The sequence below is a fragment of the Pleurodeles waltl genome, chromosome 6 (assembly GCF_031143425.1).
Source record: "Pleurodeles waltl isolate 20211129_DDA chromosome 6, aPleWal1.hap1.20221129, whole genome shotgun sequence".
NCBI lineage: Eukaryota > Metazoa > Chordata > Amphibia > Caudata > Salamandridae > Pleurodeles > Pleurodeles waltl.
Genome location: NC_090445.1, coordinates 1,681,558,857 through 1,681,630,945, shown reverse-complemented (window position 1 = coordinate 1,681,630,945; position 72,089 = coordinate 1,681,558,857).

Below are 72,089 nucleotides of genomic sequence, written 5' to 3'. Positions count from 1 at the left end.
AGGCCCCAAATGTTTTCACATGGAGGAAATAAGTAAACTTAGCTCCCTCAGATAGAAGTCACCATCCAAACTAGGGTACATGACAAACTTAGCTACATGGCAGCTCTCAGTGAGATAGTGTTGCTGTGTTAGAAGGAGCTGCCCGTGGCTGATGCTGAAAGTGTAAGCCTTTGATCAACAAGGAGGAAAGACCCAGTTCACACTCTCAAATAGATTATGGGCCAAAAGTATCTCAACTAGAATCAACATATGGGACGTTTACATAGGCAGTGCAATGGCCTTGGATAAGCCTAATATTGTTTTATTTATTTACTTATTTATAATGTTTTATACAGCTCACACATGATCCAGTAAAGTAATAGTCCTCTGTACAATATTTAACAACATATAAAAGAAGGAAGCGTAAGTAGTCAAGCATATAAAGGCATGGTCAGACAATGGTGAATGTATAAAACTGGATACATTTGGGAGGAATGTATAAGTAATAAAAGGCAAGGCCTATGAGAAGAACACTAAATTATTCTGTCTGTAGGGTTACTCTTTGAAGCCTGTGATCAACCAACATGTTTGGATTGGAATCTTTAAGACTTTTCAAGTAGTCACTCTTTTATAGAGTACTTTCTGACCATGAAGGAGATACATTTTCTATGTTGTGTGAGAATGAAGTTTAATATATGTGGAGCAGGTATTTTTCTTCACCGGTGTGGTTTGTGTCAAGCGTGGTTGTAGGAGATGAATCAGCTGGAAGCTCTAGACCTTCACTCATCAACTCCTCACAATTTGTGGGTGGCATTGTGTGTGCTTCTGGGGTTATGGGAGCTACCTGAGATTGTGAGCAAGGTATTTGTATGTGTTGAGCTTTAATGCTATCTGTGTAAAGCAGGCTATTTTGAAATAAATGCTGATCTATGAGTGGAGAGGTTAGGAGTGACTTGTTCAGATCTCCTTGATTGTTTGTAGCATCAAGATGCATCAAGATGCAGCATGCAAAGATCCTCTAAAGTGGGTCACTCAGGTTTGTGAGGACTTGTTAAAAGTACACTTCTATATTCCAGTGAAGATAGTAATAGGGCTGTCATCTTGAGAGCCTGTTCATAAAGGAGAGGTTTCAGTTTTTTCCATTTCTGTAAGTGAAACTTGCCAATTTGCTCATTACTTATGGTTGTTCAAGTATGGGTCTTCTCTAAGATCATGTAAAAAGCTTTGGCTAAATTAGACATTTTTCAGTTAATAGCTGTGTCGCCAATAGATTTACTCTAGTGTCACTATACATGATTATTTGAATTTGAGCTGAGAACTATGCATTCCATTTTGAAGGACATCTTTGAGTCATGTTTTCTTGATAATTTTCTAATTTGTTTTCTAAGGTAGGGCGGCTCAATCTTTGGATGTACTTAATTTGTCATTTATAAGTGCGTGGAATTACATCCCAAGATGAATGACTAGTACACATAAAGACTAAACAATATAGAGGCAGAGAGAAGCCTTGATGGACATCAAAAGGCATGGGACTGGGATCTGGAGATGACTTTCCAATTGTTATGTACTTGGTGATCAGAGGTAAGATCTGATCCATTTCAAAATTGAACCCTCCATACCTGTGGCAGTGCAGAGGACATTCAGGAGGTTTCACAATCAGTGAATAGACAGCTCTGAATGCAATTTTAAAGTCTACTAGGAACTCTTAGCGAAATAAACTCTCTTCAGTTGGCTAATGGCCCCAAATACTGTTCTAAAGAGTGCTGAAAGCCTGGCATCATGAAGAGAAATTCCTGAACCTAATTTATAGGATTTACAGTTTCTAGATGGCAATCTCTCTGAAATGGATTGCCCTCCCACATTCACAGCATATCATTCAGACATGTCCTGAGTATTCCCATTATGTCTCCTATGTGTCACTTATGTCTGCAGAAATAGCCCCACACATTGTGGAAAACACTCGTGAAGGATGTCTCTGCATGCAATTGTTACTGGACACTGCTTTCGTGATTCTGGTAATACTTTCGCATGTGATCTGGAACTTTTTCCGTATGGAATCTTATTTACAGCTGGACTGATATTTGGACTCAGCCCCTAAGAGATTTAGGTGTGACTTTCTTTTTTGTTATATCTAGCATTAACAATGCCCTGTGCTTGTCTTCCAAAGTTGGGCATAATTCAAGCAAAAACAGGAAAAGTCTCCCCTCCTTAAATTCTGTAGCATGACCGTTATCTGATTCCAAGTGTTTAGACCTTTTGCTTTGTAATCTACATTCTTTGTATTATAGGAAACCAGAAAGAAAGTAGCTTTGGTAACCGCAGGTATTTGGCCCTCATTGGTTCCCCTGGCTTGAGAAATCAATTAGAAATACATGGATTAGTAGTTAAAACAGTGTAGCATAATCTGAAATGATTTGAAGCATTCTGCTTTTTTTCAGGCTCTGGATTACTATGTACTTGAATACTTTTTTAATACTATGGCCCTCATTACAAGTGTGGTGGTCTAAACCTCCGCCTATGTGGCAGTCTGACCGCCACATAACAACCCTGGTGTTCGGACCACCAGGGACCCGCCAGACCATCAGGATCTCGGATCCCCACAGTCTGGAGGTGGCGGAGATCCTAATTCATGCAGCATGCAGCGTTGCCCTGTGGATTACAACCTCGTTCTCCGCCAGCCTTTTCACAACGGTAACACCACCATTAAAAGGTTAGCAGAGAACAGGTGCAGGGGGCCACAAGGGGCTTTGCAGACAGTGAACATTATGAGGGTGCTGGTGAACCCTGCTGGCTGCAGCATTGCCACAGGCTCGATTACACGCTGGAGACAATGCTGTAGCCTGTTTCCTGCTAGGCTGGTGGGCAGAAACCTAGGATTCCACCCCCCAGCCTAGCAGGAAACTCTTAATGGGTCCAACGGGTCCGTCGGAAGGTCGGCTGATGCTGAAAACCGTCCGCCCAACTCCTAATGAGGCCCTATATGCTAGAATTCCACTTAAAGTGCATGCAAAACTGAAAATAGTTGGTATGTTTTTATTTTTACTTCCTTCCTATTTTCCTTCTGTGATGTTTCATTGATTAGTTCTTTCTCATTTTTTCTGCATAACTTTTTTATCAATGATACATGATTAGCTTATTGACCAAATTGCAAATTACCATAATATTAAGGTTTCTTTTATCTGTATATAACAAAAACACTATACTCACCTTTTCTTCTTTCCTTATATGTAATTCGTCACTAAATTCTCTCTTTCTTTCTCTTGTTCTTTTTCTATTCAGACTTTTACTCTCATTTCCTTCTGTACTTATTTAATTTTTTCCTTGCTTCATTCTCTCCCCTTATTTTTTGTCATTTCCTTTCTTTTTGCCTTCTTACATATTGCAAAATGTCATGACATAATATTTTGATAATGTTCTCTATTATCTGTGTAGAACAAATGATGGTGTTTTGCCAAAGTATTGGGACAGGAATATCATTAGACACAAATATTATGTCTTAAATATCATGATGGCAACAATATCATGGAACACAATATCACATGTATGCATATTGTTTTCTTTTACTATGTTTTAATGCCATTGTTAAGAATATTTCTATGTGTTACATCATTTTAATGTATAGCCTTTTTAAGTGTATTTGTTGTATGATCTTATTATACTAATATATTAGATTTTTTTATGTTTGTAATGTTTTAAAAATACTTTTAGGAGTGAGGTTTTGGGTTCATAGGGATTTAAGTTGGAAGGTAAATGTAAATCATTTTTATAGGATTCTTATGTCTCAGATTTTTGATGCATGGTTTAGTTTTTATTTACGTTTTTTACATTTTAAAGTGTAACATATACTTTTTTTACTTTGTTTTATATTCTCATTTTGTGTTCATTCCTTTTTACATTAAAATTAAATGCTTGCTTGTATTCTTACATTTTCTTTATAAATTAATTTCACATATGACTTTTGGTTTAAGATAATAATATTGTGTATGCTTTTGCATTTGGATTTTCAGGCTAACATTTTATGCAATAGTTTTTTTAAATTGATTATTATTAAAACAATGTGTTGTACTTTGTGGGTTTATGTCTTTCTAAATGTTTTAATGTGTTTTATATTTCCAAAACAATTGTCAGTTCCGTCAGCTGCTGCCTGTAAAGTTTCGGGGTGGCCCGTCTACGGGGGTGGGGGGCAAGAAAAAAGGGGTCACTAAACACATTTTCCCCATTCATTTTTCCATAGGGATTTTGAACAGTGATAGCGCAAAAACTACTGGCCGGAATTACACCACATTTGGCAGGAAGGTAGGTCCTGGTTCAAAAAGAGTGCTTGTTTTTTTGTTTTGGTGTAATTTCGTTCAGTAGTTTTTGAGAAAATAAGGGGGAAACAAATGTGTGTATTTAGGGACGCAAAGGATTCGTGACCCCTAAGGATCTTGTGCTGAGATCTGATTGACTGATAAAACTTCAGTAACAGAAGCTGTTGAAGTGTTGTCAGCCATCTTGGGACTCAACCCCCTCCCGAGCTAAAAATGTATTTTTGGGGGGGATTTTATGAGCAGAGACGCTGTGGATCCGCCAATCCGCTCGGTAAATTTAAAAAATAAATTAAGTGCGGACTCCTGTGCTTTGTTAGTTTAATGCCCCTGGGTGGCCAGAGTCCCGAGGGCTTTTTTATTGTTATAGTTAGCGTTACCTCAAGTAACTATAACTTGTGCCCAAAGATAACTATAACTCGCGCCCCCGCCATGAACAGTTTTTCATCAATAATTTGACTGCAAATATTACATTGATATTATCAATGATGCTATGAAAGATGGCATGATTGCCAACATTTGAGGGGTAATTTGCAGTGCATGGCGAGGGGGGCGAGTTATAGTTACCTTAGGGTATGAGATATATTTTCTTGAGGTAACACTAACTATAACACTTTGAATTTCTATGGTTTTGTATGTTTAAAATGTGAGCCTAACTTCCCTGTAACCTTTGGTTTTTTAAGTGAGTTTCTATGTTTATTAAAAATTCTATTCTTGTATCTATAATGTCCCAGTAACCTTTATTTTTTCAGTGAATATATATATATATATATACACATATATATATATATATATACACACACACACACACAAAACCAACTGTGTATATATATATATATATATACATATTCACTGAAAAAAACAAAGGTTATAGTTATAGTTAGTTATAGTAATAGTTATGAAACAGAATTAAAAAAACATAGAAATTCACTTAATAAAACCAAATGTTACTGGGATGTTATAGTTAGGCTCACATTTTAAATGTAATGTTTGCATCCCTATATATACAAATTTAGATATTCTTTAATATCTCAAAAACTACTGAATGTATTTACACCAAATATCTAAAAGGGTGCTTTGTGGACCAAGGGCCACCTTTCTGCCAAATTTGGTGTAATTCTGTCCTGTGGTTCGGACACTATCGCTGCTCAAAATCCCTAAAGGAATTAACATGGGAAACACTCCTATTTTGCCCTCTTTTTTTCTCAGCCGCCACTACACGGATCATCCTGGAACTTTTCAGATAGCAGCTGAAGTGACGGTTGAATTTTCTTGGAAAGTTTCATGAAGATTCGTCAAGGGGTGCCAATGAAATGGGCAAGTAAAAAACTGCTTTTTCTATGGAAACTAAGGGGGTCATTCTGAGCTTGCCGGGCGGCGGGAGCCGCCCGCCAAGCGGGAACCGCCAGAAAAGACCGCCGCGGTTATTCTGAGTTTCCCGCTGGGCTGGCGGGCGACCGCCAGAAGGCCGCCCACCAGCCAGGCGGGAAACCCCCTTCCATGAGGATGCCGGCTCCGAATGGAGCCGGCGGAGTGGAAGGGGTGCGACGGGTGCAGTTGCACCCGTCGTGCTTTTCAGTGTCTGCTTGGCAGACACTGAAAATCTTGGTGGGGCCCTATTAGGGGGCCCCTGCAGTGCCCATGCCAGTGGCATGGGCACTGCAGGGGCCCCCAGGGGCCCTGCGACACCCGTTACCGCCAGCCAGGTTCTGACGGTCGAAACCGCCAGAGCCAGGCTGGCGGTAAGGGGGTCGGAATCCCCATGGCGGCGCTGCTTGCAGCGCCGCCATGGAGGATTCCCTTGGGCAGCGGGAAACCGGCGGGACACCGCCGGTTTCCCGTATCTGACCGCGGCTGTACCGCCGCGGTCAGAATGCCCATGGGAGCACCGCCAGCCTGTTGGCGGTGCTCCCGCGGTCGTTGGCCACCGCCAGGGTCAGAATGACCCCCTAAGTCCTAACTATAACTATTGCCACTAGTTATTAATATATATATATCAATCTATATATCTATATATATATATATATATATGTACATATATATATATATCCACACATAGTATCCCAAATTAAAGATACGTCTGGACACTACAGGGGTTGTTTACAATGTTTTAATAGAGGCTTTTTCTTTGGGGAGAAGCCTCCATTAAAACACTGAAAAACAACCCTTGTTGTGTCCAGGTGTATCTTTAATTCGGGATACTGTGTGTGTGTATTTGTGGATTTTCAGTGGGCGGTCAGACCTATGCTTGGACTGCCGTGGTGAGCTCAGGAGCACCGACGAGCTTTTGTGTCTTCCTCCACCAAGTGGAGTCGGTGCACAGCAACGGGCGCAGGACCCGCTAAATATCTTTCATATGCCTTTCTTACTGATATCGAAAAAAGGAAAAGTCAGCACTCGGTCTTCCTCATTTCTGGCTATGAGGGAGACGATAATGGTTGAAATGCGTTGGCCGAGTTGAAATACACGAATTTGATTGTATCACCTGGAGTGCTGGCTTTTCCTTTCTTCGATATCAGTAAGAAAGGCATCTGGAATATATATATACCACAATGTGGTTAAGGCTGACTATATAATAGTCAATCTGACTCCTTCAACACCGAGCACAATTTGGATAGGTTTGGACATGTTAGAATTGGTTTGTATTTCTTCTCTTACACTTTAAAAATTATAGCAATTTCTAGTGTACATTGTTTGCTTCTTTATTAATATAGTTTTTGTTGTGTTTAATTTTGTATAATTTTTATTGTACAAATTTTATAAACTTCTCTTTTAATACGAAGTATATTTTACTGTATGAATGTGACAATAATTACAAGTTTTCTTTTTGTGACAACACAATATTTTAGCTTCAAAATAATTGACATTATACATATGATTCAACTGTAATGTACATACATTTTTCTTTGTATTTATGCAATGCTTTTTATAACATGTTGTATAGTAATTTTAACAAATAAATAATTTCTTTATCTTTTTGGACATTATGGTGGTCATTACAACCCTGGCGGACGGTGTTAAAGCGGCGGTAAGACCGCCAACAGGCCGGCGGTAAAAAATTAGCAATTATGACCGTGGCGGAAAACGCCAACAAAGACAGCCACTTTACCACCCCGACCGCCACGGCGGTACAAACAAACAGCACGGTGGTCACCGCCAACAGACAGGCGGGAGACAATGTACCGCCCACAGTATCACAACCTACCAATCCGCCACCTTTTCCGGGGCGGATTCACCGCGGATAAAAACACAGCGGAAACAGCCATTTCAAAGGGAAAACGCTCACCTCTACACAGTCCACGAGGATCGACGACACCATGGAGCCGGAACTCCATATTCTTCCTGCACTAGTCTTCCTGCTCTTCTACGAGGAGCATCAACGCCGGCGGCGAAGACCACGGTGAGTACTGCACCTACAACATAGGGGAGGGGGGAGGCAAAAACACAGGGACACACACACTCAACACCCCAACCCCGACCCTCACCCACTACAACACACACACCAATGCTTATCTATACATTACAGTAACACCCCCCAACCCCCCCGGAAGAATTCAAAGACAAAAGGAAATGAGTGGAACCATTGTAATATATCAAAATACAGTAGGCAAATATATACATATATATAAAAACAATAAACAAAATATACACCATGATTAGTAGTGCAGGTATTGCACCATTCATAGTCCGTGGACCACAGGGCCCAAAATGCATGGGTGAGGCCCACACAAGATACCCGATCCAAACGGAGAGAACACTGCAGGGGCATCAGATTGAAATACAACAGGCACCTCAGGGGGAAGGGAAGGGGAGGCACCTCAGCCGGATGAGTGCACGATGCCAGATCCACGAGGGGGCTCCATGCCCATTGATGTATCCTGGGGAGTGCAAAGCCACAGTCTCTCAAGTCTCTACAGTGGGTGGGTTGCCCACTGTTACATCCTGGGGAGTGCAAAGCCACAGTCTCTCAAGTCTCTACAGTGGGTGGTTTGCCCACTGTACCATCCTGGGGAGTGCAAAGCCACAGTCTCTCAAGTCTGTACAGTGGGTGGTTTGCCCACTGTACCATCCTGGGGAGTGCAAAGCCACAGTCTCTCAAGTCTCTACAGTGGGTGGTTTGCCCACTGTTCAATCCTGGGGAGTGCAAAGCCACAGTCTCTCAAGTCTATACAGTGGGTGGGTTGCCCACTGTTCAATCCTGGGGAGTGCAAAGCCACGGTCTCTCAAGTGGATAACAGTCTCCACTGGTTCTGGAGGGGGACTGGTGCCCAGAGTGCTTCATCCTGCCAAGGACAGACGGAGTGTATGCAGGTCTCCACTGGTTCTGGAGGGGGACTGGTGCCCAGAGTACTTCATCCTGTGCAGGACAGACGGAGTGGATGCAGGTCTCCACTGGTTCTGGAGGGGGACTGGTGCCCAGAGTGCTTCATCGTGCCAAGGACAGACGGAGTGGATGCAAGTCTCCACTGGTTCTGGAGGGGGACTGGTGCCCAGAGTGCTTCATCCTGTGCAGGACAGATGGAGTGGCTGCAGGTCTCCACTGGTTCTGGAGGGGGACTGGTGCCCAGAGTGCTTCATCCTGCCAAGGACAGACGGAGTGGATGCAAGTCTCCACTGGTTCTGGAGGGGGACTGGTGCCCAGAGTGCAGCACTCACCCCGTGACGGTCCCTGTTGCGTCACTGCCCATGCCGCAAATGGGCTAGCAGTGCTTACCATGGCGGTCTTTGACCTGTTCAGCGGTCTTTGCCCTGTTCAGCGGTGCTTGAGTTGCCAGTGTCTGACCTGTTCAGCGGTGCTTTCCATGGCGGTCTTTGCCATGTTCAGCGGTCCTTGGCCTGTTCAGCGGTCCTTGGCCTGTTCAGCGATGCTTGAGTTGCCAGTGTCTGACCTGTTCAGTGGTGCTTTCCATGGCAGTCTTTGCCCTGTTCAGCGGTCCTTGGCCTGTTCAGCGGTGCTTGAGTTGCCAGTGTCTGACCTGTTCAGCGGTGCTTTCCATGACTGTCTTTGCCCTGTTCAGCGGTCCTTGGCGTGTTCAGAAGTGCTTGAGTTGCCAGTGTCTGACCTGTTCAGCTGTGCTTTCCATGGCGGTCTTTGCCCTGTTCAGCGGTCTTTGCCCTGTTCAGCGGTGCTTGAGTTGCCAGTGTCTGACCTGTTCAGCGGTGCTTTCCATGGCGGTCTTTGACCTGTTCAGCGGTCTTTGCCCTGTTCAGCGGTGCTTGAGTTGCCAGTGTCTGACCTGTTCAGCGGTGCTTTCCATGGCGGTCTTTGCCCTGTTCATCGGTCTTTGCCCTGTTTAGCGGTCCTTGCCAAGGCGGTCCGTCATTGCCCAGCAGGGCTGTGGCTGGCGGTCCTTCATGGGTCAGCTGGGCTGTGGCTTGCGGGGCCCTCCTGGCCAGCTGGGCTGTGGCTGGCGGTGGCCTCCTGGGCAGTGATGATGGGGCTGGCGGTGGCCTCCTGGCCAGTGACGATGGGGCTGGCGGTGGCTTCCTGGGCAGTGACTCTGGCGGTGGCCTCCTGGGCAGTGACTCTGGCGGTGGCCTCCTGGGCAGTGATGATGGGGCTGGCGGTCGCCTCCTGGGCAGTGACTCTGGCAGTGGCTTCCTGGGCAGTGACTCTGGCGGTGGCCTCCTGGGCAGTGACTCTGGCGGTGGCTTCCTGGCCAGTGACGATGGGGCTGGCAGTGGCCTCCTGGGCAGTGACTCTGGCGGTGGCCTCCTGGGCAGTGACGATGGGGCTGGCGGAGGCCTCCTGGGCAGCGGGGATGATGGCGGTCTTCTCCGCCGTGCTGCTCCTCCCAGACTTTGGAGATTTCTTCTGCCCCTTCCCCACCTTGGGAGGAGTCACAGCTGAGTTGACACTCCCCCCGGGACCCCTGTGAGCGGCTTGGCTGGCTGGAGTCTTCCCCCTCTCCTGCCGGGTACTGTCCAACTTCTGGTGCTTCACAGGGGGGGTACTGGCTGTGCTGTGGCTCCGTGCCACACTGGCTGGCCTGGTGGCCGGTGCACTCCACATACCTGTAACAACAGGCACAACTGGTCCCGTAGATTTTTTGGCTGAGGTGCTAGTACGGGACCTATGAGTTGGACGGGGGGTGGTGGTGGCAAATAGGTTAAGGGAGGACAGGAAAAGTTTTTTGGAGACACTGGGACGGGTAGCTGGAGGGGGTTTGGGAGTGGAGGAAGAGGTGGTGGTTGTAGGAGGTGTAACTTTTGTGGATTTGGGTGCAGGTGCATGGGTTGGAGGCTGTCGTGAGGTGGATGGCTGTTGGGTGGGTGTGTGCCTGCGTTTGTGTATCTTGGGAGGGGGTGTCACAGACACACTGGGAGAGGACACAGGGGACGTGTAAATGGTAGTGGGGTGGTGAGTGCACGTGAGCGGGGTGTGGTGGTGGGTGTGCTGGTGCGGGACGTAGTGGCTGTAGTGGTAGTGCATGCAGGTTTGAGTGTAGACGAGACTGGGAGGGAGGAGGGAGACGAGGAGGAGGGGGACACAGTGGAGGCAGTGGATGTTGGTGTGTCTGCATGTGTGTGATGCTTGCGTGAGTGCCTGTGGGATGTGTGGTGCTTATGTTTGCCTGAGCTTCCCTTGTGTGTTGAGGTGTGTGCAGGCTGGTCTGATGGTGTGCTTGGGATAGGCAGAGGTACAGGGGATTGGGTCTGGGAGGAGGAAGTTGGAGGGGGAGGCTAGACACAGGGACAATGGCTGCCATCAGTGCTGAGGCCAGAGTCTGAACGGTTCGATGAAGGGCAGCCTGACCAGAATGAATGCCCTCCAGGAATGCATTTGTGTGTTGCAACTCCCTTTCTTCACCCTGGATGGCATTCAAAATGGTAGACTGCCCAACAGTGAGGGACCTGAGGAGGTCAATGGCCTCCTCACTGAGGGCAGCAGAGGTGACAGGGGCAGGGGCTGAGGTGCCTGGGGCGAAGGTGATGCCCACCCTCCTGGGTGAGCGGGCACGGGGCGAAGGCTGAGGGGCTGCTGGAAGGGCGGTGCTGGTAGGGGGGGGTGGCGGCTGTACCTGTAGAAGTGGGGGTCACAGATGTTGCCGCCACCACAAGGGAGCTCCCATTGGAGGATGAGTCCGTGTCGCTGGTTGCAGATCCTGTGACTGCCGTGGTGCTCCCCTCGCCCTCCGTCCCACTGGTGTATTCTTAGTCCGTAGTGTGGCCATCCATGGCAATGTGGGATGCAGCTCCCTTGTGCTCCGGTGCCACTGTACCTCCACCTGATGATGCTAATGCACACAAGAACAGGGAGACCACAAAAAGGGGGGGGGACGACAGAAGATAGACAGGTTGAGTGCCTGGCTTACCACTACCGTTGGCGGACAATACAGACACAGCAGCCCCCTGCACTACGTCGCGCTGTTGGGCTCTACAGATGCAATTCCTGGGAAATGGCCTAGAAGGCTATGGACGACATCTGCACACATAGATGACACAGGGGCATGAATACCTGTACTTGGCACTCTGCAGAGGTGGGGTGGGGTGCCAAATGGGCTGCCTTACGGAGGGGCCTTGCCTACGTAACTCTCCCTGGCATAGGGAAACCCACAGCCCTCCTCCCCCACCCAGACACCTTCACTGCGCGCAAAGTCCGCTGAATGATCGTGTACTCACCCCCTTGTGTCTGCTGTAATGCCCTCAAGCACCCATCCAACTCAGGGTAGGCCACCGCCAGGATCCTGAACATCAGGGGGGGTCATGGTTCGACGGGCACCCCTCCCACGTTGGAAGGCCATCCCCAGCTGAGCCTCCGCCGTCTTCCTGCTCCAGCGGCCAATGTCCTCCCATCTTTTACAGCAGTGGGTGCTCCGTCTTTGATGGACCCCCAGGGTCCGGACGTCCTTGGCTCCTGGGACCCATAGGGTCCAATGTTAACCAATGCAGCATTGCGCCGCGGTCTTCGACTGCCTACCGCGACGGTGTACAACGCCAGCGCAGTTACCTCACATCCCATTGTCCCAGTTTAGAGGGCAGGCAGCCGCCATTTCAAGGGCCCACATGGCCTAATTACCAACTGCGTCACACATACCTAGGCCTTGTCTCACAACACAAATACAGGCCGCATTTTGTGTATGAATGGTGTTCTGTGTAGACTGTGGGTACATACCTCTGAGTTGTTTGACTCTGTGGTCGCTGTTGTCCTTCATAGGCACCGTCCGCTGGGACATGTGAGGAGATGGCGGCATCCTCCGGTGTACTGACCGCTGGTGGACCTGTCGACAATGGAGTAAAGAAGTTTGATCATCACCTACAGGTATGACCGTGCCACAATCCAGGAACTGTGTACACAGTTGGAGCCTGACCTGATGTCAGCAATCCGCCATCCCACAGGAATCCCACCTCAAGCGCAGGTGCTATCAGTGCTCCATTTCCTTGCAAGTGGGTCATTTCAAACAACAGTGGCCATGGCATCAGGGATGTCCCAGCCTATGTTTTCCAACGTTTTGTCCAGAGTGTTGTCTGCCCTGCTGAAACACATGTGGAGCTACATCGTTTTCCCTCAGGTGGAGGACTTGCCTACAGTGAAAGGTGACTTCTATGCCATGGGACATATCCCCAACATCATAGGTGCCATTGATGGGACCCATGTAGCTTTGGTCCCCCCCCACAGGAGTGAACAGGTGTACAGGAACCGGAAGAGTTATCATTCCATGAATGTACAGATGGTATGTTTGGCAGACCAGTACATCTCCCAGGTAAATGCTATGTTCCCTGGCTCTGTGCATGACGCCTACATCCTGCGGAGTAGCAGCATCCCTTATGTGATGGGTCAACTCCAGAGGCACCGGGTGTGGCTATTAGGGGACTCTGGTTACCCCAACCTGTCATGGCTACTGACCCCAGTGAGGAATCCCAGGACCAGGGCAGAGGAACGCTACAATGAGGCCCATGGGCGGACTAGGAGGGTGATCGAACGCACCTTCGGCCTCCTGAAGGCGAGGTTCAGGTGCCTCCATATGACAGGTGGATCCCTATTCTACTCACCAAAGAAGGTGTGCCAGATCGTCGTGGCCTGCTGTATGCTTCACAACTTGGCTTTGCGACGACAGGTGCCTTTTCTGCAGGAGGATGGTCCAGATGGCGGTGTTATGGCAGCTGTGGAGCCTGTGGACAGTGATGAGAAGGAAGCAGAGGAAGAAGATATTGACAACAGGGACTCAGTCATCCAGCAATATTTCCAGTGACACACAGGTGAGAAAACATTCCTGCCTACTACTAGTACTTTAACACTTCTACCTCTATCCTGTCTGTCGATTTCACCCAGTGTATGGTCACTGAGTTGTCATTTTCCCTTACGGTTTCACAGGTGTGGTTTCCAACGTGTGTCATCTGCTTAGATTCCTCATGGACTTGAGCTGTGTGACATAGGTATGTTGACATTACATTTGAAAAAGCATTTGGTCACTGTAATTGCTAATACACAAATTCGAAATCACAGACTGACTCCAGATTGTTTTGTGCTTCAAGGGTGTTTATTGAAGTGCTCATTATTGGAGGGGGTTGTAAAATTGGTGAGGGGGATGGTGGAGGAATGTCCATGGCAGAGTCCAGTCTATTAGTCTCACAGGTGCATTGCCCATATGGGCATAGGAAGTGGAGCTGGGGCAGTTCCAATATAGACAGGGTTACAAAGTGGGACAGTGGTTTGACAATCAGGTGGTCTCATTTCTTGGCGGGGTCTTGGCAGCGTGTTCTGTCTTGTTCCTGGATCTCAGGGACCGCTTGCAGGGTGGTTCTCCGTCTGCAGGGGGTGGGGTGCTGGTGTGGTGGTCCTGTGGCGATGCCTCCTGTCCACTAGCGCCGGCGGAGGTGGTGGGCAGTTCATCATCCATGCTAGTGTCAGGGGCCCCTTGGAGTGCCACAGTGTCCCTCCTGGTGTTAAGTATTTCCTTCAGCACCCCTACGATGGTGCCCAGAGTTGAGCTGATGGTTCTGAGTTCCTCCCTGAACCCCAAATACTGTTCCTCCTGCATGCGCTGGGTATCCTGAAACTTGGCCAGGACCGTTGCCATTGTCTCCTGGGAGTGGTGGTAGGCTCCCATGATGGAGGAGAGGGCCTCGTGGAGAGTGGGTTCCCTTGGCCTGTCCGCTCCCTGTCGCACAGCAGCCCTCCCAGTTCCCCTGTGTTCCTGGGCCTCCGTCTCCTGGACCGTGTCCCCACTGCCCCAGGTCCCTGTTGTTGTTGGGGTGGTGGGTTATCCTGGGTTCCCTGTAGTGGTGGACACACAGCTGATTGACGTGTCCTGGGGACGGAGGTATGGGCCCGCTGGGTGGGTGCTGTGCTGGTGTTACCAGAGGGTGGAAGGTCTGTGGTGGGCTGTGCCTGTGTGAGGGGAACCGACTGTCCTGAGGCCCACGATGGTCCGGGCTGGTCATCTGGATCCAGTTGGACAGAGCTGCTGTCATCACTTTGGGCCTCTTCTGTGGGTGGGGTGGAGATGTCTGGACCCTCCGTCTGGTGATGTTGGGTAGTGGTCCTGCAGGGGTGTAAAAGCATGATTATTGCATCTGTGTGTGTCAAAGTGTGCAATGGGTGGGTGACCGTGTACCCCAGTGCTAGCATTCCTGTGTGGGGGCTTGTGTGATGATGGTTGAGGGGGGTGTTATGAGTATGTGCAGTGGGCATTCTTTAGTGATGGGTGTCCATGCTTTGTTGTTGCATGCAGGGCTTGGTGTTGGGATGTGTGGTTTGTGTTATTAGTACATTAGTGAGGAGTTGGAGTGATAGGGGAGGGGGCGAGGGTGGGGGTCTGTGATTGCATGCAGGTAGGGTGGGGGATATGGTAGTTAAAGGTTTGACTTACCAGAGTCCATTCCTCCACCGACTCCTGCGAGGCCCTCAGGATGCAGAATCGCCAAGACCTGCTCCTCCCATGTTGTTAGTTGTGGGTGAGGAGGTGGGGGTCCGCCGCCAGTCCACTGTACCGCTAGGTGGTGTCTGGAGACCACGGAACGCACCTTCCCCCGTAGGTCGTTCCACCTCTTCCTGATGTCGTCCCGATTTCTTGGTTGTTGTCCCACTGCGTTGTCCCTGTCAACTATTCTTTGCCATAGCTCCATCTTCCTTGCAATTGAGGTGTGCTGCACCTGTGATCCAAATAGCTGTGGCTCTACCCGGACGATTTCCTCCACCATGACCCTGAGCTCCTCCTCTGAGAACCTGGGGTGTCTTTGCCGTGCCATGGGGTGGTGTGGGTGATGTGTGGGGTGGTGTGTGTGGTGATAAGTGTGGTGATATGTAGTGGTGTGTGGTGTTTTGTGCATGGAAGTTGTGTGGGTGTGGTGTTGAGTGCCTGCGGATGCTGTTGTTCTTGCTGGTGCTGTCTCTCTTTGGCCTTCTTTCTGAATTTTTGGTAGTAGGGGTTTGTGGGTGATGTGGGTGTGTGTTTTATATTGTATTGGGTGTGTGGGAGTGGTTTGTGTATGTGTATCAGGTGTGTGTATTTCGAATTGTCCAATGTGGCGGTGTTTTGTAGAAGTGTGTGTATTTTGAGAGCGGCGGTGTGTACCGCCAATGGAATACCGCAGTTGAAAGACCGCCGCGTGGATTCGTGGGTCGTGATAGCGTGGGTGTATTTCTGTTGGCGTGACGGTGGAGGTTTTGTTTTCGCCAGTTTATCACTGACCTTTGGTGTGGCGGAATTGTGTGGGTGTCTGATTTTTGTCGGATTTCGAGCTGTGGGTCATAATAGCTGTGGCGGAATTCCGGGGCGGTGTGTTGGCGGTCTTCTGCACGGCGGTAAGCGGCTTTTACCGCCAATGTTGTAATGACCCCCTATGTGTAAGAAAACTTAAAATTGGTATTTTAGTTAATATTTTAGTATATATAAAAAAAAAATTGTCCTTTTTAATCAACAGAATTTATCAGCATTTTAACAACTTATTTATTATCTTTCAAACATACTTATATTATATAGATATTTAATACATTAGGATACTAGCTTTTTTTATTTTCATTTTCTGACATTTGTTCTTGATTCTTGGGGTTTGTAGTTGTTCTTAATTATTTTGGGCTATTCCTGGAGTGTCGCAGTTTCCCATTACAGACCTCATTTGCAGGTACTGCTACCTTATACTTATTTTCTAAGGGGTAAGGGGCAGGGTGAGATGTTATGAGTTAATTAGGAAAAATGTTTGTATTATTTAAAATAATGTAGATTATTTTGGCTTGTGTTGTGAATTATGTATTTATTCTGGTTGTTTTTTTTAAGTTCATAATATTCAATAAATAAATATTATTAAAATGTACATTTGTTTTTTAGGTGGTTTAATGGTGTTATTGTTTATTGTGGTGCTTTTAAAGTGATGTTCTTGCGATTGAGTCTAGGTACGGTAGGCCTTAATTGCAGCAAAAAGTCTCACTTTGCATGTCTTGAGTTTATGCATTTCTTTGTTTGGGAATTTTGGTTTGCAGTGCGTTAGAGATTATTCCATTCTTAGTTCCTGGTAGCTTTGTAATTTTTTTAAATGTCTAAGAATTTGGTAGAGTGTGAAATGGATTCTTCCAAGTGTCCCTTGGAAGGAATTATGCCTCCCTTCCACTGCGTGTTTTGTGTTTGCTTCTTGGGGCATGGTGCTGTCATAGTTACTCCACCATGCACTGTGGTCCTTGAGTTTTTGTCTTTGACCTGACAATTGTACGTGATGAATCCAAATATCTTCAAAATAATGATGCTTTTGGTAATAGGGGATTCAATAAGGTTGTCATAATGTTTAGTGACTTCTGTTACATGGACGTGCTAAAGCTGTTAGCTTTCTTTGTTGTGTCTGCAATTTCTAGCTTTGTTTTGTATTCTGTACTTAGGGTGGATTTTTGGGCGTGCCTTCATATGCTTTGGTTAAAATGTTAGGAGCACCCCCGAATTGCAATGTGTGGGTAGATGTTTAGTATTGTGAAAACCATTGCCTGTTCAAAATCTATGATGAGTTTTTTAGGGTTATGGATATTGGTTTGCTGTTTAATAAAAGTTATCATTTCATTGTTACATGATAGGCAATAAAAAAGTTTCCTTTTAATGCATGGTTAGTAATTGTTTAAGGATGTCTATTTTTCATGTTTTTTAGGTACTCCTGGGATTTCCATCACCATTTTTAATCATTTCAGGTCTAGTATGATAGGGAGTTCTACCTGGTGTTCTACCCTTATACTAAAGAAACTCAACCAAGTCACTGTTTTTATCTGCGGGTTTCAGGATCCTCAATGTTTCTAAAATTTACAAATCAGATTATATATTTTCTATTGCCTCATGTTCTTTTTTATTTTGCAGCAGACCCGCTGTGGATTTATCAAGTATATGATCCCGTTGTGGATCAGCCCTTTACCCTCCCACTATTACATATTCCTTTACTATTTCCAAAACACTCAGAGAGATCATGTAATGCAAATTCCATTGCCTTGTATTTGGAGCATTATTATTGAGTAAGTTCTATAGCAAAGCCTACATAATCACTAAAATAACTAAAAATATTTTATCTATTAGCCGACTTCTTATTTTATTATAGATTGAAATGTATACCCTCCTTATTTGTAACTTAAAGCATTGTGTGCATTGTGCTTATTCATGCACCTCAACCGTTTTGGCCTATACCTTACTGAAGGAATATCTTTTAGTAAGTAAACATCTCTTTAGTTTTGTTTCAGGCCTGTCAGCATTTTTACACTTTATTTGACTATTTTTTCCATTCTCATTGCAAGGAAACCCACAATATTTTTAGCCATTTATAGTATTCCATACTAACTCATTATTCCCTAGCCAATAATGCATAATATGAAAAAACAAAATGGTCATTATGATCCCTGACTTAGACATTCTCATTGACTCACAAAATGTACATATAAAAATATGCTGCAAACCAGGCAAACAGTATAAATGTTTGGTAAGAGACCCCAACATTGCTAATAAGATATCTCAGTGAGTTAATCCTTACTGCTGACATTTCCTGTGATGTACAGGCCACATTTAAATACTGACACGTCCAATTCAAACTCCCATTTGTATCTAGTAATGAAATAAATTACAATAACAGTAGCCTTATTACAGTCTTTAACCATTAGGTTCTTAGAAAATGGCAATGAATAACCACCTGTCTATACAACATTGACAACAATTAGTCAATCTAGCTCCTTACCCACTCTATGTCACATTATCAATACAACATTCTTATACTACTAGAAAGTAACCCACCAGATAACCTTTACCGCTGATTCTTTAACACAAATGTGCTAAACATTCCATGTGTTTTGAACATTTTTAGTTCATACTCGATTTATGGAATGGTATAAAACATTTTGCGACTAGTCAATTCCTTCAGATGTCTGGACTTTAGGCCTCAATGTGAGTTTGGCGGACAGGAACACCCATCCGTCAAACTCCCGACAATGTGGCCGCCACTGTAGTGGTGACCTGCCCGCCGGCCTCATTGTGACATGGTTAAACTTTCTTGTGTATAACTAAACTTGTTGATTACACAGTTTCAGTTGTGTGTGACGTGTCACAAAGGGGAAAGATGGTTTAGCATTAGTGCTTTTACTCTCAAACTGCGGTTGATTTTTGAAGTCCATAATGACAACAGGTTATTAATTCATCCTTGTTTAAGTTAGCAAAAGGCAATATAAGTATCAGCTACTTCCTTTGTGAGATATTTTGCAAGCCATTTAACTTGGGGAACATTCTTTTTTTATATCTTACCAGTAACAGTGTATGAACTGCGTGCTCTCTCACTTGTGTAAATATTATGTAAACAAGGGGCTTGCAGACTACTCATTTTTTACCATTTGTTGGCTTCCCCGCCACTCCTATTTGAACCCTCTAATTGGCCAGCATTTGCACGCTTTACTTCCTCTTCTTTCATCTGGAGCATGGACCAAGTTTTGATTGCTTCAGCTTGATTGCTGTCCTTCCACTGACTGGGGTACAATTTTTATTTTTTCTCCATGTTGCTTCTTCACCTCCTACCCCCCCATTGTCTGTGATGCTTCTTCCCCCACCACTCCACCCCGTCTGTTCTTGTTGATTTTTGTCCCCATTGTCTATGTTATTTTTCCACCTCCCACCTGTCTGATCAATATTGCTTCTTCCCCTCCCAGCCGCCACCCTCCCGTTGTCTGTTACCCACCCCCACCCACCATAAGAAATAAAGCACTGTGAAGTGATCAGTACCAGCCGCGTCACAGTGCTTTTTAGCCCAGTTGCTCTTTACCTCCCACCCTCCCTCGCCTTGTCAGCGTTGCCCCCGTTTCTCCCCTCTCTTTTCCATTGTCCAAGTTGCTCACCCCCACCGGCCGCAACAAAAAGAAATAATCATAATGACACGGTCTGGGCTATTTTTTAAATAACTTTTAGCCATGCTGCACTGCAGCTGGGCCGACCTACAACATGACAAAAAATACATTGACAAAACCAATAGCTCTGGCATGGGCAAGACCTATTGGCTTTACCAATGCTTGTTGTTACTGCTATTTGCCCTAATCCAAGGGGGTTGAAAAATTAAAAAGGCATACTATGAAGGCTCTTGCCATTCTGCCTTTATTTCAGATCAAACCAATAACATGATGATAGTTAATGTAAGGGTGTTGCCAATATAGACAGACTTTCCTTTCTGCTTTTGGCTTGCTTTAATGTGCTAACACACATGTATGTTAGCATACTCAACCTAGAACCATTGGCCTTGCAAATTCTTGTGATAATCAGCATCCTGATATCTTTTTTGCCCTCTTAATGCAGGTATGTGGCCTCACAATAGGGTAAAAATACTCTGCTCCTCTTAAAGTCAGGCAAGATTACTTTTGGCATTGTGTATCCAAATGACTCAGGCCCTTTCTTTTGCAAACTACATCTTTCTCACTATGGGATTCTCCTTCTCCATATTTTAGCAGAAATAAGTAGTGACTGGCACCACTTGGCCTGCTGCACTCAGTGGATCCCCATCTGAGGAATTAATCACAAAGACTGAGTACGGGGTAGAGGTGTTGAACTGAGATAGCAACCTCTGAAATGAGATGGAGTGTTTGCAGTGTCTGCAGAATAGTAGGTGATAAATTCCAAATTATAATATTATTCTAAACTGAAAACAGTACGTGATGGATCTTCTCTGCCAATACGACCCGTAGTAACAATTGTATTTCTTTCTCTTTTTGTATTTCTTTTTTTTTTTGCTTCTTTATTACTTTCTTTCTTCTTTCTCTTTTTATTACTTTCTTTTTGTATTTTCTTGTTTTCTTTTTCCATTTCCTGCCTTACTTGAATTCTCTTGTTCTATGGGTCTGATTATGAGTTTGGCGGTCCCAGCGCGGGACTGCCAAACTCGCAGGGAGGATGTCACTGCCATGGCGGTTTTGCCCCCCCCCACAAGCGTATTACAATGTTACTGCCGGGCAGACTGGTGGGGACACTGTAACACGTGTTCCTGTCAGGCTAATTGACGGGAACAATACTGCAATATTGGCCTCGGCTCCTTTAAAGGAGCCGATGCCAATGCTGTAGCACACAGCACCCTCGGAATGTGCACTAGTGCACATTCCCAGGATGCCGGGCAGAGGTGGCCCTGAACTGTCCATTCCATTGGCATGGGCAGTGCAGGTGCTCCCCTGTGGCCCCCAGCACACCCTTACCGTCAACCTTTCCATGGCGGGGTGCCAGCCGTGAAAAGGCTGGCGGTAAGGTGAGTTATAATCAGCTAGGGGGCGCTGAGTTCAGCACCGCTGTGACTGAGTACAACTCAGACCGCCGTCACCCCATCGGGAGCAATGTTCCTGGCGGGAACGGCGGTCTCCTGGTGGGCCTGCCCACTAGAGTTGTAATGTGTGGGTCGGACCGCCACAGTTGCCGTGATCTGACCATCACTGCAAGGCTGGTGGTCCTTGGACCGCCAGCTTCGTAATGAGGCCCAAAGTCTTTCCAATATTTTATTTCCTTCTTTCGTCCTTCAGACAAGTCATTCTTTAATTTGACCTTCCTCCATTTTTCCGTTTTTTCCTCTTTTCTTTCCTTCTTCTATTCTTACCTTAGTTTTTATTTCCAGAGTTTCTTCTTTTGCCTCCTTCCTCTATTTTTGATTTTTTTATTCAACTTTCTTATTTTATTCCTACTGTCCTTGCTTGTTTGCTTCTATTCTCACATCCCAGGTCGTTTTCTTTCGCTGTTTTAGTCGTTTTCGTATTCTATTTGCTTTGTCTTTTTTTATCTGTATTTGTCACTAGTTATTTTGTCCCTACTTTCGGCTTCTGTCTTCTCTGTCGGCTGTTTAGTCTCCCTTCCCCTCTTCCATGGCGATTTATTTCTGCGCACACCAAGTCAAGACCTTTAAATACAACAACAGGCCACACGTTCCCTTTAATTTGTGAGGCTCCAGGGACCGTGAGTCACGTTCTTCAAATTCGAAAAGCTAAACAGCCTTGAGAACAAGGAAGGCCTTTTCTTCAGGCCGCCCCGCCTACTTTTTTGACTCGAAGCCATTAAGATGCTCAGTGCGCGCCCCTCAGTTTGTTTACACGGGCTGGAGTGCATGCAATAAAAATCGGATTGGTAAACAACTTTCTGCAGAGCGGGACATTTTTTATTTTCCTGGGACAGTGAAAGGTCTGCTAGAAGTCGTCAGTTTTCTTCCACACATTTTACCAAGGCCTCTTTCAGGAATATTGTATATTCTTGCATTTATTTTCATGGATGTATTTATTACATATTACATATAGAGGTAATTTTTGGGAAACACATATGCATCTTTCTGGAATATTCGTGCACTCTGCTTGGAGGTGTTTATAGTAAAGTTTGCTTGACGAATGTCTCGATTTTCCAAGTGTGATGCTGCAGTTACGATTTTGAGCTGATGTAGGTTACTGCCTTTGGCAAAAAAGTGCACATATTTCTTTGCAAATCAAAGACAGATTGGCGAGCTGTAGCTGTTACAGTCCGGCAGTCCCAGTTTTCCCATCACCCCGTGCGCGGTAAATTGTCTCTTTAATGTCTGGGCAAGTGCCACTGGAACGTGCGTTGCCTGTCGGGCTGACAGCTGCCTGTTATTCCCAGTAATTGGCAGGCATGGGCGGCGTTCGCGGCCAGATGTGAAATACGGGAACCTGACACACGTGCAGCTTTCGGGCCAATGGCAGTCTCGGAAGCAGCTAGATCTGCTTCCAATTTGCATGATTTCTTCTGCAGGTCCTTGCATTATTTCGGGGCCATTGCGCAAGGACCAGAGCACTTTACAATTATTATTGGTGGATTCGCATAGTAGGCGGCCGATGCTATACTAGTCTTGTTAAACTATTTTACCCTTTTTTAAATTTAAAATGTCGATATCCAGCTTGCTCTAATGAGTGAATAGGAATGGTTCTTGTCACTTACCAAACAATCTTTAAGCATTAATATTGGACTCCGTTCAGATGCACATGCCTATGCAACGCTCTGAGACCTCAGCTTGTAGGATGGCTTGCTGGGTCAACTCCCTGCTGTTCAGAGTTACCTGCAAGTTGCAAAGTAAATATTCGTGAGCAGCAGCAAAGTTTGGGATTTGTTCCTGCAGTAGGGGTTATGCAAACATCGCTTTCTGTTTATTAACAGCCTAACCTAACAATGTCTGGAGCTTTTCCTTAGCAATATTGAGACCCAGAAGTGAATACTTCTAAGTTCGCATGTGGTTTACATCTGCTTGGTCATTTTTTGTGGGGTGAAATGCTTTTTAAATGGACTGTGTGAGGGATATATCTTGAGACGTCGTGGCAGCTATTTTAAAAACAAGCATTTGCAATGCAAGGGGTCTCGCGTTTGCTGGTGTTAGAGCTGATAGCGTTGTAAACTCCTAACCCGACTTTTCACTCGTCATGAAACCTACCGGCAAAAGTGCAATTAAGTGTGTAACAGGGTCGGTATTATGTGAAGCGCTCGACTTCTGCCAAGCGAGATCGCGCTGGGAAAATAGAGAAAAAGTAGTCCACGAATCGGACGGAAAACAGCGAGCCACGTATTTTTTCTGTACTTGGTCGCTGCGCTCAAGGAGGGCTATCCACCGGAAAAGGCATGACGTATGCATGCCTTCCACTAATGAAATCAAGCAGATTCTAACAGGAAAGCCCACGAGCCAATGAAAGACACTGACGTGACGTGGACGGGGTTCCGAGCCCTTTTTAATTCCTAAAGTCTCGCTCAGCTAAACGCATGCGCAAGCGCATGCGATGCGGGCTCGACCCTAAAAATTGTGTTTGCCCGCCTTGAACGTTATTTTCTACCCAAGTTGGCCACCACGATGGCTCTAGATGCAATGGGATAGTCCTCTAGGAAGTATACAGAATAAGAGCAGAAGTTGGCTGTCTGCCGGTATTGCCAGTGCCACTATTCTCAAAGGTCTGGGAAAGCCAATACCAGATTCAAACGAGGGGTGGCTATGTGGGTCCAATTGGCTTTGCCAGTGGTTAGTTGAGGCATGCTATGTGAAATGGAAAACGGTGCATTTTATCATTTACCCTTTATCACTTCACTTCAGAAACTGAGCGCATGGATCAAAGCTGGAGCCAGTCCTGCCGATCACAACCAAAAGTAAACAAAACAATGACAGTGATGCATCCACCCACACCATGCTGTAGGTGCATGCATCATGCATGTGTATGCCTGCTAAATGTTGCAGGTCCGTTTTTTCCATGTAATTTATCAATCTGAATTGAATCGATAAATAAAAAATAAAAACAAATAGTGTGAGACCTTTTTTTCTTTTATTGAGGCACCAGTTGGGGTTTAGCAACACAAAGTGAAGGGGTAAGAAAGGGAACGATATGGGGAGGACAAGCAACATGGGGGCAGAAACAAAATGGGGGGGCAGGAGGGCATAGGGGAGGGTAGCAGCATGGATTGTTATAATTCTCAAGTCTTTCTCTATTCTAAGTATTCCCTTTTGAATTATATATATATGTTTAATTATTCAGGTATATAATTGCGTGTTTAATATTGTTGTTTCTTCCCTGCAATGTGATAATCCAGTTTCCTTGATTATATATTCATAGTTTTTCTGTAGGGTTTTGAATTGCCTTTCCGCTCATTGTTTCATTGTTTCTAAATAAGGAACAAGACTTAATGGAGAATGATATCATGACTTCTAACTTATTGTTTTTCAACAATAAGCAAGGTGTCACAGAATGTAAGTAAGTGAAAGTGAAGAATAGATCACTACTAATTGTTTATTTGGAAAACATTCAACATTGTTCAGATAGAATATACAAACTAGAAAAGAGTATTATAGGATAGCGAGGAACTTCTTACCTGGGACCCAAGACTCAGGGTCATATAGAGCTGTTATCATCTTTCCTTGCTGAAGGCTGTGAGTAAACCACATCCAGTATTAACTAGTCTTATATGCCAGCTTGCAGACAGAAACAAGGAAAGCCTATTGTTCATAAAGGTATGTGGGTGTGAACCATTTATGGAACTTGAACTTAAAGTTGGTCTCTTTTGATGCTATGTTTAGCTTAGTTAGCTAAGAGAAAGGTGGGAGTAGGGGTATTGGTGTAGAGGGGTTTTATGAAACTATCACGTTACAATAGTTTTTACTACTCTGCCGACTGAAAAGTACAATTGCCACTGTTTCTTCTTTTTATAATGGTTACTAGTTATATTGTAAGCACCAAGAAAAGGTTTTGATTTTAATCAATCTTCAACATATATTTCTGGTTTCTGAGTGTTCCTGAGTGTGCCCATTCATGACGAAAAAGGGTTTGGTTTCCACTAATTATTCATGTGAAATCTCACAGGATTGATCATTTACTAGAATGCACAACACTCAAGTAATGCTCAGTGGGTTCAGTAATGGTTGCAGTCTATTGGGTTTTCTGTCTGAGGTTGGCATGTGGGCTTAGTCCTAAGTGTCAATGGGCTCTAGTAAACCCATGTCTGGGCTGTGTTGTGAAAAGAAATCCAAAGAAATGATCAGGGTTAGAGATAGGTACCTGGAGCACAGAGAGGAAGAGAAGCACGTGGGCTTGAGAGAGGAATGTGGATTTGTTGAGAAGCACAGGTGTGACAAAATGCAGGGAGAGAAGCACACAACGGTGAGCACAACATGTAGTGGGGTAGTGAAAGCACATAGGCGGGAGAAAGAAAAACGTAACGCAGAGGAAGGGGTAAAGTAGTACACGGGGGAAATAGTTGTGCTTCAAAAAAGTGAGTGGTAAAATGATACTAGTAAGGCGTCCATGCTCAAGGAACACAAGAAAAGGAGGTAAAACCTACAGAAGCTGCTGAAAAGCAAGCTAATGAGAGCAACAATAAAAACAACCAATGGTAAGCAATGGGTGGGCTAAATGTCCACTGTAAGCTGACAATAGGTATTTTAATCAGCAGACTGATAGGCGAGACCTAAGAAGCATTATTGATGACTCTCTGCCACTCTGCTTTCTTTCTCTAGAATTACAGAACTATTTTGTCTTTGTTTCCTCAGGGGTATAATGAATGATCCTCCTGGTCAGAGCCTGATTCCCACTTGACATCAATTGATGCTCCTTCTGGTAGAGGGTCTCTCCACAATTTGAAAAGTGACGGTCTAAAGTCACACATTGATTTGTTCGGGTACTTATGTCAGGATGAAACCTAGGTGTCAGGGACCAAGTTGAGCACTGTAACCCAGTAGACTACATCCTTTTCTGTGTTTATGTATCAATGTTTTAGAACAGTTTTCCTGGCAACGATTCTGACGTTGCCCACAACTTAGCATCCTTTAAGGCCTTGAAAACATAGCGATCCTCTATGTAAAAAAATCTGGCCCTTGTTGCAGTTCCTTCTCTCTACTACTTTGGCTCAGTACCACGAGGCCACCTCAGTGGTGAATGTCAGGCTCCATAAATATTTACATGCAATTTAAGTCTATTTGTCTACTAAGCTACAGACAAACTCAAAATATGCATGCATTAATTCAGCTTGCTCACAGTTAATAAGAATTGTGATAAATTGGGTTGTTGGCTGGGGGGGTGCAACCCTGCTCAAGCAAAAGCCACAATCCTTGTCAGGGTGTACAATAAGTCACTAAATGAACCTGTGCTTAACCCTCTAGTAGCTTTGCCCAAAGCAGTCAGGCTTAACTTAGAGGAAATGTGTAAAATTTGTATGCAGCATGCAAACAATAATTAAGAAAAAATACAACACAAGAAAAATCCCACACCAATTTTGAGAAAAAGAGTTACATTTAATAAATTATTTGACACCAATATGACAAAAATCCAATCAGAAGAACTGGAGATCGCAATTGTAAAGATTTATGGTAAGTATAACGCCTAAAAGCACAAAGCGTAGATACAGGCACCAGGTTAGCAACACTGAGAAAGTTACCTTGTATAGTCCAGTGCAAAGAATTCTGTTCGGGATGGAGGAGGCAACATACAGCACGGACAATGCTGCTGATGGTTGTCACTGAATCACGAAGAGCAGTCCAGTGTCACGGATGGTTGTTGCCATACGTCAAATATCCTGTAGGGCATCACAGATGGTTGTTGCTGTTTCTTAAAGAATCATGTTCACTGAGCTTCTCATTGGCAGTCATGGTGGGCCGAAAGATCGTGCACTGAAATGGCCTGTTCGCATTCACGAAGAACCCAAAACTTCAGGGTTTGTCCTTTTCTTTTAGGAGAAGCTGCTCAGCTTAAGCCACACTAAAGGTTTATGACCTCAAGAGAACCTCTTGGGGGTCAGGAACTCACTTCAGCAGACGTCAGCAGGGCTCAGGTGGGTAATGTTGTAGGTCCAGTCAGACCCAGTGCAGCAGGTCAGCTGGGCAGTTGCAGGGAGGTCTCTGGAGCTTGTTGCGGCCAGTAGCTCAGAACAGGTCCGTCAGCTGACCTTTGCAGTCACTTAAGCCTGGGATGAAGGATGCAGGTACAGTCTTCCTCTCAGATAGCAAGGAAGGCGACAAGCACTAGGCAGTCCTTCTTCTGTAGCATCCACAGGTTCAGGGGTGTACTGAGGAGTGGGTCTGAGAGTCTCCTTTTTATACCTGCTGCCCACTTTGAAGTGGAAGAAACCTTTGGAGTCTTCCGCCTTCAGAAGTGTCTGGAATTTCCAGCCTCCTTGTTCTGTTCCCAGGCACAATAGGCTAGTGTGAAGTCCTTTGTGTATGTGCGGAGGCATTGTCTTTAAAGTGCAAGTGTGACAGGTGACAGCTCAGCCCCCCTTTTCAAATCAGAATGGACCATCCCGCCAATACCCAGACCCACTGTTGTGTGGCTGCCTGGGAGGAATACACAAAGGCCATCTGCCAATTATACCTAGTCATGTGATCCAGGGACAGGCTGCAGGCACCAAATGGTTAGGACAAAAAGTGCAAACTTTCTAAAAGTGGCATTTTCTGAACTGTGAATTAAAATCAGACTTTACAATTAAAGAGGGGTTTAAATTGCAATTCCTTAGACACCTAACATGACATTTTTACCTGCTCAAAAACAAAGTTATCACTTATTAAATGTACCAAGGTAACCCATTATAATCCTATGGGAGCAGTAGGCCTTATAGTATTGAAAAACAATGTTAAGAAATGTTTTTACTACCAGGGCATGTAAAACTTAAAGGTTCATGTCCCACTTTTCAAATATAATGCACCCTGCCCCATGGTTTGTTTACGGTCGACCCTAGGGGTGACATATGCATAATAAGGAAAGTTTAGGCCTGGCAAAAGGTTTATTTTGACAGGTTGAAGTGGCATTTTAAAACTGCACACAGGCTTCAATGGCAAGCCTGAGATATGTTTTCAAGGGCCACTTAAGTGGGTGGCGCAATACATGCTGCAGATCCACTACTGGCATTTAATTTACAGGCCCGAGGTACCTGTATTACCACTTTACCTGTGACTTACAAATACATTAAATAGGCTAATTGGGTGTAAGTTAGTTTTACAATATTTAGAGAAGAGAGCACAAGCATGTTAGCACTTGTTAGCAGTGGTAAAGTGTGCAGAGTCCTAAAGTCAACAGAAACTAATTTAGCAATATAGGAGGCGTGAAGGCAAAATGTTTGTGGGTGATCCTGCAGAGAGGAACAAGTCCAACAATAGTGTTTTTTATAGGGCTTTCTGTAGCCATTTTGGTCTTACGTAATACAACAGATGTTAGTCTTACCCAATCTAATAGTACTAAATTATTCTGTCAAGATTTGAACCTTTAACCTGCATGCCACACAATGCTACCTTGAGAAAGTACCTGAATCGCTGCAATATGTTACCACCAGTCCCCAATATATTCCCAACTCAAACTCACACATGTCCACGCCCTGAACCATCACTTTACATCTGACCAGTTCTTGTACAGCACACCAACTCTCCGAAAAAGGCTACGGAAGTCCTTTTACTTTACTAACTCCATATGGTATGCTGTGTCTTTTGGTTGTGCTGCTAAACTAGATATATTATTTTAATGTTAACCACAGATGAAAAGTATGTTGGTCTGTCTCCTTTATAATTTTGTATATGTTTGTTATGCATGTCTCCCACAGAGCTGCAGACTCGCACAACTGCAGGCGGTGGGGGGGTGGCAGGGAGCGATGGGTAGAGGGTGGAAGTGGTGAATAGAAGGACAACACATGTAACCAATGGCTGAAGCAGGCGAGACCTTATTGTGTGTGGCTCCCCCATGATTCCTTTACTCCTGCACTGTGGATGTCAGTAGGAAAAGATAAAGTGGAGGGGCCATGCATAACATAAATTTAAAGATAGGTATCTTTGAATAAAGGAGGTGTACTGTTTTTCACATTGGTGCACGTAATGCCATTTTAGCCAACTCAAACGTCGCCCTCATTGTCACTCAGAACACTTCCGTGAAAAACATCTGTTACTCATCCATAACACCACTGCCCAGATTTAAGAGGGCCTGGCGCCATCGAACAACACTTTAGCTTCATTTTTATGATGCTAATGTGGCGTTAGATGACCAAAAACGCTACACCATATTTACAAAGTGCTGCAATGCATGTATTGCGCCACTTTACAACCCCCTGTGCCACATTATACCTGCGCCAAGCATATTGTATACAATGGGGGGCATTCCCCAGTTAGGGGGCCATAAAAATGGAGCAAAGAAATCTAAGAGATTTCTTTGTGTCATTTTTTCCTGCATTTTTAACGCCTGCTCAGAGCAGGCGTTAAAAGGGGGCACACCCTTGCTTTCAATGGGCCCCTATGTACTGATCAGGGTTAGCACTAAAATGTTGGCTCTGTGGCGGTAGGGGGCGCAAGGAGTTGCAAGAAAAGTGGCGTTACATGTAATGTAGCACCACTTTTCTTAAATCTGGCCCCGTATGTTTTTAGACTGAACAGTTCTCTAATGCACTACACTGCAGAGAAAATATTGATGATTACTAAATAGTAATGCTCAGATTGTGATGTATAAAGCCAAACACCCAAAAACAAATTCAAAAATAATATTTTAGTCACTGAAGAATATATAAATAAAATCAATTGAATATACTCACTCTTCTTGATATGACTGGTTTACATCAAAATGAATTTCATTTTCCAACTTTAAAGGCCGGGGGTGTCCTATACTTGTTTTTTTCATTCAATAATTAATTTCGTCCTTTGTTTGATCTCTTCTATTAAATGTGATTGATTGTATTGGTAGTTAGATTACATGCTATTCAATAGATTTCTTTTCTACCTCTGTTCTCTATATGTGTAATGCCATATGCAATATGCAACACTGGTGCTAATTTTTATGAACAATACATAGATTGTTTAAGTCTGTGTTTTGGAGAAACATTGCAATAAATACTTCAAAGGAAAAAAGCACCAAAAGCTGAGACATTCTAAAATGAATGTAGAAGCTTGTGATGGGTAGGGGAGGATAATGGAATCTCTCTCCATGGGGCTCAGCCCTCCAATCACAAGAGGGCCTGGTACGTCTGGTAGACGCCGGCGCTGATCAAGCCTTGCAACGGGACATGGGCTCGGATTCGGCACTCGAGGATGGGGCTGCACGCATTTTTTACCGGCCTTTAATTAGGGGGAAAGGGCGGCTCTATTCTTATAAATAAAAACATGCTCCTCAATATGTTTGATCTCCTCCCGGATCTGCAAGGCAGATTTGTAGCAGTGGCGGGGCCCCCGCTGGATCAAAGGCCCGAGTCTATACATATTAATGCTCTAAATCAGGGGTGCCCAAGGAGTTTTGCTAATGTCTTTGAGGAGTGTATTCATGCACTGCCTGGGGCCGCGGCACATGCCACGTCTGCCTCTTTTTTTGTTTCACATGACTTTCTCCATGACATGAAACACGCAGCTCTCCTAAAAATAGGATAATGCAAATAGCCCTTACATCGGGCTACAAAAGATGGGTTTATGGGCGTGGAGGGGGCATACAGAGGGTTTCTGGGAGAGACCAGTGCTTAATTTGTGCTTGTGGTTTCCGGTAAAGGGGGGAGGGGGGCACCGGCACTTAGCACCTGATTTATACTTTTTTAGCGCCGCATTTGCATCATTTATTGACGCAAAAGCCACGCAAACTTACAAAATATAATTGAATTTTGTAAGTTCACGCCGCTTTTACGTCAAACAATGACGCAAATGCGGTGCTAAAAAAGTATAAATCAGGTGCTAATTTGCCTCAAGCATTTACTGAGAACAAAAGACACATATGGGACAGACGGAGGAAGAGAAAAACGAAAAAGCGTCACAATGGGAGAAAGCTGCAAGAGTGAGCTGAAGGGGCAGGGAGTGGCTTTAAGTGGACTGAAGAGGCCCGAGATGGCTTCAGGGTTATGTCATCTCAGTATTCCTTATTCGCAAATTTTATTGCAGCAGCCGCGCGTTTAAGAGGAGGGCTTTGCGCACCTGCACGTTTTTATTTACAAATTAAGCACTGAGAGGGGCACACCATGCTGGTGGACCTCAGTGTGAGATTTGTCTTCTGTGATCCTATTCCGAATTAAGCATGTAACTCTTATGAATTAATATATGAAGTATCTCAGCCTTGCCTCAATATATGTCTCCTTCATATGTTGGTACCATCTCACCAGGTCAGCTCGCCTGCAAAACATGTTCGGGCTCAGACAGAAACGAGCTGCGTGGACATCAATTCACCGAAGTGACATCACATGCCCCTTGACCTCCACTTTCACTCGCACACACACATTTACACATAGACAAAAATTCACAATTACACACACACTTTAACATAAAACCACTCTCTCATTCGCAAGCACGCACACAACATACATTTTTTTTTTTTTTTACTTAACTCACCTGCCGTGGAAAGGCATATCCCAGCTAATTGTACTCCATTTGTATTACAGTAATTAAAAATACATTATTCACTATTAAGTGTTATAAAAAAATGGACAGAAAACTAAGAAAGTGGAGCCCCTACTGACGTCCATAAGGACAAGCTGCTCTTTCTGGCAGTGGATTTGCTACCTCTGAGACCAGGGTCGCAAAGGCAGTGTGAGGGGTCGCAAAAGGCAAGCCAGGGGTCGCAGCTGTGACCCCTGGCGACACCGAAAATGACGTCCTTGATGAGAGGATCTCTACACAGGCATGTGTGAATGCCAGCACATACCAGAGATTTACGGCAGCTTTCCTGATTCACAGACTGGCAAATCAATGCCAGAACATAACCCTTTCCATGATCTCTCTCTTAACACTGCAAGTGCGGCGTATTCACACTGCATCGAATCTGCATGCATAGGTTTAAAATATCCTTTGTTTTTCTCACATGGAAAAGTGTGGAGATTTCTGTTCCCTCGCATAACCTTAAGAGGTTGACTTTTTTTGCTCATTACCACTAGTGCTTTAAATGGGAAAATAGAAGTGCAGGTACTCTGTACCCAGTGCTTAATTTGTAAATGAAGAGGTGCCTGTGCTCAAAGCCCTTCTATTAAACACGAGGCTGCTGTAATTAAATCTGCCAGCACTGAATACTGAGGCAGCGTAATCCTGAAGCCACCTCGGGCCTCTTCAATCCATTTACGGCCACCCCTGCCCCTTCAGCTCATCCTGCAACTTTTTTCTTTCTCCCTTTATGACGCTTTTAAGTTTTTTCCTTCTTCCGTCTTTCCCATATGTGTCTTTTGCTCGCTGCCGGTGCTCAGCACCGGAAACAACAAGCACAAATTAAGCACTGTCTGTACCAGAGTACCTGCTTGTTTCTGAGAAGTGCAGGTACTCTCCAATTAAAAGTATTATGTTTTCTTGGAGAAGTGCAGGTACTCTTCCTCTCAAAATATAAAAGTGCCGGTACTTAGTACCGGACAGTACCGGCCCATTTAAAGCACTGCTCATTATGCCATATATCCAGCACCCCTAACGACTGCTGCATCCAGGAGTACGTTTGGAAGCGTAAATACCAGTGGAAAAGATTTGTTTTTGTATACAGGCAAGGTTAGCTGCTCCGAGCACCCCTTTCATGTCCCTGTCCCTTTGACGCTCTTGTGAGGACCCGGCTGTCCCTCACATTGGTGTCATTTCTGAATGTGTTCAAATCTACCAACATGGCTGACCGTCTGCACTAATGCGTGACATCACGCTTTCAAAATGACGTTGGCCGTGCTGATGTAAATTGGGTTCTAACTATATACGCAGAATTGCCTACTGTTTCTGCACGTACGTGTGACGTAAGCTTGTCGGTGATAGATCGGTTTGACGTGAGCTTGTCGGTGGCGGTGGATTGGCTTGTGACTCAATGGAAAGGCTAAAAAAGTTAGAATTGATCCATCTAACTGACCCTTGTGTGAGGGCACCTTCACTCAGGGGCGTAGGAGACATTTAATTTCTAGGGGGGACAGGATCAGCCTCGGGGACCCAATACAAATTCCCTATGGTCTTCATACCACTGACTCCAATAAACCTGTATAATCACAGAGGTTTGAAGTGAAATGGTGTTATTAAAATACACTATTTTTTACACAAAGCTCAGATGCAGTTTTATCAAACAGTCTAAAGTACGATAGGTCAGGAAGTCAAGGCCACTGCTGCCAAAGTCAAACGCAACCTGGAGGTCGCAGGTTTGAGACTGCGGGACCTGCTTTTCATTGGAGGTTCTTAACATGAGTGCTTCTTAGTTGGTATAATATTAACCCTTGCATAATTTAGTTTTATGAAGCCGCATGAACATGTCTGGAAGCGCGTCATAAGCAGAGGCAGGTCTCTTGTCTTTTTAGGGCTGAGCCTGAGATGGCATGCGCTAGCTCAGTGGTTTCCAACCTTTTGACTTCTGAAGTCCCCCACTTTATCATTACTTTAACCCGGGGACCCCCATTGAATCATTATTAGAATCCGGAGACCCCTCACTGAGTCATTACTGAAAGCTGGGGACCTAATCTGTTAACATTATTTCATTTTCTGAGCACTTGCGGATCCCCTGAGGAGGCTTCGCAGACCCCCAAGGGCCCCCGGATCACAGGTTGACAACCACTGCGCTAGCGCATGCGTCTCGCTTGAGGGACTCTGTTGTTAAGTAAAAAGGGCTTGGAGCCCGTCCATTGCTTGCCATTTGTTGGTTTGCATGGCACTCTTCTTTACACCCTTGTAGTTGGTCAATGCAGGCATAGCATCGTTTCTGTTCCTGTCCGTGGAGCAGGGACCAAGCACTGGCCGATTCAACGTAATCAGTGCCAGTCAGTTTCTCCAGAGGTGAATGATGTACTATTTTGTACTTTTTAACTTCTTGTGCCCATCAACCATAAGGCATCTGACTGGCAAAGATGTGCCCAGCGGGGCAAACATAATTGCAAAGTTTTATTTTCTATAGCTAACTTTTATTTCTTTTGCCAAGTCTTCCTTTCTCACTTTGCACTAATTTTTTTTATTTGTTTTTGCTCGTGGGTGCTGTTCTCAAAAGATGACTTATCTTGTTCTAAATATTGCAAACCAACATTGTTTGTTTCTTATTTGTAATTTTTGAAATTATGCTTTAACACGTAATCATGCACTACTCCCCAATCCACCACACTCCAATCCTCCTAGCGCACTCCAATCTGCCGCACTCCAATCCAAAAAAACTGCCCCCCCTCAAGACGGCAATCCTAAACAATCTGCCCCACTCCACTCCACAACAATCTGCCCCACCACAATCCAAAATAAATCTGCCCCACTCAATCCTACATAATCTGCCCCACTCCAATCCAAAATCATCTTCCCCACTCCTATCAAAATAAACCTTCCACACCCTAGTTCAAAACAATCTGCCCCACTGCAATCTGCCCCACTCAATCCAAAACAATCTGCCCCAATCAAATCCAAAAGAATCTGCCCCACTCAAATCCAAAAGAATCTGCCCCACTCAATCCAAAACAATCTGCCCCAATCAAATCCAAAAGAATCTGCCCCAATCAAATCCAAAAGAATCTGCCCCACTCAAATCCAAAAGAATTTGCCCTTCTCCAATCCAAAACAACCTGCCCCACTCCAATCCAAAATAATGTGGCCCACTCCAGTCCAAAACCATCTGCCCCACTCCAATCTGCCCCAGTCCAATCCTCCTCACTCCAGTCCACTTCACTCCATCCCAATCCACCACACTCCAATCCTCCCAACCCACCCCACTCCAATCTGCCCCATTCCAGTACAAAACAGTCTGCCACACTCCAATCCAAAACAATCTGCTCCACTCCAATCCAAGCCACTCTGCCCCACTCCAACCTGCACCACTCCAATCCAAAACAATCCGCCACACTCAAATCCAAAATAGTCTGCCCCACTCCAATACAAAACAATCTGCCTCATTTCAATCTGTCCCACTCCAATCTGCTCCACTCCAATCCGAAACAACCTAACCCACTCCAGTCCACCCTGTTCCAATCCAGTCCATCTCACCCCACTCCAATTCACCACAGTCCACCCCCACACCAAGCCAATCCACCCCAATCCAGCCTAATCCAACCTGCCACACCCCAATCCAATCCACCACAATCAACCCCACTCAAGTCCAACCCACTCCAATCCACCCAACTCCACTCCACTCCACTCCAATCCAATCCAACCCAACCCAATCCACCCACTCTCTCCTAACTGGATTTATGGTCAGAAAAATGCATCTAACTTGCTTTACTGTACACTGATTGTGTCAAAGTGCTCTGAAGTGGCTGCAAAGACTGGATGGATACTAAACAAAACATGTAGTAAATATGGCTCAAAGCAGAGGAAAAGAGAGTTCCTTCAAAAATGTGTCTGAGTGTTACATGGGGATGGGAGTCTGAAACAGATATATTTTCTCCTTTCTATGGTCTTTTTTTCTCACAGACTGAGGCAATCAGAGAAGCCCGCACCTCATGTTGCCCAAATGTCAGCTACAAGTGGAGTATGGCATCCTGAAGTGGAGCAGCCAGGAAAGGAAGGGCAGTGTTTCATGCCAGCATGGTGTGTGTTGGGAAAGAGTGAGGATGTCTGAGCCCATCTGCTTATTCCTTTCAAAGATTGCTGAAGAGCAAGCAGAGTGGCTAGCCCTGAGCTTGTGTAGATAAAAAAATGCATTGCTGAAGTGCAATGGGAGGCCTAGGAAAGGTGCATGGTAGAAAGTGCCTGGTTTTCTATGGTGCTGCCGAAATAGGTAGGCAAGCCCTTAATAGTCACATCTCTGGCTCAACGTCCATTGCACTCAGGATCACAGTTCCCATAGTTTGCACAAAATTGAAAGGGATCTTTGTGATAGCAGCCTCATTGTGTGACCGGCAAGGTGATCATAAGTACTTGAGGCAGGGTCGGACTGAGAGAGACAATAGGCCCAGGCACCAAAAGAAAAGTGACCCTGTTAGGAAATCAGATAGCTAAAAACTTGGGCCACAAATCAGGTCAGGACCAAACTTGTAAAGACACTGCGTAGGTGTTTTGCGAGCAGGGGACTGCCAAATTATGTGGCAGAGTTGAGTAAATTATGTGTCAGGAAAAGGCAAATTATGCAGCGTAATGCAGCACATTTTTAATAGTATTCATTATTTTGTTATTTTTACACTTGTTAACATTCTCTGGGCATTGGTTGCACCTCATTAGTTGTGGTTTAATATCCAGTTTTAAAATAGAGCAATAAGGTGACCAGTTAAGTTTTGCAAAGGCCTTCCACTGTTCTGCAACATGTGTCGCTTTGTGTTTAGTAACTTTTGAACCATATGAGCTAGAAGCATTTTTTCCTTAAAATCAATCTGTAGATTATGCAGCAGATGATGCTTTATGTGGCAAATCCATCAGTATCTGAAAAATGCAGCTGTTGCACAATCGCATGAGTCCAGCGGCCCTGGGAATGGCAGACTGCATGCATGTGCCTTTGCTACAAGCAATGTTTGTGGTAATATCAGGGAAATCAACAGTACAGACCAACCCACAGACCATAAACTGTCCCACAAACAGCCAAACACTCACACAGTGACCTGTCAAACCTGCCCCGCAGGCACTGCCAGGCTGCCTCCAGTCCAGTCTGACCATGTCAACACACTGGAGCAGAAAGCACTTAAATCAGAGTGACCTTTTAACTATTAAACTGCAGGCCATAACACTTTCTGTTTCACTTGTTTGGTTTGAAAGCACTTTTGTCCCCAAAAAGGAGTGCACGATGAAACATTTTATCTGTATCTGAAAAGCTTCCTTGGGGGACTCTTGCTGGACTAAAGTAAATGAAAGGCTTCAGGCCCAGCAAACACGTGGCTCAGGGCATCTGCTAGCAATGCACTTCCATTAAGTGGCAAACCTACAATAAACAGGTGGGGAACGGGTTTGCTTTCCTGTTTATTTCTGTACTTGCAGTGGGATGCATAACAAATGCCTCACCTGACCACCATGAATGTGGGGATCAAAGAATTTCCCTTTGCCAGGGGGTGTGAACTGTGCTACTGAGAAGCAGCAGAGGCCTCCCTGCTGTGCCCTCAGGCCAGGTTAGAAGGTGGCACACCACATGCTGTGTCTGCTCAGGCTGACCATTGTCATTCTAAATAGAATGACAACAGCCAGCCATTAGTTAGTGCTAAATGGGGAGCCTGCCACAAACCTGAAAGAAAGGCCTACATCTGACCTCAGGAGTTTGTCCTTGGAAACCGTGAATACATGCCTTTTATATCGGGCTGAAGGCATGTTATCTTTTCAAAATCAGGGCCATCACAGATAATGTTTTAACGGTCCAATAGACCTGCAAAAGTGTGGAGGAGATATGTTTTGTCCCCTGTGTCCCCCAATGCTTCTCCCTTGTGTCCCCTCAACTCCAAAATCAGGGGGGGATAAATCCTCCATGTCCCCCACACTTCCTACACCCATGCCTCCACTCCATCCTTAGGTCTCTGGAGTGGTCAAGGGCAGACTGAAAGCAAGGCTCACGTGCATTTTTCAGCTCTTTGCTTTTTGTATAGAACATTAGATGTGGATGCTTAATCAAATAATCCAGCTCTAATGAGCCGCTCTAGCTGGGCAGAGCAAACAGGAGAGCACACTGCATTGATTTCGCACCACCAACTATTAGGTGGTAAACCAGTCGTACTCTTATTTTTGCACTTCCTGTAGGATTTGCACGGCCACATACCACTTGCCTCTAACTGGTGAAAGCTGCCTACATAACAAGCATTGGCAACGGCAATAGGTCTCGCGTACGCAACATCTATTGCCTCTGTCCGTGTTTTTTTTTTTTATCCATGTTGTACAGCGACATGACACTGGCTGCAACTTTGCCCTTTTCACTTTCACCATAGTGCACACAACATAGCTAAAAACAAATTGATAACACCAAATAACTCTCACGTATGTCAGAACAATTTGGCTTTGTCAATGTTTCCTTTTTTGTAGGGGCAGGGGTACGTGTGGGATGGAGCAACCAACAACTGGTGGGGGTGCTGGAGGTGGGGATGTGGGGCCGGGCAAGCAGAAACGGGTGGGAGGGTCCCGGGGGTTCTCACGGGGCAAGCAATAACAGGAGTATGGGGAAGGAACAAGGGCAGGGTCAGGAACAATTTGCAAGCAATGAAGGAGCAAGGAATGATGTGGTGGGGGGCACGAGTCAGGCAAAAAGAATGGGCAAGCAAAGAGGGGGTGCGGGAAGCAACAACGACAGAGCAAGTAACGCGGGACAAGTAACACCAGGCAAGCAATGATGCAGGAGGAGCAACAGGGGAACAAGCATCGACAACAGGGGAAAAATAAACCCCACCGCGAGCAGCGGAAGGACACTAATCAAGAAGAAGCAATCAGTACTTCGTCCACGATCCATGAAAGGGAGAAACAAACAAAGAGAAAGTGAAACCGGCATGCGCTGACCAATCAGGAGCCAGCAAATAGGACTGACAATGAAGCCAACGAACGGTAAGCAGTTGGCAGCCTCCATGCCCCCTTTTAGTTGACAAAATGTGTTGGAAGTGATAGTGCATGTGCAGTCTCAGGCAAAAGCAAAAAATGAAGAAAAAAAAATGCCCGCATAGTAGGGCCACATCCAGTGCTTAATTTGTGCTTGTTGTTTCCGGTAATGAGCACCGGCACTTATTTTTGAGGGCCGTGGCTTATTCTTCTGCCTCAAGCATTTACTGCAGGCAAAAGACACATTTGGGAAAGACGGAGGAAGAGAAAAACGAAAAAGCGTCACAATGGGAGTAAGCAGAACGCTACAGGAGTGAGCTGAAGGGGCAGGGAGTGGCTGTAAATGGATTAAAGAGGCCCGAGATGGCTTCAGGATTACACTGCCTCAATATTCCGTTCTAGCACATTTAATTGCAGCAGCTGCGTGTTTCAGAGGAGATCCCTGAGCACCGGCACGTTTGTGTTTGCAAATTAAGCACTGGCCACATCCATTTTCCTGGAATACTCCCAGATTATTCTAATACCACTGTGCTAATTGGGCGCAAAGCCACTCCTGATGCCGGGGGCTAACATTTTTGTTTGGGGTGTTTTTGCACCCAAAATTAAAGCTTGAGTGACCTTGTTACTCTCCCAGAGTTGGTTGACTTGGAGAGTGGTAACACTCTTGCTACCTCAAGATTTTAATGGTGCTCAGAGAGCCTTTGCCATTCAGCCCCGCACAAGCAGATTTCCTGGAGTTGTGTTACTGGGGCAACAAAACGGAGTCCTCTTCAGAAAGGGACGCATTCCTTGATGGGAGCAAAGGCAGCACGGAGGGATCCCACCATTGACTGGACACGCTCAGATCATCAGGTACACACACCCATCCAAAACTGAAAAGTTAAAGCTCGTATTCTTGGCGTGCTCAGTGTGATAAAAACACAACTGCAGCTAAAACATGGATGAAAACAATAAAACTCTATCACATGAGGAATTTAGGTTTTAAAAATACCTAGATACCTTTGTCGTCTGATTTTGACAAATACCTGATTAAACACCTTGTATATTTCCGAAGTCCATAATACCGTATGAACTAATTTAAATATAGTGAAAGGTGCTGTAGAGCCTCCCACAGGTGTTTCTGTTTTATATATATATAATATATACATACTTTCCTGCAAATATTTTGGGTACTGTGGTCATGCGATTGTGACCACTCGATATTCAGAACCCGCGCCATGTGGTGCCAGTTTCTGCATTAGGGTCTTTGCATTAGTACAGTTTATAGGTGCAGATCATTGATGTGGTAAAATGTGTATTGCTAACTATTTTAAGGGACAGAAATGTGGAATGAAAATATATTGTGCATGTGTAATTTATCTAACCCTAGAATTGTTTACTGTACACAGTGCATACACTATGCATATGCAAGCTTAGTTTAAGAAAATCATAGTAAATGGCCTCTCTTTGTGAATTCCATGCGATTCTGCCCACCAGGTATGGGAAATGAACATACAGATCTGAAAAAAAATTCACGTGAATATCAAAAGAGCCATAAATTATGCACCAGTGTAGGCGGAAAGTGTGCATGTCACAATTTATATTTTTTTTTCATGAGTTGGGTCCTCAGCCTCGACTTCCCAGCTAGAATTTAGGATAGTTTCCTCATCCATGTACTTATTCACTTCCACTGACACCACTTCTAGGGAGTGTAGAAATTGTCAAGTGTGTTTTGCGCACACACATTAGGAGATAGCAACCTCATTCCTGAGTTAGGGTGTGCTACGAAAACCTTCTGTACTGAGAAAAGCAGAGCACAGGTTTCACCTTCACATTCCTTTACATTCCTTTACATTCCTTCTGTACACAGTTTCGGTCCTGTGGTCTCTTGACTTTGAACCCTTTAATCTGGCTGCTGCTCTAGGACTGTCACTAGATTTGCTACGGTACCAGTATATCTTGGTCCAAATATTGCCTGACAAAAGTATAATGTCCTCTATATGTTTTTGTTTTATAAATATCACCCCACTGGAGTTTATAGTAGAAAATCTACTCCCAGTGGAGTAATATATTTTTGTAGAGCAACCCTCTGAGCAACCAGAATGATGTCACACACCAACAAGTCCATATATTGTCTGTTGTTCATTTATTCGCAGTGTTGATCATGAAGAACGTAGTGTTGTCTTGACAGCATCTATGTGGTAGTCACTCTTCATTCTCTAGATACAACATTACATCTCATCAAAGCAGCGTAGCCAACATGTGTTTCGGCGTATTTGGAGTGTGCACCTACGACTTCATCAGGGCAAACAGCAAATCCCTCAGTGTACGGTTCAGTTAGGAATCATGGGCCAGATGTAGCAACCCTTTTGCGAATCGCAAACGGCGAAAATCGCCGTTTGCGACTCGCAAACGTGGGTTTGCAATGCACAAATGCATATTGCGAGTCGTTACCGACTTGCAATATGCATGTGCGACTCGCAAATAGGAAGGGGTGTTCCCTTCCTATTTGCGACTCGCAATGGTATGCAATACCATTTGCGACCGCATATGCGGTCGCAAATGGCATCGCAGTTACCATCCACTTCAAGTGGATGGTAACACAATCGCAAATTGAATTGGAAGGGGTCCCCATGGGACCCCTTCCAGTTTGTGATTGCACCCAAAAATAGTTTTTCAGGGCAGGGAGTGGTCCAAGGGACCACTCCCTGCCCTGAAAAAACCGAAACAAAAGGTTTCGGATTTTTTTAAAATGCAGCTCGTTTTCCCTTAGGGAAAACGGGCTACATTAAAAAAAAAAAAAACCTGCTTTATTGAGCAGCAGGTCGCTAACATGGAGGCCTGCTGACGTCAGCAGGCCTCCATGTTAGCGAGTGCCCATAGTCGCTATGGGGCCGCAATTTGCGACCCACCTCATTAATATTAATGAGGTGGGTCTTTGCGACCCCATAGCGACTTGCAGAAGGTGTCTGAGACACCTTTCTGCATCCCAAATTGCGACTTGCAATTTGCGAGTCGCAGAGACTCGCAAATTGCAAATCGCAATTTGGTTTTTTCGTACATCTGGCCCCATGCCTCTTTATTCACAATATGTTCGTGAACTTCTCTAATGCTCAGTGCAAAATCCAAACTCTCAGTGCAATTGTCGTATGTAGCCTAGGAAGAAAGTAAATCCGGACGCATCAGGAGTGACGCGATCTACAGCGTACACACATTAGAGGCTAATAGCCTATTATCATTGCGCCCCAAAAGGACCAATATCCATGGTGTCGGTGCTTGTTCCCTTCCTGATAACATTGTTTTGGAGAACAGTGTTCTTCACAGCATATTTCCCTTATTTCACACTTTTAGTACCCACAGCTCTGCTTCCCCTCCTTCCTGCTTTGACTATTTGCTTTTTACTTTTTTCTCATCTGAAGCCTCTTTAGATGCCCCTCCCTGATCACCCCCTCCATCTGCTGCCCATCTCTCTCTGCTTCAACAGTGCAAGAGTAGCTCACCTGCTTCCTGTGGATTCCAGATCTGATCTCTGCTTTCTGATGTCCACCTTGAAGTAGTTTTCTCCTTTGTTCACTTCCTCTGAACCTCTGTTTTCCCTGGATTTGTGATCCTGGCAGAATACTGTGCCTAAGGTTACTGGATCTGGGCTCCAAAGTAGTTTTTCAACCTGGTCATGGTGACTCTTTTGTAGGGAAAACCAAAATGCACTTACCCTACTAATATAGGTAAGTTCAGCCATAAGAGTAATAATGTAACCTTCTTATCCCTACCAGGAATTCACAAAGGGATCCATTCCAAATGTGACGGATATCCCGCCCGCCGTATTACAAGTTCGATTATATCCTATGGAACTTGTAATGCGGCGGGCGAGATATCCGTAACGTTTGTGACCCCTCCACCAAACTCATAACGAGGCGCTTTGTCTTTTACCGTGTACAGCACTCCTGAGTTTTGGCTAGGTGTGCACTATAGAAATACTATATACATACAAAAATAAATGATCTTTGAGAAGTGGATTTGGAAACCTGTGCCTGCCGCAGAATATTTGTGAATTATAGACAGCCTGAAAATTATGTTCACATGGAAGCGCAGCTCTCTGGCTGTAATTTTATGAGTTTGTGAATCAGGACCATTGTTTCCAAAGGGATTTAACATTTTCAAATGTTTTACAACTCACATTTTCAGATTTACAATTCCACACCAAAACAAGCATAGAAGAGGGGCACCCCATCACTGCAATGCAGAAGGAAATGTCTACTCTTTGGTTGCAAAATACAGACAATGTACTGGTTTCCCTTTGAAAGTGAAAGCTACTACAGGAGACTGCTTCTACTATGCAAATGCCAGCTGTGGTTATCTCAGAGAACAAACAGTGGTTGCCTGGACCATTTAATGATGGGCTTCCCACTACCCCAATGTCCCTTTCACAGTGTGTCACTTTTTTGTGGCTTTACAACCCCCTTTCTTTTAGTAACAGGTTGTCGAATTGTAAATGCAGAGTTGGAGATTTGCTGTCTCTTTCATGCCTGCATCTGTACAATGCCAACTGGTTTCAAGGATTACTAGAAAGAACCCTCCTTCACAAATACTCATTAGGCAACATTTCTGTGAGTCCTTGTGAACTGTGCTGGATTTAAACATATGCAGCTGTGCAAAGAACTGACCAGGTTCCCAGCACACCCATGCTCTGTTACCCAACCAATGATATTTTGAGCCCTTTTATTTTTTTAAATACTCTCTGTTAGGAACAACTGGATGCACATAGACCTTGTTATTGCCTTACTCCAGTGTTTCCCAACCTATGGTCCGGGGACCCGTGGGGGTCTGCGAATCCTCATCAGGGGGCCAGCGACTGCTTAGAAAATTAAATAATATTAACAGATTAAAATAGTGTATGTGAAAATTTCAAAACATACTGTAAATGTCAAGGAATTTGAAATTGGAGGCTAAAAATTAAATTAGTATCCTAGGAGTGATTCATGGGAGAAGTGCAGATGCATTAAACATTATATAGTATGGACGATGTGTGGCTTCAATTGAACTTAGAAAATCTCTAACCTTCCTGTTATTAAAATTATTATTATTTAAAATATTTGTTTGCAAATTAAATAGAGTTTGTGTGTGATTGAATGCTTGTTTCTGTATTTTGTGTATATTGTTTTGCGTTTTAAATCATCGACAATGTTAAGGCCAGGGTCCCCGGCTTCTGGTAATGACTCAGTAGGGGGTCCCCGGATTCCAATAATGATTCAGTAGGGGTCCCCAGGTTGCAGTAATGATAAAGTGGGGGTCCACAGAAGTGAAAAGGTTGGGAACCACAGCCTTACTCAATGAACAGAATTCTGGAGGTCCAGAGTTTTAGTTTCATGCTCACTAAGGGCCAGATGTAGGAAGGTTCCCTTTTGCGAGTTGCAAATTGCGAGTCCCAGCGACTCGCAATTTGCAACTCGCAAAAGGGAATGCAGAAAGGTGTCTCAGACACCTTCTGCGACTCGCTATGGGGTCGCAAAGACCCACCTCATAAATATTTATGAGGTGGGTTGCAGTTTGCGACCCCATAGCGAGTCTAGGCACTCATGGGAATGGTGGCCTGCTGGAGACAGCAGACCACCATGTCCGTGACTGCTTTTCAATAAAGCAGTTTTTTTTTTCTCTTTGCAGCCCGTTTTCCTTAAAGGAAAACGAGCTGCAAATAGAAAAAATACCGAAACCTTTTTGTTTCGTTTTTTTTGCATTTACAAAGGGGAAGGGGTCCCATGGGGACCCCTTCCCGTTTGCGAATGAGTTACCATCCACTTCAAGTGGATGGTAACTGCGAGTTGATTTGCGACCGCTTTCGCGGTCACAAATCAACTCTACATAGCGATGCGGTCGCAAATAGAAAGGGAACACCCCTTCCTATTTGCGAGTCAGAAACACATTTTGCGAGTCGGTACCGACTCGCAAAATGTGTTTCTGCATCGCGTGAGGCCTTTTGCGCCTCGCAAACGGCGTTTTTCGCCGTTTGCGAGGCGCAAAAGGCTATCTACATCTGGCCCTCTGTTTTCACCAGTGCTGCAGCCAAGACTTTTGATGTTAGAGGAAACAGGGTTGCCAGAAAATACCTCTGCCCAGAGTTTTCATTTTTTGCTCTTGGCTTCTTTATCACCAGCTGCAAATAAACTGTTTTTAGATTTTGGTGCTGTCTAGCTCTTTCCAACTTTTTGTTTTCTTCACTCATTTTTTCCAGTATATATATTTTATATGACATACATCGTAAGACAATTTAAGCGTGGAACAAAAAAGGGAACTGAAAGTATAAAAATGTGTTCAAATTATAATTCACAATAAGTTTAGAAATCACAAAAGTGAAGAGAGTAAGATGTTATCTAATTGTGATTACACAAGATGCACCATTATATCTCAAATATTTGTGTTTATGGGCGTATTAATGTTGGGCATGTATATCCTTTCAGCCGCTACAGATTCAATCAATCCGACTAATTATGACGTGAGATTTCTTCAATAGACGGAAGAATAGGTAGGTTAAATTAACAAGTTTTTTTTTCTCAAGGTATAATTGTCACTCATTTTGCTTAATTGAAAGGATTCGATTTTCACCCTCTTCACTGCCAGTTAGTGTTGATATGTGTTGTTTTACATTATTAAGTTAATGACAGTGGCGAGGCTGAGCTAATTCACTGATTTAATGAGAGTGCTGTTTAATCCAGGTGTTTCACTTTTAATGACATATCCTGCGTGCAGCATGAGAACGATGAGATTATACCTGCACTTGTCCTTTCCGTGGTAAGCCTGTTCAAACTACATTTACACAGAAGTGTACACCCCTTTCATATTGACCCATTTAATGTCATACTCCTGCAGTTCTATATTTCATCGTTTAGTTTTTAGAGTTTTTTTCGGTTTTCCTAAATAGTCCGTTCTTAATATCATGTATAAGTCTACTGTGTTCTTGAAGTCCTCTTTTTAAATTTTACTTCATGAAACATAAATGAAACACGTGTGGATGTCCAGTCCAGAGGCTTTCATTTTTCCTGATTTAATTGTAGGTCAGCCTCCTAGTTCGGAAACTTTTGGTTGCAGAGCTGCAAGCTTTACTGTGCTGCTCCTAAACAGAACGCAGCCATACTCTCAAGAAAATATATGACATGACATAGGGGGAAATGCTGGCCAGCTATTGGTTGAGCTTCCTCTCTGTCCTCACTTTCCTCCTAGAGGCGGCTTTTATGCGCTAGCCGCTGTCGCCTTGGAATTCAGAGCGGTCCTAGAGTCCACAAGGATGCCACGTGTCAGAGTTCAAGCCACAGGTTGCAGTCACGCATGAGGGGAGTGTCAAAACGCGATCATTGACGCTTCAACAAGATGGGTTCTTACACTGAGTCTCCTTTGGTGGCCACCTGCAGGCACACCCAGGAACCTTCTCCAAGGACAGCAGGTTTCTTGGTATGGGTGGCAATGGAGGTGTGTGAGGTGCAAGAGGAAAAAAGGCAAACCCCTCAGTGGTTACCCTGCAAATCAGTCTGCTCTGTGCTGGCCAGGTTAAAGGTACTCACATGATGATGGAGGTGCCTTTGGCAACAGTATTCCTTCTCTTTGTGTCCCTGTTCATAGCAGTCGTACTACTCTCAGCATTCAAGCACCTTCCCTTGAATTCTCTGCTAAAGCACTCGTGCTACTTGGAGCACTCACACACCCTCACTCAGAACTCACATTCTTGGTTAAAGTACACGCGCTACTTGGAGCTATCACACCCTCACTCAGTACTGACATTCTTGGTTAAAGTACTCGCGCTACTTGGAGCACTCTCACACCCTCACTCAGTACTCACATTCTCGGTTAAAGTACTCGCACTACTTGGAGCTCCCACACCCTCACTCAGAACTCACATTCTTGGTTAAAGTACACGCGCTACTTGGAGCTCTCACACCCTCACTCAGTACTGACATTCTCGGTTAAAGTACTCGCGCTACTTGGAGCACTCTCACACCCTCACTCAGTACTGACATTCTTGGTTAAAGTACTCGCGCTACTTGGAGCACTCACACACCCTCACTCAGAACTCACATTCTTGGTTAAAGTACACGCGCTACTTTGGAGCTCCCACACCCTCACTCAGTACTCACATTCTTGGTTAAAGTACTCACGCTACTTGGAGCCCCCACACCCTCTCAGTGCTCACATTCTTGGTTAAAGTACTCGTGCTACTTGGAGCTCTGACACCCTCACTCAGTACTCACATTGTTGGTTAAAGTACTCGTGCTACTTGGAGCTCTCACATCCTCACTCAGTACTCACATTCTTGGTTAAAGTACTTGCGCTACTTGGAGCTCTCTCACACCCTCACTCAGTACTCACATTCTTGGTTAAAGTACTCGTGCTACTTGGAGCACTCTCACACCCTCACTCAGTACTCACATTCTTGGTTAAAGGACTTGCGCTACTTGGAGCTCTCACACCCTCACTCAGTACTCACATTATTGGTTAAAGTACTTGCGCTACTTGGAGCTCTTACACCCTCACTCAGTACTCACATTCTTGGTTAAAGTACTCGCGCTACTTGGAGCTCTCACACCCTCACTCTGTACTCACATTCATGCTAAAGCACATGCACTACTTGGAGCTCTCACAACACCCTCTCTCGGTACTCACACGCTTGCTAAAGCACTCGCATTACTTGGAGCTTTCACACACCCTCACTCGGCACTCACATTCTTGGTTAGCTCACTCGCCCTAATTGGAGCTCTCACACCCCTTCCATTGGCACTTATATTCTTGGAAGAAGCACTCACACTACTTGGAACTGTAACAGACTTTCACACAGCACTCTTATTTTTGAGTAAAGCACTCAGGCTTCTTGGAGGTCTCACACACCTTTACTCTGTGCTCAACTTCTTGGTTAAAGCACTCGCGCTTCTTGGAGGTCTCACATATCTTCACTTGGCACTCACATTTTTGCTTAAGACACCCAAGCTAACTGGAGCTCTCACACACCTGTACTAAGTGCAGACATCTCCATTTAGTGGCCCTGTACCACTCACCTTTGCAGGCATCTCCATTTAGTGGCCTTGTACCACTCGCCTTTGCAGGTATCTCCATTTAGTGGCCCTGTACCACTCACCTTTGCAGGCATCTCCATTTAGTGGCCCTGTACCACTCGCCTTTGCAGGCATCTCCATTTAGTGGCCCTGTACCACTCACCTTTGCAGGCATCTCCATTTAGTGGCCCTGTACCACTCACCTTTGCAGGCATCTCCATTTAGTGGCCTTGTACCACTCGCCTTTGCAGGTATCTCCATTTAGTGGACTTGTACCACTCGCCTTTGCAGGTATCTCCATTTAGTGGCCCTGTACCACTCACCTTTGCAGGCATCTCCATTTAGTGGCCCTGTACCACTCACCTTTGCAGGCATCTCCATTTAGTGGCCCTGTACCACTCACCTTTGCAGGCATCTCCATTTAGTGGCCTTGTACCACTCGCCTTTGCAGGTATCTCCATTTAGTGGACTTGTACCACTCACCTTTGCAGGTATCTCCATTTAGAGTTCTTGTGCCTCTCACCTGTGCATTCACCTTACTGCTCATTTGACTTCGGGAAGCTTCTCATTTCAGGTCTTGCATTTGTGGGTTCACTGTAGGGCTGTGAAAGGCCATAGAATAATGGGTGCTTCTGGGTAGTGTTTCTTTATCTTTAAGTTTTCACCAAGCTATAATGAATGTTAGACTGTTTTCTAGACTCAATGTAGGCCATCCTTGAGTTGTCCTTCAATAACCCATACATTTTCCCACCTGTTTTTGAGCCTTTGGTATGTTTGCTCCTCTTAAAGCATTTCCGAGCCCTTGACACGAGGTAAGAAGTGTTATGTGATGCACCCCTTCCATCAGTTTCCAGTTGGCAGGCTCCATCGCGAAAACATCTGCCCTACATTTCCGGTGCTGCAAGGCTACAATCCTGCAACCCCACACCGGGGTTAAGAAGCTGAAAGACGCACCAGGAAAAGCTCTTCATGATATAAGTATCTGGACCAAGGCTTTATTTAATGATTTTTTCCTACTGGTTCTTTATAATCGGTTTTACTCTTTGGACAGAAAAGGTGGCTTCTGGAAGGGGCTATCCTCCCTTGAAGAAGGTTGTGGTTCGACTCCACCATCCAAGGATTGAAGCAGTGCTGTACAGAGTTTGATCTTTTGATGTGTGATCCCGCTTGCTCACGGCTTGAAATAGTTTTCCTGTTTCCAGCCTTTTGCCTGAATTTTGTGGTAGCCTGTGCCTGTTAAAATTACTTTCAGGGTTTCATTTAGAGACCTTGGGGAGCTGAAAATCGTCCTATTTCTGCAAGATACCAACCATAGGTGTGGAGTGCAACCCACCACTGAATTGTCTCCATGTAGAGATATTACTATGGAGGACATTAAGCAGGTGGATTGTGTGTGAGTTTAGAGTGAGTTTCCTCCAGAAATTGGGATATTTTCAGTTTCCTCCAAACTCTTATTGAGTTCTTAAGTCTGTTTGGATCCTTCACCTTTTTTGATTATTATTTTGCAGACATTTGGTTTTGCTCTGTTTACAGACATTTCTAACCCTATACCAAGTGGTTGCTTTGCTTTTGAGCTATTGTTCTGTCTTCTGTTTGTAGAGCGTTCCGGGCAACATTTGTCCACACCTGTACATTTTATCGGTGCATAAGTGCATCAGCAGACAGAGCCCACTGCTTTTCCCTAAACATCCAGCCTGACGTCGGATACGACCAACAGTTGGCAATGATGCGCTACAGTGCACAACCATTGGAAGCTTTGCGTTCTTTGTGTGTGGGGCAAGAATGAACTTTCTGCCCACCACTACAAGCAGATAGTCTACCATCTGAACGGTTGACATACTTTGGGCAGCAGGTCCAGCAATATTCTACGTTTTGTATTAGGTTGCTCCCCAATTTGAAGAGCAATTGTAAGATAAAAGCCTGGTTCAGTCCAGTCAATTACCCTATTTCTGAACACTTCTTATAGATCATTGCTCCAAGGCACAAGGGTATAAATTGATTTGACCTCGGTTCTCTAATTCGGTTATGTGAAGAAGTTGAGATTTAGGACTCTACTTCCCTTATCTCAACGCCACTTAGTCTAACCTCATCTTGTACAAATTCTATTTTGATTTAACCCATGTTGTGTGAAGTGTATCTCATCTCTCCCTTTCTGTGTATATTTTTATCTAGCTTGGACATAAACCTTCGAGCCAAAAGCTGAATTATACCATTTAATCACCTGGTTCTATGACTGACAATTTAGCCAGCAGATCCAACCTCCTTTTTACTTGATCTGAATGTTTTTCTAGCAACATGGAAAGTATATATACAAGTTAAGACAGATATCACAAAGCATACATTGCCTATTCTCCTGATTCCAATATTTAATCATGAAGGATTAACACAGCTCCAGTGACAGGCACTAGCACCCCACTCCTGCAGTTCAGTGCAGCTGACCAAGACCTCCCATTGGCTCTCTAGGATCATGTGACCTATGCTCATGTGCCCATTACCTTGCCTTTTACATGCATGCTTTCAAATAGCCAAAGCCCTAGTTGCCCAATTACTCCAACCCCCTGCGTGACCCCATAGTTAATCCTGGTGCCCGAACTCCATCTTGATTTTTGCTCATCCTCCCTTCTTCCTTCCCACCACCTTCAGTGGCTCTCCCAAAGACTCCCGGTGTGAATCCATGCCTATGGGATCCCTTTTTAGTGCTTAGAGCTTATATGCTTAATGTATGAAATGTTATCCAAAAACAACATTATTAATTGCTAGTAAGCTCTGGATCAAGGCCTCCCTCAGTCAGAAGCCTGGGAGAGAGGGGCAGAGGGAGGAAGACAACCAGGCCGCTGGGAACAAGGATCTCATGGCGGACCCAGGTAAGTCCTAGTTGTTTTTCTTTTGTGCACACTGGTGCACAAGAAGCCTGAAAGGGCAGCTTTCGTTGTCTACAGCCCTGGCCTGAATTCAGGCCAGGGCCATAGGCAGCGAAAAATGCCATTTCAGGCCTCTTGTGCACCGGCCTGCTCAGGCCTCTTGTGCTCCGGCCTGCCCTGTGTACAGTGCATATGGGGCAGGGCGGTGCACAAGAAACCTGAAACTGCAGCTGTTGCTGCCTAAGGCCCTGTCCTAAATGTGCCTGATCTCGGAAGCTCTAAGCAGGGTCAGGCCTGGCTAACCAGGCCTGACCCCACTTAGCGCTTCTGAGATCAGGCACATTCAGGACAGGGTGCCACTAGGGCAGGCGGCAGTGGCCCTCCGCCACTCATGCAACTCTGCCTCTGCAGAATTCCACTGAGGTGTAAATCGACTCTGCGGAATTCAGCAGAGTGGAACTCCATGAGCTCCGCTGAGGCCTATTTCATAACTTTATAATGGAACTGAGCCTTCAGCCTTGTCACTCTATGTTGGTTATGGAACTCTTCAGTGACTTGCAATATCCTTATAATGTACGACCGGGGGTACTTTGTTCCTAGTGTAATACATGGGTTTCAGCAATCCCTGTATAAAAAACATTTCTCTAATGTCTTTATATTAAGCAACTTGTGATGCATATGGTCGCCTACTATAAAGAAATGAGCAGTCGCTAAATTTCAATAACGTATTACAGTTGGGTTCTGATGTCACAATGCCTGCTGCAGGGGCAACAGTCAAGGGGAAAAGCAGGTCAGGTCATGGAGCATAATTAAAACAGCTGTTTAAGAAATCAAAATGAAACAGGGCACGTCTTTCTTCTGCTCTGTATTTCTAACTGCACAGTGACGAGCAAAAAGGAAATATTCATGGAAATAAGTTTATCTTTTGCGTTGCTTAATTAATTATAGAAATGTTAGAACCACTCTGCATGTTTCTACACATTCTGAGCTATTGCATCTTTAAAAAAAATCATATTTGTATTAAACTGATTTTAATATATTTTTCCAACAAAGATCTCTCCGTTTTTTTATGCATGTAATTTACCATTAGAGATTCTATTTTTATTCTTCATGTTTGCAAACATGCTTTTTCATTCATATGAAAGAGCTACAGACCAAAAATGAAAGTGGTTTGTGGGAAAGGTGATGGTGTGATCAGTATTATAATGATTTAAGGAACCCCTGCCATACATGATGAGGCTATTGCAAGTAACCCCAGAGTTCCATAACCTTATAAAGGAACATGTCCTTCGGCCTCATTCCTCTATAAGGAAGGCCTCAGTGACTTGAAATATCCTTATCATGTATGGCAAGGGGTACTTTCCCCTCTGTATTAGGTGTAGTAGTAGAAGTACCATTAGAAGCAAAAGTCTTGGGGTATCATCACATAGGTGTTTAAGCAAAAAGCCAAACAACCTATTTCATCTAAAGTGGCCAAATGCCCTAAAGTCCTCCATCCTATTACTAGCCTCTCCCATAGTCAAACTCTCCCCCCTCCTCAAGGTGACAACCTCTGCTCACTTCTCCTTGGAAGGCATCTCAGGATGCTGCACTCCAGGATCCTCTCACAGGCACTGTCCATCCTCCACCAACCTAGTTATTAGGAGGAAAGATGCAGTATCTGAAGAACCCAGACCTAGAAATCCCAAGGGTTGGTACATTTTGAGGAGGGTTCTTTAGCCACCATTCTCACAAGCTGGTGCATTCTCACCTGGTCTTAGCCTACACAGCTGTCAGCCCCACAGTCTGGATCATTATAATATTGTATGTATTTATTTTAAAATAATCCCAATGGAACTCTGTCTGCAAACGTGTATAGCAATATGTTTCTGAAGTGGCTTGGTGTTTGTATACACAGGTTAACATCTAAGCAACTACTGGTTGACGAAGGAGGACAGTGGTAACAGTAGGACTTAAAGTCATTCAGGCCTCTTATAGCTTGAACTGAAACAAAATGAATATTTGTTCTAAAATGCACCAAGAGTTAAGTTGATGGCTGCATTGGTAATTAAACATCTAGTTTCATAAACTATTTCCATGTGTGCAAGTGGGGTGAGCAAATAAATGCATAACTTTTAGGTGCAACTTGAGCAGAAACTATTCTGCTGGGAAACTATTTACTTGGAATCTTAGCAATAGGGGAGCAGTTTTGAGTTTCGTCTGATACAATGCCTTTGCTGTAGGAAAACACAATGAAACTTCATTGGAAGTTCCTGAAATGCAATTACTGAGCAGCATGCTTATCTCTAAAGCTAAAAATGGTTGTAACTTCATTAGCAATCTAAAAGAAACCAGGGGATTTGAACAGCCTTCTGATATATTCTGGAAAACATACAGTTATGCTATTAGGACAGAACACAGTTTCATAATGTAATCAGTAAGTTGAGACATTGGATATGTCTTAATGATTTGCCTACATGGAAACAGGGCGCTCTTATCATTGATTCATACCGCACTATAGATAGTAAATCAGTACATTAGACATATTGACAAATAACAGCATCTTCAATTTTACATCTCTGCCTATGGCAACATAAAGAATCAAATGTTTAAAGCCTAAACCAGAACAGTGGGCAAAAGGAATGTGCAGGTAATGATGTGTCAGTAGTAGACGTGATGGAAAATAGGCCAACAAGCAGCTCTTCCAACGAGGAATAGTGCATTGAAATGACCATTGATGGACAAGATAATTGTGAAGCTGAATAAGTAGAGCAAAAAGTCACATAAATTGTGAGGTAAAAGACATGCAGTAATTGAAGGAGAGAGGACCAGCATACGCCGTGATTTCGAGACCTCGAGCCAGAATGGCAGCGGAGACTCGGTCAAACCAATTGAGACCTGAAATCTCTGTCTCAACAACCCGCTCTCCAGCGGTTTTGACATTTTCCTCTGTGAAGCCATACAAATTGTATATTTTGTGACACAATTCATTGCAACCACTTGTGGTGTTGCTTTGGTTATGGATGTGGTTGTCATAGCAATTGTTGTGGGTTCTGGAACCTTGAGCTAGCGGGGTGATGGTTGAGCTTTGAGCATGGAAGACGTGGACACTTGCTCTCTCAATAAACACGCTACATTCACTTACCTTGTGCTGTGCTCACTACAAATTGGTGACGAGTGTGAGATAACTCTAGAACCTGCCTGTGCTGTACACTTTGGCCATCCCCAGCTTGCATAGATGGTGATTTTCTGTGATCTCTTACTAGTGTCCAGTGTCTTCCTTGCACATGGTGTCTTCCAAGACTGGATGCTTCTGATGTAATCCTTCATCCAAAGCTATTCTGGAAAAGGAAGTCTAGAGAACAGGGGACCGGTTGGTATAGCATGAGTCAAGTGCAAGACACAGGACTATGTGTGAAGCAGTCACGAGACACAGCACTGCACTTGAAGCAGTCACGAGATGCAGCACTGCTTTTGAAGCGGTTGCATGATGCATCACTGACCGTGCTTGACTTTACGCCAGTGGAGTGAAAGCAACATGCTGACGTTGCTTAGAGTGGGACGAGTGAAGCAGTGGTGAGAAGTAGCACGGAGCATGCTCAACTTCATGTCAGTGGAGTGAAGGCACCACGCTGATGTCACCTATAGCAGGACGTGGAGATGTTGTCATCAGTAGCCATCTTGGAGGAAGAACTTTACAGCACCTGAATTGAACGGTAAGAACTGTTGGTGAAATTTATAGTGACCAACAAGTAAAAGTAGTCAGTGGTGATGCGCACACCGGTTGCAGCGTGTCATGTGCTGTCACACTGCATCCTCCACCATTGTGAAAGGAATACGGTGGTGATGCGCACACCTGTTACAGGTTGTCACATGCGCACAGCTGTTGGCACATGCCATGTTCTGTCAAACTGCATCATCTAGCATCTAGAGAGGAGTGGTAATGCGCACACCTGTTACAGGTTGTCACATGCGCACAGCTGTTGGCACATGCCATGTTCTGTCAAACTGCATCATCTAGCATCTAGAGAGGAGTGGTAATGCGCACACCTGTTACAGGTTGTCACATGCGCACAGCTGTTGGCACATGCCATGTTCTGTCAAACTGCATCATCTAGCATCTAGAGAGGAGTGGTAATGCGCACACCTGTTACAGCGCCTCATACAAGGATAGCTTGAAAGTAGCAACGGTGATACCCACACCAGCAGCGTGCTTTGCTTTATTCTTAGGAGGGCTTCGGGTAACTGTGAACCTACCACACACGTGTTATACCTTTAGCCTATCAAGACACAGTAATACTGAGGTGATACCTGCACCATTATAATTAGAAACACAACAGTGACTCGATTAACCTTATGCACAGTTCTTAGCACTTTTCAAAGATTATTGCATTTGCATTTACATTGCATGAATGTGAATGTATCCTAATATTGCTCTTGGAGTATTATAACTATTAAAGGGTTGTAATTTGTATGGAGATCATGGGTGCCCAAATGTTTTCTCTCACTCCTCTCCTACCATTTATTTTCTGTCCTGGCAAACCCAAAATGAAATGGCCAGAGTGGAAGGAATACTATCTTATTACATTTGGGCCTTCCAGCATGAGGGTCCTGAGAAATTTTCAGCTTAAAAAAAGGAAACTTCTATTACATAGTCTGCGGCCAGAAGTTTTACATCTGTATAATTTAATGGAAAAGAACGCCAGAACTGGAGAAGAACAAGATGTGTGTCTACATGCATTTGAGGACCTTGATAATTATCATCAGCCAGCCGCATGTGTAGCATGTGTAGGTACAACTTGTTACAGAGGAAGCAGGGTAGACCTGAACCTACTGAAGATTAAGGGGGTCATTACAACCCTGGCGGACGGTGTTAAAGCGGCGGAAATACCGCAAACAGGCCGGTGGAAAAAAAAGGGAATTATGACCGTGGCGGAAACCGCCAACAAAGACAGCCACTTTAACACTCCGACCGCCACGGCGGTACAGACAAGCAGCGCGGCGGTCACCGCCAACAGACAGGCGGAAGACAAAGTACCGCCCACAGTATTACAACAGGCCAATCCGCCACCTTTTCCGGGGCGGATTCACCGTGGATAAAAACACGGCGGAAACAGCCATTTTAATGGGAAAACGCTCACCTGAACACACTCCACGAGGAAGGAGGACACCATGGAGCCGGAACTCCAAATACTCCCTGCGCTTGTCTTCCTGCTCCTCTACGAACATCAGCAATGGCGGCGCCGAAGACAACGGTGAGTACTGCACCTACGACATAGGGGAGGGGGGAGGCAAAAGTCATGGACACACACATGCAACACCCCCACCCCCAGCCCGACCCTCACCCACTACAACACACACACCAATGCATTTCCAAACATCACAGTAACAACCCCCAACCCCCCCCCCCGGAAAAATGCCAAGACAAAAGGAAATGAGTTCAACCATTGTAATGTATCAAAAATCAGTAAGCACATATATACATCAATATATACACATTCCAAATATATACATCATGATTAGCAGTACAGGTATGCACATTTCAATGTCCGTGGACCACTGGGCCCAAAATGCATGGGCGAGGCCCACACACGATACCTGTCCTGGAACGGAGAGAACACTGCAGGGGCATCAGATAGAAATACAACAGGCACCTCAGGGGGAAGGGAGAGGGGGGGCACCTCAGCCGGATGACAACACCACAGCAGATCCACAACGGGGCTCCATGCCCATTGATGTATCCTGGGGAGTGCAAAGCCACAGTCTCTCAAGTCTCTCCAGTGGGTGGTCTGCCCACTGTTCAATCCTGGGGAGTGCAAAGCCACAGCCTCTCAAGTCTCTACAGTGGGTGGCTTACCCACAGTACCATCCTGGGGAGTGCAAAGCCACAGTCTCTCAAGTCTCTCCAGTGGGTGGTCTGCCCACTGTTCAATCCTGGGGAGTGCAACGCCACAGTCTCTCAAGTCTCTACAGTGGGTGGGTTGCCCACTGTACCATCCTGGGGAGTGCAAAGCCACAGTCTCTCAAGTGGATAACAGTCTCCACTGGTTCTGGAGGGGGACTGGTGCCCAGAGTGCTTCATCCTGTTAAGGACTGAGGTAGTGGATGCTGTTCTCCACTGGTTCTGGAGGGGGACTGGTGCCCAGAGTGCTTCATCCTGTGCAGGATAGATAGAGTGGATGCAAGTCTCCACTGGTTATGGAGGGGGACTGGTGCCCAGAGTGCATCACTCACCCCGTGACGGTCCCTGTTGCGTCACTGCCCCTGCCCCTGCCGCTCATGGGCTAGCGGTGCTTGAGTTGGCGGTGCTTGCCCTGTTCAGCGGTGCTTGCCATGGCGGTCTTTGCCCTGTTCAGCGGTGCTTGCCCTGTTCAGCGGTGCTTGACTTTGCTGTCTCTGACCTGTGCAGCGGTGCTTGCCATGGCGGTCTTTGCCCTGTTCAGCGGTGCTTGCCATGGCGGTCTTTGCCCTGTTCAGCGGTGCTTGCCATGGCGGTCTTTGCCCTGTTCAGCGGTCTTTGCCCTGTTCAGCAGTGCTTGCCATGGCGGTCTTTGCCCTGTTCAGCGGTGCTTGCCCTGTTCAGCGGTGCTTGCCATGGCGGTCTTTGCCCTGTTCAGCGGTGCTTGACTTTGCTCTCTCTGACCTGTGCAGCGGTGCTTGCCATGGCGGTCTTTGCCCTGTTCAGCGGTGCTTGCCATGGCGGTCTTTGCCCTGTTCAGCGGTGCTTGCCATGGCGGGCTTTGCCCTGTTCAGCGGTCTTTGCCCTGTTCAGTGGTGCTTGCCATGCCGGTCTTTGCCCTTTTCAGCGGTGCTTGCCATGGCGGTCTTTGCCCTGTTCAGCGGTGCTTGACTTTGCTGTCTCTGACCTGTGCAGCGTGTGTGCCATGGCGGTCCCTCATTGCCCAGCGGGGCTGTGGCTGCCGGGGCCCTCCTGGGCACTGACTCTGGCGGTGGTCTCCTGACCAGTGACGATATTGCTGCCCTCCTGGGCACTGACTCCGGCAGTGGTCTCTTGACCAGTGACGATATTGCTGCCCTACTGGGCACTGACTCCGGCGGTGGTCTCCTGACCAGTGACGATAGTGCTGCCCTCCTGGGCACTGACTCTGGTGGTGGTCTCCTGACCAGTGACGATTGTGCTGCCCTCCTGGGCACTGACTCCGGCGGTGGTCTCCTGACCAGTGACGATAGTGCTGCCCTCCTGGGCACTGACTCTGGCGGTGGTATCCTGACCAGTGACGATAGTGCTGCCCTCCTGGGCACTGACTCCGGCGGTGGTCTCCTGACCAGTGACGATAGTGCTGCCTTCCTGTGCACTGACTCTGGCGGTGGTCTCCTGACCAGTGACGATGGGGCTGGCGGTGGCGTCTTGAGCAGCAGGGAGGGTGGCGGCCTTCTCCGCCGTGCTGCTCTTCCCAGACTTTAGAGACTTCTTCTGCCCCTTCACCACCTTGGGAGGAGTCACAACTGACTCGACACTCCCCCCGGGACCCTTGTGGGCGGCTTTGCCGGCAAGTGTCTTCCCCCTCTCCCGTCGGGCACTGTCCAACTTCTGGTGCTTCACAGGGGGTGGACTGACAGTGCTTTGGCTCTGTGTCACACTGGCTGCCCTGGTGCCCGGTGCACTCCACATACCTCGAACAGGCACCACTGGTACCGGAATCTTTTTGGCTGAGGTGCTACTACGGGACCTATGAATTGGAGGGGGGTGGGTGATGGGACAGAGGTCAATGTTGCTCAGGAAAAGTTTCTGACGAACACTGGGACGGGTAGCTGGAGGGGGTCTGGGAGTGGAGGAAGAGGAGGTGGTTGTAGGAGGTGTAACTTTTGGTGATTTGGGTGCAGGTGCATGTTCTGGAGGCTGTTGTGAGGTGAATGGATGTTGGGTGTGTGTGTGCCCGCGTTTGTGTACTTTGGGAGGGGGCGTCACAGACACACTGGGAAAGGACACAGGGGGCGTGTAAATGGTAGTGGGGGTGGTGAGTGCAGGTGAGCGGGGTGTGGTGCTGGGTGTTCTGGTGCGAGTCCTAGTGGCTGTTGTGGTAGTGCATGCAGGTGAGAGTGTAGACGACACTGGGAGGGAGACGACGAGGAGGGGGACACAGTGGAGGCAGTGGTTGTTGCTGTGTCTGTATGTGGGTGATGCGTGTGTGAGTGCCTGTGGGATGTGTGGTGCCTATGTTTGCCTGAGCTGCCCTTGTGTGTTGACGTGTGCAGGCTGGTCTGATGGTGTGCTTGGGATAGGTTGATGTACAGGGGATTGGGTCTGGGTGGAGGAAGTTGGAGGGAGGAGGGTAGACACATGGACAATGGCTGCCATCAGTGATGAGGCCAGAGATTGCAGGGTTTGATGATGGGCAGCCTGACCAGAATGAATGCCCTCCAGGAATGCATTGGTGTGTTGTAACTCCCTCTCTACACCCTGGATGGCATTCACAATGGTAGACTGCCCAACAGTGAGTGACCTGAGGAGGTCAATGGCCTCCTCACTGAGGGCAGCAGGGGTGACAGGGGCAGGGGCAGAGGTGCCTGGGGTGAAGGTGATGCCCACCCTCCTGGATGAGCGGGCACGGGGCGAAGGCTGAGGGGCTGCTTGGAGGGCGGTGCTGGTAGGGGAGGTGGCGGCTGTACCTGTAGAAGTGGGGGGCACAGATGGTGCCGCCACCACAAGGGAGCTCCCATCGGAGGACGAGTCCGTGTCGCTGTTTGCTGATCCGCTGACCGCCGTGAAGCTCCCCTCGCCTTCCGTCCCACTGGTGTATTCGGAGTCCGTGCTGTGGCCCTCCATGGCCATGTGGGACGCAGCCTCCTCGTGCTCCGGTGCCCCTGTACCTCCGCCTGATGATGCTGATGCACAAAAGAACAGGGAGAGCACAAAAAGGGGTGGGGAAACATAAGAAAGACAGGTTGAGTGCATGGCTTACCGCTACCGTTGGCGGACAATACAGACACAGCTGCCCCCTGCACTATGCCGTGCTCTTGGCCTCTACAGATGCAGTTACTGGGATATGGCCTACTTGCCTATGAGTGTCATCTGCCCACATAGATGACACAGGGGCATGTATACCTGTGTTTGGCACTCTACAGAGGTAGGGTGGAGTGGCACATTGCCTGCATTACGGAGGGGCCTAGCCTACGGAACTCACCCTGGCCTGGGGAAACCCACAGCCCTCCTCCCCCACCCAGACCCCTCCACTGCACGCAAAGTCATGAGAATGTGAGTGTACCCACCTCCTTGTGTCTGCTGTGATGCCCTCATGCGCCCATCCAACTCAGGGTAGGCCACCGCCAGGATCCGGAACATCAGGGGGGTCATGGTGCGACGGGCACCCCTCCCACGTTGGGAGGCCATCCCCAGCTGAGCCTCCACCGTCTTCTTGCTCCAGTGGCGAATGCCCTCCCATCTTTTACGGCAGTGGGTGCTCTGTCTCTGGTGGACCCCCAGGGTCCGGACGCCCTTGGCGATGGCACGCCAAATATCCTTCTTCTGGTGGGCGCTGATCTACATGACATGTACAGGGGAAGAAGAGAAGTCATTACCAACTGCACCATCAAAGTGAGTGGCCCACATCCCTACCCTTGCCATGTGGCACATGCATTCACAGTCCTTAATGCTCGCATAACTCTGCCCCCTTCCTACTTACATCCAGCCCTCTCCACCCAGGCATAGCCCATACAACTTGCACCCTATGTACTCACCTGTTGGTCTGGAGGACCGTAGAGTAGCGTGTACTGGGGAGGACCCCGTCCACGAGCTTCTCCAACTCCTGTGCAGTGAAGGCAGGGGCCCTTTCCCCAGACGCACATGCCATTGTCTCTTCCAGACCGAGGTCACAGCAGCACTTGCAGTGTAGGTCCTCTCCTGTCGAAGATCAGGTATCGAGTGATTGAACAGATAGAAAATGGCAGTCACGTCCGCGGCGGTGACGTCCGCGGCGGTGCGTATCATCACCGCCAGCGCACTTCGTCATTGGCTCCTGGGACCCATAGGGTCCAATGTTAACCAATGCAGCATTCGCGCCGCGGTCTTCGACCGCCTACCGCGACGGTGTACAACGCCAGCGCAGTTACCTCACATCCCATTGTCCCATTTTAGAGGCCAGGCATCCGCCATTTCAGGGGCCCACATGGCTTCATTTACAACTGCGTCACACATACCTAGGCCTGGACTCAACACACATACAGGAAGAATTTTTGTATTTTGTGTCGTGTTCTGTGTAGCTGTGGGTACATGCCTCAGAATTGGTTGACTCTGTGGTCGCTGTTGTCCTTCCTAGGCAGCGTCAGCTGGGACATGTGAGGAGATGGCGGAATCCTCCGGTGTACCGACCACTGGTGGACCTGTTGACAATGGAGGAGCGACATTTAATCATCACCTACAGGTTTGACCGTGCCACAATCCAGGAACTGTGTACCCAGTTGGAGCCAGATCTGATGTCACCAATCCGCCATCCCACAGGAATCCCCCCTCAAGTGCAGGTGCTGTCAGTACTCCATTTTCTAGCAAGTGGGTCATTTCAGACAACAGTGGCCATGGCATCAGGGATGTCCCAGACTATGTTTTCTAACGTATTGTCCAGAGTGTTGTCTGCCCTGCTGAAACACGTGAGGAGCTACATCGTTTTCCCTCAGGTGGAGGATTTGGCTACAGTGAAAGGTGACTTTTATGCCCTGGGACATATCCCTAACATCATAGGTGCCATTGATGGGACACTTGTGGCTTTGGTCCCCACCCACAGGAGTGAACAGGTGTACAGGAACCGGAAGAGTTATCATTCGATGAATGTACAGATGGTATGTTTGGCAGACCAGTACATCTCCCAGGTAAATGCTATGTTCCCTGGCTCAGTGCATGACGCCTACATCCTGCGGAATAGCAGCATCCCTTATGTGATGGGTCAACTCCAGAGGCACCGGGTGTGGCTATTAGGGGACTCTGGTTACCCCAACCTGTCATGACAATTGACCCCAGTGAGGAATCCCAGGACCAGGGCAGAGGAACGCTACAATGAGGCCCAGGGGCGGACTAGGAGGGTGATCGAACGCACCTTTGGCCTCCTGAAGGCCAGGTGCAGGTGCCTCCATATGACAGGTGGTTGTCTATTCTACTCACCAAGGAAGGTGTGCCAGATCATCATCGCCTGCTGTATGCTGCACAATCTTGCTTTGCAACGCCAGGTGCCTTTTCTGCAGGAGGATGGTCCAGATGACGGTGTTGTGGCAGCTGTGGAGCCTGTGGACAGTGATGAGGAGGAAGCAGAGGAAGAAGACATTGATAACAGGGACTCTGTCATACAGCAATATTTCCAGTGACACACAGGTGAGAACAATTTTTTTACTATTATATTTACTTTCACACTTCTACCTCTATCCTGTCTGTCAATTTGAAGCAGTATTTGCTAACTGAGTGGTACATTTCCAATACAGTTTCCAGGTGTGGTTACCAACGTGTGTCATCTGCTTGCATCCTTCATGGGCTTGTGATGTGATACATAGGTATGTTGACATTACATTTTTGAACGGATTTTGTCATTGTCATAGATAATACACGTTTACAAAATCACAGACTGACTCCAGATTGTTTTGTGGTTCAAGGGTGTTTATTGAAGTGCTCATTATTGGAGTGGGTGGCAAAATGGTGATGGGTGATGGTGGAGGAATGTCCATGGCCGAGTCCAGTCTATTAGTCTCACAGGTGCACTGCCCATATGGGCATAGGAAGTGGAGCTGGGGCAGTTCCAATCTGGACAGGGTAACAGAGTGGGACAATGGGATGACAATCAGGGTGGTCTTATTTCCTGGCGGGGGTCTTGCCATCTTGCTCTGTCCTGTTCCTGGATCTCAGGGACCGCTTGCGGGGTGGTTCTCCGTCTACAGGGGGTGGGGTGCTGGTGTGGTGGTCCTGTGGCGGGCGTCCTGTCCACTAGCGCCAGAGGAGGTGGTGGGCATTTCATCATCCAGGCTAGTGTCAGGGGCCCCTTGGAGTGCCACTGTGTCCCTCATGGTCTTCTGTATGTCCTTCAGCACCCCTACGATGGTGCCCAGGGCGGAGCTGATGGTTCTGAGCTCCTCCCTGAACCCCAAATACTGTTCGTCCTGCAGGCGCTGGGTCTCTTGAAACTTGGCCAGGACCGTAGCCATCGTCTCCTGGGAGTGGTGGTAGGCTCCCATGATGGAGGAGAGTGCCTCGTGGAGAGTGGGTTCCCTGGGCCTGTCCGCCCCCTGTCGCACAGCAGCCCTCCCAGTTCCCCTGTGTTCCTGTGCCTCCGTCCCTTGTACCGTGTGCCCACTGCCACTGCCCCCAGGTCCCTGTTGTTGTTAGGGTGGTGGGTTATCCTGGGTTCCCTGTACTGGTGGACACAGCTGATTGACGTGTCCTGCGTACGGAGGTATGGGCCCGCTGGGTGGGTGCTGTGCTGGTGTTACCAGAGGGTGGAAGGTCTGTGGTGGGCTGTGCCTGTGCGAGGGGAACCGACTGTCCCGAGGCCCAGGATGGTCCGGGTTGGTCATCTGGATCCAGTTGGCCAGAGCTGCTGTCATCACTTTGGGCCTCTTCTGTGGGTGGGGTGGAGATGTCTGGACCCTCTTGTCTGGTGACGTTAGGTAGTGGTCCTGCAGAGGAGCAAAAAGCATGATTATTGCATCTGTGTGTGTCATGGTGTGCAATAGGTGGGTGAGCGTGTACCCCAGTGCTAGCATTCCTGTGTGGGGGCTTGTGTGATGATGGTTGGGGGGTGTTATGGGTATGTGCAGTGGGCATGCTTTATTGAGGGATGTCCATGCTTTGTTGTGTCATGCAGGGCTTGGTGTTGGGATGGGTGGTTTGTGTTATTAGTACATTAGTGAGGAGTTGGAGTGATAGGGGAGGGGGTGAGGGTGGGGGTGTGTGATAGCATGCAGGTAGGGTGGGGGATATGATAGTTAAGATTAGACTTACCAGTGTCTCCTCCGAGGCCCTCTGGATGCATAATGGTCAAGACCTGTTCCTCCCATGTTGTTAGTTGTGGGGGAGGCGGTGGGGGTCCGCCGCCAGTCCCCTGAATCGCGATGATGTGCCAGGAGACCACTGAACGCACCTTCCCCCGTAGGTCGTTCCACCCCTTCCTGATGTCCTCCCGATTTCTTGGGTGCTGTCCCACTGCGTTGACCCTGTCGACGATTCTCCGCCATAGCTCCATCTTTCTAGCTATAGAGGTGTGCTGCACCTGTGATCCAAATAGCTGTGGCTCTACCCGTACGATTTCCTCCACCATAACCCTGAGCTCCTCCTCAGAAATCTGGGGTGTCTTTGGCGTGCCATGGGGTGGTGTAGGTGATGTGTGTGGGGTGTATGTGGTGATGAGTGTGGTGATGTGTAGTGGTGTGTGGTATTTTGTGCGTGGATGTTGTGTGGGTGATGGTGTTGTGTGCCTCTGTGTGGTGGGGTTGCCTATTGCTGTGCTATCTCTCTGTCGCCTTCGTCTCTAATTTTTGGTTGTAGGGGTTTGTGGGTGATGTGGGTGTGTGTTTTATATTGTGTTTGGTGTGTGGGAGTGGTGCTTGTATGTGCATCAGGTGTGTGTATTTGGAATTGTCCAATGTGGCTGTGTTTTATAGATGTGTGTGTATTTTGAGCGCAGCGGTGTGTACCGCCAATGGAATACCGCGTTTGAAATACCACCACGTGGATTCGTGTGTCGTGATAGCATGGGCGTGTTTCTGTTGGCATGACGGTGGAGGATTTGTTTTCGCCAGTTTATCACTGACCTTTGGTGTGGCGGACTTGTGTGGGTGTCTGAGTTTCGGCGGATTCCGAGATGTGGGTCATAATAGCTGTGGCAGAATTCCGCGGCCGCAGCGGTGTATTGGCGGTCTTCTGCACGACGGTAAGCGGCTTTTACCACCAATGTTTTAATTACCCCCAAAGTGTCCGCACTTAAAAGATCAGCAATTTCTTGTATGTTTGGCACATTACACAATGAGTTAATGAAATGATTATGCACACCAATGATTCAAAGTTACAAGAAAGGTTTTGGGTAAATGATGCTCCATCTCTTAAAGACATCATAGCAGTAACCAAGAAGAGTGTACTCTCTAGGAGGTGCACGAAGACTGTCACAACAGCCTCCACACCATCTGACCTTGAGGATAAGGAGAGCATATCGGTGTGCAAGGTTTCAGCTATGCGCATGCGAAAATGGAAGGAGAGTGATAGTGTGAAGTGGAAAATCAAAGGGGTCTCTAAGGATAAGAGTTTAAATTGTTTCAGATGTAGTAACCAAGATCTCCTCGCTAGTGATGAGAATTGTCCTGTCCCTTTTGCAGAGACATGGGATATTATGCAAAAGTATTCAGAAAACAAAACAAAAGGGCTTTACAGAGTGTAAAGCTAATATCTGAGAAAACTGATTCTGAACACTGAAGATTAAAACAAAAATGTAACAGTGGGAGAGTTATGTGTGGACGGTCCTGTGTTAAATTTGGATATTGCATCAAAATACAAGCCTCTGTGTGAATGTTTATCGGTGGAGTCGGGATTGTAATCGTAGCTCACTCAGGCCTACCTTACACTATCATTAACAAATTGGTGTGGAAAGAGAAGTTTGTAGATGTGGAAGGCAATCATCTAAAAGAAACCAACATACACCCTGTAACATTGACAGGTGAGAAGATTCCCATGCTTGGCTACATGAGGTCACCCTTCAAGTTTAAGGGCAGAAATACTGTAAATGAGTCATATGTTTCAGCAGTGTGGCCCTTTGTGTTAAGATGGCTGGATCAAAGAGCCTTAGATATCTTGTTAAACCCGAACAGCATGGATCAAGTGCTTTTGGTGGAGGAGTACGAATTGGCTCTTGTGGAGAAACTGAAGAAGAATTTTCCTGAAATATTTGTGGGTAAGGTTGGTAAATTGAAGAACTTTGTAGACAAAATTGTACTTAAGGAGGGGGTAATATCTGTTAGCCATAAGTTCAGGAATATACCATTGAGCATCAGGGGTGAAGTTGCCTGTGAATTGGAATCATTGAAGAGAAAGGGTATAATTGAGTCGATTGCAAGTGCAGAGTTGCTTGCACCCTTATTGGTTGCAAGGAAGGCCAGTGGGAAGATGAGGTTGTCTATAGACCATCGAGATTTAAATAAGAATAGCATAGTGGATACATTTTCTTTAGCTAGAATTAATGGGTTACTAGCTGTGACCAAAGGAGTCACTTGAGGCCTTATTTACAAAGAAGTGGCGCAGCGCTGCTGCAAGTTTTGCACTGCCGCACCATTTCAGAAAAGCAGGGATGCGCCGTATTTACTACAATATGGTGCATCCCTGTGTTTTCCCTAACGCTGGTGCTAAAATTAGCTGCCTAGCCCCAACAAAGGCACTCTTGCACCATAGTGCAAGGGTGCCTGCATTGCAAGGAATGATTGTTTACATGCAGGAAGACCAACTAACCAGCACCCTCGTCAAAAACCCACCACCCGACCCCACCGACCCGAGCGCAGCCGCCATCAACCTCCATCAATGGATCCTCGACTGCGCCAACACCTTAGCTCCACTCAAGAAACCCACCGCCAACCAAGAAAAGAAAAAAACAGCCTGGTTCACAGACGAACTGACCACCTCCAAACGCACCTGCCAGAAACTCAAGAAGAAATGGATCCTCGAGCGCACACCCGACAACCTCGCTACCCTCAAGGACGCCAACCATGATCACCACCAACGGATCCGACTCGCCAAGCGCGCCCACTTCACAGAACGCCTCAACAACAACGCCCACGACTGTAAAGAACTCTTCGGCATTGTGAAGGAACTCTCCAACCCTAACGCCAACATCAACGACGTCCCTCCCTCCCAAAAACTCTGCGACGACCTCTCCACCTTCTTCCACCAGAAAATCACAGCCATCCACGACAGCTTCAACACCACACCTCCGCCAGACCCCGCCCCCGACGACTCCTCCCACGCCTACCGCCTCACCGCCTGGACCCAAGTAGACGACGCCGGAACCCTCACAACCATGAATTCCATCCACTCAGGCTCTCCCACGGACCCGTGCCCACATCATGTATTCAACAAAGCCGACGCCATCATCACCCCCAAACTCCGCAAGATCATCAACCTCTCCTTCAACACCGCCACCTTCCCGGACAGCTGGAAGCACGCAGAAATCCAACCCCTCCTCAAGAAACCCAAGGCTGACCCCAACGATCTCAAAAACTTCTGACCGATCTCTCTCCTCCCTTTTCCAGCGAAAGTCATCGAGAAGATCGTCAACGCACAGCTCGCCCACTTCCTAGAAGACAACTCCATCCTAGACCCCTCTCAATCTGGATTCAGACGAAACCACAGCACTGAGACCGCACTCCTCGCCGCCACAGATGACATCAGACAACAAATGGACAACGGCGAAACCTCAGCCCTCATCCTCCTCGACCTATCAGCCGCTTTCGACACAGTATGCCACCGCACCCTACTAACCCGTCTCCAAGAAGCCGGCATCCAAGACAAAGCCCTCAACTGGATCTCATCCTTCCTCTCCGACAGAACCCAGAGAGTCTGACTCTCCCCTTTCCGCTCCAAAGCCACCAACCTCATCTGCGGCGTCCCCCAAGGCTCCTCTCTTAGCCCGACGCTGTTCAACGTCTACATGGCTCCCCTCGCACAATTGGCCCGTCAACACAACCTCAGCATCATCTCCTACGCCGACGACACCCAGCTCGTCCTCTTCCTGACCAAAGACCCGCTCACCGCCAAAACCAACCTCCACGAGGGACTGAAATCCATCGCCGAGTGGATGAACAACAGCCACCTGAAGCTCAACTCCGACAAGACGGAAGTCCTCATCCTCGGACGCACCCCCTCGGCCTGGAACGACTCCTGGTGGCCCACAGCCCTCGGCCCCCCACCCACCCCTGCCAGCCACGCAAGAAACCTCGGCTTCATCCTTGACTCCGCTCTCACCATGTCCAAACAGGTCAACGCCGTCTCCTCCTCCTGTTTCAACACCCTCCGCATGCTCCTCAGGATCTTCAAGTGGATTCCAACAGGAACCAGAAAGACGGTTACTCAAGCCCTCGTCAGTAGCAGACTTGACTACGGCAACGCACTCTACACAGGCATCCCAACGAAAGACATCAAACGACTCCAGCGCATCCAGAACGCATCCGCCCGCCTGATCCTCGACATACCCCGCCGATGTCACATCTCCCCCCACCTGGTGGACCTCCACTGGCTCCCCGTGGAAAAAAGGATCACCTTCAAACTCCTCACCCACGCTCACAAGGCGCTACACAACACCGGACCCACCTACCTCAACACCAGACTCAACTTCTACGCCCCCACACGTCAACTCCGCTCTGCCAACCTCGCCCTCGCCATCGTCCCCCGAATCCAGCGCAAGACCTCTGGCGGCAGATCCTTCTCCTTCCTCGCCGCCAAGACCTCGAACTCTCTCCCCACCTCACTACGCCAGACCCAGGACCTCCTCACCTTCAGGAGACTCCTCAAGACTTGGCTCTTCGAACGCTAGCAGCCCCCCCCCCCAGCGCCTCGAAACCCTGACGGGTACATAGTGCGCTTTATAAATTCTCTGATTGATTGATTGATTGATAAACAATCATTAATGGTGTTTTGCTCTTCCTATGTGTGCTGCTAGATGTCATGTTATCCCAAATTGCAAATATTGGGGTAGAAAGAACAGTGTCTTTTGCTTCTCAATCTTTGACTTTTCCTGAGGAAAAGTAGTCGGTTAAAGGAAGGGAGATGTAGGCTTGCGTGTGGGCAACTGAGAAATGCAGGTAGTTCCTCTGGGGTGCGAAATTTACCCTACGCACCAATCAGAAACCATTACACAACATATTAACCACTGATGGTTCTGCTAAAGTCACTGCCCCACAAAGCCAGGATGTAACTACGACTTCTTGACTAAATGTATGACGTTGAGTATTCGGCTGGTAGGAAAATCGAGGTATCTGGTTATTTGAGTAGATCTCCATTACAAGGAAAGGAAAGGAAAGGGTAACTAATGAATAGGATGATTATACCATGACCAGTGTAGATTGCCTACCTGATGCTATTTCAGAGAGCGGATGGGTGTCAGGTTATGAAAAAGACTTGGAAAGTGTAATGTAATATGTTTTACGTAGTTGGCCTAATAAATGTAAATTAAACGAGGAGTGTAAAAACGTGTGAGATCTTAAGGAGGAATTTTCAATACCTAATTCAGGATTCCTATTCAGTGAAGACAGGGTCGTACCACCTCATGAACCTGACAAAGAATACTAGGGATAATGCACAAGGGGCATTTAGGTATTGTAAAATCCAAACGAAGTGTAAACGTTTCTTATTGGGGCCAGGAATAGATCCAGAAATTGAGAAATATGTGAGGAATTGTGAACACTGTGCCAATGGTGATTAATCCCAGTATAATGTTCAGATCATCTTTGGGTCATAGTGACATACCAATTAACCCTTGGGAAGTTTTAGCCGTTGATATTCTCAGTCCAGTTTTAGATGGTAAAGGGATGTCCGAGAATATCATTATGCTTTTTGACACTTACTCCAAATGGCCGGATATAGAAGTATGCTAAAGGATTAATGCAACATGTATTGTTTGCTTCTTTGAGGAGACATTCGTAAGGCAAGGGATTCCCAAGTCACTTTTGAGTGACAATGGTCAACAATTCACAGCAGAGATATTAACCAACTTCCTTTTAAGAAAATGTATTAAGGAAGAAAAAAAAAACAGTGTACCATCCCGCAGGTAATGGCGCCATAGAGAGATTCAACAGAGTAGTCGTCGGCAGTATCCAGGCTACCATCAATGCTGGCAAGAATTGGGAAAATGAGCTGAGTAGGCTAGTCTGGGCTTACGGAGTAACACCACAATAACTGGTTACAGACCTTTTAAAATCTTAAAGGGACCTGGACCATTCACTAAAGGCAATTGTGTTTGGGTGTCTCAAGAATATGAAAGTGAGTGGTCACCTGAAGTTGTTAGAACCAATCTAGAAGAGTCATGTCAAACGTATAAAATGTACTATGATAAAGAACATGGAGTCAAAGAAGGTGCTCTAAAGGAAGGTGACAGGGCGTGTGCTAAGTTGCACAAATGAGTAAAGAAAGGGAACAGTCATTTCTCTGAGCCATTCACAGTGAGTAAATTGTATTCTGGTTCAGCCAAACTAAGCAATGGCAAAATTTGACATTTCAGCAAATTATCAAGATTCAATAAAATTGTGTCCTGGAGTGGGGTAGGAAGAAAAGGTGGGGGTCTAAAAATGCAAAATCGTGGTTGTGGTAGGAAGAGAGTGTAGAATATCCTTCAAGTGGCAATAAATGAATGTGTACGATGTAACTCTACCCATAAATGCGGGTGTTTCTTCTAGTGATTTTGGAGAACTGAAACAAACATTCTGTCACAGTACTGCTCCAGCAGAGTCTACCAAGGTGTTGGAGGAAAGTACTGCTATTTTCATGAAGTCTACTCAAATCCCACAGTGACTTTATCGGGAAGAGCTGAAGCACTTCCTGCAAAGTTAAAAGATTTTGTTGTGGGATAACATCGTACTCTAGTGTCTCATGCATTCTTCTGTTGAGTTATATAGTGATACCTTATAATTTTAAGTAATTAGACTCTAGCCTTAAATTGCTTACCCAGGTAAGTCTAATTCTAGTGGTTTTGTTATTAAAAAAACCTTTATTAATGTTGTATTACTTGCCTAGGCTGGTCAGGTTTCGCATGTAGTTGCTTAGACATGCGGGGGCATTTTTACAATCCCCTAGGGCCACTGGGGCATCACTTTTTGTGACACTCCCCTGCTGCTGTGCACTGCGCCATATTTACAAGGCGGCGTTGATCTGCTTTTTGTAGCTTAACGCCACCTTGTAAATACGGTCCCTTCACACGCAGCAATTTGAGCGGAAGTGGCATGCAGTGGGTGTTGCTGTGGGCACTGCTGTCCCACAGAGAGCAGCAGCCTAGTGTGAGGGTGAACTAGGTGGTTATTAGGGTTGAGGGTGCAGGCCCCAAGAACTTCCTGCCTAGCCCGCGGTGGTGAGCCACAGTGAGCCAAGGTGTGGCAAAGATGACGCGGTCTGGACGATGAGGCTGTGAGAGGTGGCAGCAGTGGTGCAACATGAGCCCCTGCATCCCCTGTGGGGCCACCAACGTTTGGTCAGGCACTGATTTTTGGATCCTCCTGAGTATCTCTGTCTCACTACGTGCTAAAGGCACCTCAGTACTATATAATGAGATGTCTGTGGCATTGAGGATTTCCTCCTCAGCTAGATAGGTAGTACCTATGCAACGCTGTAGGTTGTTCAAGCTTGAACCTTAAAAGGATTAATCCCCATTTTGGTGTCCTTATCTCTGAAGAGGTATACTACCATGATGAACCCACAACCGGTGAGCTACCAAAGATTATCACCGAGACCTATTCTTTGGTCGAGATAGTCTGGGAGCTAGACCTATTAAACCACAATTACAACGTAAAGTGCATGGGCAGTGCAGGGGCCCCCGGGGGGCCCACGAGTCATTCATTCCACCAGCCTTTCCCTGGTGGTGTAAACCACCAGGGAAAGGCAGGTGGAATCTGACTCATTATCCAGTAGGCAGCGCTGCTTGCAGCCCGGTCAGATCAGAAACGCTGCCACCGCCAGGCTGCCTGGTGGGGAAGCCTGGCGGAGGTGGCATTTCAAACGTAGCAGTTCAACAGAAGACCGCCAGCATGCAGAACCCCCACCGGCCACATGATAAACATCCAGCTGGGCCAGAAGGCGGAAATAGTGATAGATGAGGTTGGATGCAGGGCATCTACATTGACGCCTGCTCCAAATGGAGCCGCGAGCAATGTAGCAGTGCAGTGGGTGCAGCAGCACCTGCCGCGCATTTCACTGCCCGTAAATCGGGCAGTGAAATGCGCAACGGGGCTGTGCATGGGGGCCCCTGCACTGCCCATGCCAAGTGCATGAGCAGTGCAGGGGCCCCCAGGGGGGCCCAAGTCACTTATTCCGCCAGCCTTTCCCTGTCAGTGTAAACCACCAGGGAAAGGCTGGTGGAATCTGACTCATTATCCGGCGGATAGCGCTGCCCAGTCGGATCAGAAACGCTGCCACCGCCAGGCTGCCTGGTGGGGGAAGCCTGGCGGTGGCAGTGTTTCAAACATGGCGGTTCAACCATGTTCACTATGTGGCTGGTCTGGACCACCATGCCGTTGAAGGCAATTACCGCCACCGCCGGCATGGCGGTCCAGACCGCCATGTTCATAATGAGGGCCATAGTTTGCAAAAAATAAAAAACAACCTTGGATATATCAATGGGTTTTCCTGCCAAAATCTATCACCTGAAAGTAGGGACTTCACAAGTTTTAGCACCCAAGGCTGTCAGAAAAAAATTTGCAGACTCCCACAGGCGTACAAAAACAGTCCAGGATTGTTTTCAGCTCGTGTTACTTCAATTTTACACAACATTCACCCAGAGGTATTGTCCTACGTAGATGACATCTACCTTACGGATGATGATCTTGTTCAACATGTAAGACGGGTGGCCTGCATTGTTGTGGGATTTGCCGAATTAGGCTACAAATGTAATTTAAAGAAAACAAAAATAGCCTTCCTTTTATTTGGGATACGAATTATGAGATGAAGGCAAGGGCCTAGCATCCCAATTTTTACAAAAATGCGCACCACTCCAACCACCAAATACAATAAAGAAGCTTGTCATTATTGCGCTTTTTAAACTTTGGCA